This window comes from Taudactylus pleione, unplaced genomic scaffold (assembly GCF_031769625.1).
Source record: "Taudactylus pleione unplaced genomic scaffold, aTauple2 ptg000169l, whole genome shotgun sequence".
In the NCBI taxonomy this organism is placed as follows: Eukaryota; Metazoa; Chordata; class Amphibia; order Anura; family Myobatrachidae; genus Taudactylus; species Taudactylus pleione.
In genome coordinates, this window is record NW_028284571.1 from 1,945,041 (window position 1) to 2,017,129 (window position 72,089).

Genomic DNA, 72,089 nt, shown 5'->3' on the forward strand with positions numbered 1-72,089 from the left:
GTTCTTCAATTCCGGTGTCATTTGACATGACATTCTGTTAGATACACGTCGTAACTCGTCAACTGCAGAGGTCACTAGGGCTGTTGCTAACAGAATTATAGCTGTACGGACTAAAGCATCATTAGCTACTGTCACCCTGCTAACCATAGACGAACGTGTTCAGACGTACTACAAGAAATATTGAGCATTGCTCAGAACTCCTAAAAGTAAGAGAGGGCCTACTTTCCATAGTGGTGAGTCCTAGGTTGTTCCATGTATTTGTTTGCACCAAGCTGAGAGCTGCAGGTAGAGGGCGACAGATACCCTACTACTGCATTTTAGATGATACGGCTATGTTAAGCGCACTTACTAGATGACACTATATGGTGAACAGGGCATGTATTACGAGTCAAAACTATTGTATTCTGCTACTTAGCAACAAATAGTACGAAAAGAAACGCTACCAGAGCGCTTTGCGGTGGTGTCTTGCGGGCATGCCTATAATCTTTAAGCACCGGTTGGCCGATATTATCCGATTTTGAAAATCAAAACGGCAATTATCTTCTCCAGTGGTCCCACAATTTTATTTCGACTCTCGCAATCGATTCGAAAAATTTTTCCTTTTTGACCCACTTTTCAAACCACCCTACTACCCACCCCTCTGCCTTTCCTCAGTTGGGATTTGGCCTCACTAAAACTTTCAGCCAATCAAGCAGTCTCCTCTGGAGTTGTGGTTTAATGTCCAGCACACAACCTTTCATGCCCAGGATGCATTGGTCTAAAACTTACTCTATCAGGCTTAGCTACTTTAGAACAACTACTGATTTAGCATTATTCCCCCTAAATCTACTTTTTAGAAGACTGGATTAGAATGCTATATATGTATTTTGTAACTTTTGTTTTGTTATTATGGTTTTTACCAGCTTCTCAGTTTACTGGCTACCTATAGCACATTTTCTTAGAATTTGTACAGTATATAGCAGAATTCTGGTTGATATCTTGTACAGGTTTCATGTATGGTTATTTTCCCTTGCCAGTGCCAAGGACTACAGGTAGTCACGTAGGATACTAAGGAAAAAGTATTGGCAAATTATTTTACAATTTCCCCATATTATCCCATTTAAAATTTTACAATTTCTCCATATTATCCCATTATCGCATCACAATCTGCACCGCATCTACAGAGCCGAAGCATTGCTATACATGATAAATGATCTTGCATAAATGCATATCCTCTGTGTATTGGTAATGTCAACTGCATATGCCCCCTTTTTTATAAGAGGCGTTCACACTGCAAACCACTGTAGCACTCTATCTTACTTGCAGAATGAAATATCACACAGTACCCTGCAGCAACAGCTCCCTCAAACACATGAAGTTACTCCCCAAACCTATAATTGTAAAATACATTTTATTTTCTGCCCCCCCCCCACCAATTTGGTTTATTCACATATCAGGAACTTATAAACAGAGAATACAAGTATATGTGGGTGCGTGAATATATGTATATGTATACATACTATATACATATATTATTGTCATATGGACTTAAATTACTATAAGACTAACAGCATATAATCCTATACACTGTACCTTTTACATATAGTGTCCAATATTCGGAAATGGAGCAAGCTGATTAGCTAATTTTGTTCAGATTTCAGGGATGCAGAAAATGCATCGAAAACCTTTCTCCTTTTTGCAAAGTAACTTCCAGTATTATCTGACATAACGTCCGCTGTAGCATATGCCTCTTTCTGCAGTGGCTTAAAGGAGCCATTGCTATGTACATTAAAATCCATGAAATTTCCATCAGTGCTTGTTTCCCCCAAATCCGGTAGCAAATAGGTTTTGCTCTCATTGAAAAAAGACATTGTCAAGGTTTCGGTGTCCACAATGGGCTTTGTTATCCATTCCTGTTTGTACAGATCTAACAAAATGGCTTTTTTGGGCAAATCTCCTTGTGACCCAGAAGACACACTTACTATTGGTCCTGGCTGCCCAGTAACACTGATATCATCATAGTTTGTTGTTGAGCTGGTGAGACCAGGAGTTCCGTGTCTATATGATATGTCACCACCATACATTTTTTTATCAGAACTTGACTGAGCGTCCATAACCATCTCTTTATCACTCACAATGTATATTTCTTCAATGTCATGTGATAATGAGTTGAACTTGCTGAAACTGATGAATGATTCCTTATCAGATGAACTGTCATAGGAAGTGTCCACATCCTTCTTATCGATGATGCCCAGATAATAGTTTGAATTAAGTAACTGTTTTTCAAGTCGATCTCCGGACAATTCTGTAGCTCTTTCATGATCTACATTTTCCATTTTGCCCCCAGAAATACTATTTGGGAAAACCTTCTTTTGTGTAGGGCTCTTTTCTATGTCCGTTATTGTAACGTCTGAAACTATGTTAATGGGTTTTATTAAAGATATTGCATGCCTGAGGTTCACTTTTGTACTTCCGTTTTCATCGCTTGCCCGTACCAGTGTTTTTGTATTAGGTAAGTCAGAATTCGCTATGGCACCAAGAAGAACATTTGACCAATCATCAGAGGAACTGTTGTCATAAAAAATGTGATTATCTTTTTTGTTGGGCCTGGGCCTGCTGAAGGGATCTGAATATTTATCTTCAAAAGATCTACTTTGTGACGGATTTTCTGGTTGTCCTTGAGTTAAACTGGTGTCTTGATCATGATTATGAGTCCAATTATGTATATTTTCCATTCTGTTATGTGGATATTTAGATTTACTACTTAGATAAAAATGGTTTAGCTTAGGACTCTGTGGCACATCAGTCATTGTGGAGTCTGGAGCTATGATATTAATGGGTTTTATTAGAGCCATTACATGTTTAAGGTTCACTGCTGGACTAATTCTTTCTTTGCCTGTCCATGTCACCAGCTTTGTTGTATGTAAGTCAGAATTCACTTTGGCATCCTCATCGAGAGCATCATTGGACTCCTCATCGGATGAACTGCTATCATAAAATATGAGGTTAGCTTCTCTTTTGGGCTCGGGTCTGCTAAGAGTATTTGAATATTTTTTTTGAAAGTTTGTATTGTTTATTTGATTTTCTGGCTGGTCTTCAGTTAGTCTGGTGTCTTTATCGTTATGATGAGACCAAGTATCTATATTTTCCACTCTGCTTTCTGGATACTTAGATGTGCTGCCTAGGGAGAACTGGCTAGGACTCTTTGACACATCAGTCATTTTGGAGTCTTGCGTTATGATATTAATGGGTTTTATTAGAGCCATTACATGTTTAAGGTTCACCGTAGGACTGATGTTTTCATCGACTGTCCCTGTCTTCAGCTTTGTTGTAAGTAAATCAGAAACCACTTTGGCATCCTCATCGAGAGCATCACTTGACTCCTCATCTGAAAAACTATAAGTAAGTAAGTCAGAATTAACTTCAGCATCTTCATCAAGATCAATTGACTCCTCACTGGAGGAACTGTTGTAATAAAATAGCTGGTCAGCCTCCCTAGTGGACTTGGGCCTACTGAGAGTATCTGAATAATTATTTCTAAAATTTGTGTATTGTTTTTCTGTTTGTCCTTCTGTTAATCTGTCTTGATCATAATTTTGAGGCCAATCATTTACATTTTCCATTCTGTTATCTGGATAACTAGCTGTACTACTAAGGAGAAACTGGTTTGGATTAGGACTCTTAGGCATTTCAGTCACTATAGAGTCTGTAGCTATGATATTAATGGGTTTTAATAGAGCCATTACTTGTTTAAGGTTCACTGTAGGACTAATGTTTTTATTGCCTGTCCCTGTCACCAGCTTTGTTGTAAGTAAGTCAGAATTCACTTTGGCATCCTCATCAAGAGCATCATTGGACTCCTCATCGGAAGAACTGTTACCATAAAATATCTGGTCAGCTTCTCTATTGGGCTTGGGCCTCCTGAGGGTCTCTGAATAATATTTTTCCAAATTTGTATTTTTTAATTGATTTTCTGACTGGTCTTCAGATAATCTGGTGTCTTTATCACGATAATGAGACCAAGTATCTATAGTTTGCATTCTGTTATCTGGATACCTAGATATACTGCTTTGGAAAAACTGGTTAGGATTTTTTGGCACTTCAGTCATTCTGGAATCTGGAGCTATGATATTGATGGGTTTTATTAGAGCCATTAAATGTTTAAGGTTCACTTTAGGACTGATGTTTTTATCACATGTCCCTGCCACCAGCTTTGTTTTAAGTAAGTCAGAAGTAACTTCAGCATCTTCATCAAGATCATTTGACTCCTCACTGGAGGAACTGTTGTCATAAAATATCTGGTCACCTTCTTTATTGGGCTTGGGCCTAATGAGAGTGTCTGGATAATTATTGCCAACATTTGTATTGTGTAAATGATTTCCTAGTTGTCCTCCATTTAAAATGGTGTATTGATCATGTTCACCTGTCCAGTTATCTAGATTTTCCACTCTGCTATCTGGATACCTAGATGTACTATCTAGGGAAAACTGGCTAGGACTCTTTGGCACATTAGTCATTCTGAAATCTGGAGCTATGATATTAATGGGTTTTATTAGAGCCATTACATGTTTAAGGTTCACTGTAGGATTAATGTTTTTGTCACCTGTCACTGTCACTACCTTTGTTCTAAGTAAGTCAGAATTCACTTTGGCATCCTCATCGAGAGCATCATTCCACTCCTCATCAGAAAAACTGTAATTAAGTAAGTTAGAATTAACTTCAGCATCTTCATCAAGATCATTTGACTCCTCACTGGAGGAACTGTTGTCATAAAATATCTGGTCACCTTCTTTATTAAGCTTGGGCCTAACAAGAGTGTCTGGATAATTATTGCCAACATTTGTACTGTTTAGTTGATTTTCTGGCTGGTCTTCAGTTAGTCTGTTGTCTTTGTCATGATGACGAGACCAAGTATCTATATTTTCCACTCTGCTATCTGGATACCTAGATGTGCTGCCTAGGGAAAACTGGCTAGTACTCTTTGGCACCTCAGTCATTCTGGAGTCTGGAGCTATGATATTAATGGGTTTTATTAGAGCCATTACATGCTTAAGGTTCACTGTAGGACTGATGTTTTCATCACTTGCCCCTGTCAATAGCTTTGTTCTAAGTAAGTCAGAATTCACTTCGGCATCCTCATCGAGAGCATCATTCCACTCCTCATCGGAAAAACTGTAAGTAAATAAGTCCGAATCTTCATCAACATCATTTGAGTCCTCACTGGAGGAACTCTTGTCATGAAATAGCTGGTCAGCTTCCCTACTGGGCTTGGGCCTGCTGAGAGTATCTGAATAAGTATTACTAGCATTTGTGTATTGTTTTTCTGTTTGTCCTTCTGTTAATCTGGTGTTTTGATCATAATTTTGAGGCCAACGATTTACATTCTCCATTCTGTTTTCTGGATAACTAGCTGTACTACTAAGGAGAAACTGGTTTGGTTTAGGACTCTTGGGCACATCAGTCACTGTTGAGTCTGGAGCTATGATATTAATGGGTTTTAATAGAGCCATTACATGTTTAAGGTTCACTGTAGGACTAATGTTTTTATCACCTGTTCCTGTCATTATCTTTGTTCTAAGTAAGACAGAATTTACTTTGGCATGCTCAGCTGGAATTTTAGCAACTTCTCTATCGGTCTTGGGCCTCCTGAGGGTATCTGAATAATTATTTTCAAAGTTTGGACTATGTAACTGTTTTCCTTGTTGTTCTTCAGTTAGTCTGGTGTCTTGATCATGATTACGAGGCCAATTATGTATATTTTCAATTCTGTTATGTGGATATTTAGATTTTCTACTTAGGAATAAATGGTTCTGCTCAGGACTATTCAGCACATCAGTCATTGGGGAGTCTGGAGCTATGATATTAATGGGTTTTATTAGAGCCATTAGATATTTAAGGTTTACTATAGGACTAATGTTTTCAACGCTTGCCCATTTCACTAACTTTGTTCTAGGAAATTCAGATTTCATGATAGCATCCTTATAAGAACTGTGACCCTCCTCACTAACAAAATCATTTGACTCATTATCAGATGAACCGGTGTCCTTTTCTTCTGGTCCTTTAGATCGTTTGATATCTTCATAATGATCATGAGAAGAATTATCTATATTTTCTATGCTATTTTCCTGATGTTCATAGAGACTTGGAAAAAACTGCTTTTGTGTAGGACTTTTGACTATTTCACTGATTGTAATGTCTGGTGCTATGATATTAATGGGTTTTATAAGAGACATTACGTATTTAAGGTTGACTTTATGACTAGCGTTTGCATTGCTTGCCCTTGTTACTCCCTTTGTTTCAGGCACACTGTAATACACTGTGGCATACGAATCTGGATGATCCTCATCGATATCCTCATTTATGTAATGTCTCTCTTGCATCTCAGTATGTGTGGGGGCTTGGATTTCTATAACACATTGCTGATTTACAGCTTTACTTTGTAGATCATGTCTCTTGTCTAGTGCAATACCAGCATTTTCCTCAGTAAAGCCTTCATTTTCATACACCTCAGATGAACTATTTTCTTTTAAGTCTTTTGACTTGCATTGTTTTCTCCATAGCGTTTCAATGTACGGTCTGAGGAAGACACCCAGGCAAAAGGCACAAAGGAATGAGAGAATCACTGAGAGGGAAACTGCAAGAGCGAAGTCTTCTTCTGTCCGTATTCGGGAATTCAGCAATCGCACATCTCGTGGGTTCCTGATGAAAGGTTTTCCCTCATTTGTTTGTACATGCACTTGATAGGCAATCCTTTTCATGTCAGCAACACAGATATAAAGTCCTTCATCAGAATGATCTGGCCGGGCCAGAATTAAGTCATTTATTCTATCAGTGTAATGACTGGAAACTTGGGGCTCGTCCAACATTATTCCATGTGGTGTCCACCAGAATACCTTGGTAATGCCTAGAAACCAATTAAAGACACATTTTATTTTTTTCCATGCTGTAGACTAAAGGAATAGCAGGGTGCACATGTGTAGCCGCGCAGATCACCAACATTTTACTAATTTCACTGACAGATCTGTTGGATAGTTTGTATGGACATTACTTCTATGATTTTATTGTCCCTTCTCAGTAAGGGTGGGATGTAATAAAGTGAAAAATGCGGTAAAACACTCAAATTCAGTTTTCGGGGGTTTTACCGCATTTTCCATATGTACTTGGCCCAGGAATGCGATGCATTCCGGTGCTTCATCCCGGTGGGTAATGCCAATTTCAGGGCTTCTTAGCAGGATCCCCCTGAGAGGGATCTGATCAGATCCCTCCCATCTTCCCCTGCAGCGCTGGCATCCTTCTGCGCAAGCAGAGAAGGACGCCAAAGGGACTTCTGGGTGTTAAACCCAGAAGTCCCCCTATCCGAGGGCATCGCAAAGAAAAGCTCTTATTGGTAGAGCTGTCTTTTGCAATTTTATTTTCATTTATTTTCTAGGTACATACCGGGGTATGTACCCGATAGGATGTGATGTTTAGTACATACCGCCCTAACTCCTATATGATAAAGGTCATCTTTGCCGTTTGTACTGAACTGAAATGAGCTGATAAGCACTCAATAAAATATTGGGAGACAGTTCGATTTAACCATAGCATTGCATTTTAGTAAGTATCAGCAACACCTCCACCTGTCCTCTCTGGAAGGTTTGCTAAAGCTCCTACTAAATCAATTGGGATAAGCAGTTATGATGAATGTGGTGAGTGATTAGCTGGCCATGCCTCCTGTCACAGCAGATGAAGAAGTCTGATACCCAGACGAAATGCATCGGAGGCTCCTCTTACCTTTCATGAACTTACTAATATTTTCCAGATAAGCCTTTTATTTTTATCCTAATACATTTATTAATTTTATGTATTTATTTGTTAAATAGTATGTGCAGTATTCGATCACTGAATGCCAACTCTACCTCATATGTTTTAAATTTGTCTAATATAAATTGTCTTTTTTTAATACTAAATTATGTTTGATCTAATGTTTACATAATTTATATTTTTTATGTGACATTGTTGCCGCACACTAAAATACTGGACACTATTTTTTATTTTATGTTTTGCACTATGCACTTTATGACATTCATTTATCATTAACACTCTCTTCTAAGTACACATTACACTAAAAATATTGTTTTTTCATTTCTTCGCAGTATTGCACAGCAGTTTAAATATAACTTTTTAACATTCCAGAAATATTTTTGTCATTATACAATATTGTATATTTTATATATATATATATATATATATATATATATATATATATATATATATATATATATATACAGGTTGAGTCTCCCATATCGAAATATTCCGAAATACGGAATTTTTTTCAGCATGACTGAGATAATGAAACCTTTGATTTTTGATGGTTTAATGTACATAAACTTTGTCTAAGGCACAACTTATTAAAAAGATTGTATAAAATAACCTTCAGGCTGTGTGTATAAGGTGTATATGAAACATAAATGAATTTCATGTATGTACACAAACTTTTTTTGATGCACAAAATTATAAAAATTATTGTCTAAAATGACCTGCAGGCTGTGTGTATAAGGTGTATATAACACATAAATGCATTCTGTGTGTTTATTTGGGTCCCATTTCCAAGACATTTCATTATAATATGCAATTATTCCAAAATACGGAATATTCCGATATCCAAAATACCCCTGGTCCCAAGCATTTTGGATATGGGAGACTCAACCTGTATATATATATATATATATATACTCGCACATTGAGCGCTCACACACAATTCTAATTTTTACATATATATATTCTTGTGTAATGTGTACATATATATATATATATATATATATACATATATACACACTATGTAGACAAAAGTGATTGGACACCCCCACACAAGCGAAATGCATACCATGCACACGAGTTCCATGCACTTGCAGTTCTATGGGAACAACAAATGTTTTTATCAGGACGACAATGCCACCTGTCATGTTTTCAAGGCGACGCTGGACTGGTTTACAGAAAATTTGGTAACTTGCTTTGACTGGCCAGCTCAGAGCCCAGATTTACCCCAATTGAGAACCCCTGGGACACTCTGGAGTGACGGGTTCATTCCAGGCCGGCTCGACCTTCATCAATGTCACAGTTGGTCACAGTACTTAAGGCGGAATGGCAAAACATTCGGCCTGCTGTTGTCCAGGAACTTGTGGACAGTTTGTCAAGAAAGCAAGCGTGGTGGCCCTACAAAGTATTGACGTTAATAAAATCTTGTTAATCTATTTGCTGTCAGTGTCCTATCACTTTTGTCTACATAGTGTATATATAAATATATATATACACAGTATATATATACAGTATATGTATATATATATATATATATATATATATATATATAAAATTTATATATGTGTATATATATATATCGGGTAAAATGAGTATTGAACACATCAACATTTTTCTCAGTAAATATATTAGGAATGGGGCTATTGTAATGAAATGTTCACCAAATGTCAGCAACAACCGTGCAATCCACACATGCAAAGAAATCAAACCATAGATGTCCATAAATTGTTATGTGTAATACAGGTTGAGTCTCCGATATCCAAAATGCTTGGGACCAGGGGTATTTTGGATAACGGAATATTCCGTATTTTGGAATATTTGCATATCATAATGAAATATCTTGGGAATGGGACCCAAATATACACACAGAATGCATTTATGTATTATATACACCTTATACAAACAGCCTGCAGGTAAATTTATTTATACAATACTTTCAATAATTTTGTGGCTCAAACAAAGTTTGTGTACATACATAAAATTCAGTTATGTTTCATATACACATTATACACAATGCCTGAAGGTAATTTTATACAATATTTTTAATAATTTATGCCTTAGACAAAGTTTGTGTACACTGAACCATCAAAAATCAAAGGTTTCATTATATCAGTCAAGCCAAATAAATTTCGTATTTCGGAATATTCCGTATTTTGTAATATTTGGATATGGGAGACTCAACCTGTAATATGAAATGTCACAGGGAAAAAGTATTGAACACACTTACTGAAATTTATTTAATACTTCGTACAAAAGCCTTTATTTGTAATGACAGCTTCATGACGCCTTCTGTATGGAGAAACTAGTCGCATGCATTGCTCAGGTGTGATTTTGACCCATTCTTCCACACAAACAAATCTTGAAGGTTCCGTGGGCCTCGTCTATGAACTCTGATCTTTAGTTCTTTGCATAGATTTTCAATTGGATTCAAGTCAGGTGATTGGCTGGGCCATTCTAGCAGCATTATTTTCTTTCTCTGAAACCAATTGAGAGTGTCCTTGGCTGTATGTTTGGGAGCATTGTCTTGCTGAAATGTCCACCCTAGTTTCATCTTCAACATCCTGGTAGATGGCAGCAGATTTTTGTTGTCAAGAATGTCACGGTACATTTTTCCATTCATCCTTAATTCAATTACATAATGTGTGCCAGTACTGTATGCTGAAAAACAGCCCCACGCCATGATGTTTCCACCTCCCCACTTCACTATGGTGTTTTGGGGGTGATGTGTAGTGCCATTTCTCCTCCAAACATTATGGAATCCAAAGAGTTCAATACTGGTCTCATCTGACCAGACTATATTCTCCCAGTATTTCACAGGCTTGTCCAAATGTTGTGCAGCAAACTTTAAACAAGCTTCAACATGCTTTTTTTTCAGCAACGGAGTTTTGCGTGGTGAGCATGTATACAGGCCATGGTGGTTGAGTGCATTACTTATTGTTTTATTTGAAACAATTGTACTTGCTAATTCCAGGTCTTTCTGAAGCACTCCACAAGTGGTCCCTGGCTCTTGGGCAATTCTTCTGATAATTCTTTTCACTCCTCTGTCAGAAATCTTGCGAGGAGCACCTGGCCGTGGCCGGTTTATGGTAAAATGATGTTCTTTCCACTTCCGGATTATTGCCCCAACAGTGCTCACTGGAACATACAGAAGTTTATAAATCCTTCTGTAACCAATGCCATCAGTATGTTTTGCAACAATATGGTTGCGAAGGTCTTGAGAGAGCTCTTTGGGGGGAATTCAATTCAATGCGAATTGAATAGCGGTGGGAGCGAGCTCCCAGAGCTATTCAATTCAGTGCGCTGTGTGGTTGGAGAATGCTGGTTATTGTGCCTTAACAAGGGTGGTAAGGCGCGGTAACCTGTCCAAAGTGCTGGGCGCGCGGCTGTTAGCGCTGCGCTATGCAGAAAAACGGCTGCGCGTCCGGCACTTTGGTCGGATTTCTCCTCACATCCCCAGGGGGTGCGAGAAGAAATCCTTAGTCCGCACAAACAGTGCGGTGTATTGAATAGCTTTGGGAGCTCCCTCCCGTCGCTATTCAAGATCGCACTGAATTGACTTCCCCCCTTTGCTTTTACCCATCATAAGATGTTTCTTGTGTGACACCTTGGCAATGAGACACCTTTTTATAGGCCATCAGTTGGGACTGAACCAGCTTATATTAATTTGCACTGACAAGGGGCAGGATTGCTTTCTAATTACAGATAGATTTCAGCTGGTGTCTTGGCTTTCCATGCTTTTTAGCACCTCCCTTTCTTCATGTGTTCAATACTTTTTCCCTGAGTCATTTCACATTATTACACATAACTTAATTTATGGACATCTATGGTTTGATTTCTATACATGTGTGGATTGCATTTGTTGTTGCTGACATTTGGTGAAAATTTCATTACAACAGCCCCATTAAAAATATATAAAAAATATATTTACTGAGGAAAATGTTGAAGTGTACAATACTTATTTTTCCTTATATATATATATATATATTGCCCTTCTGCTCCACGGAAGATTTCTGTCCTCCCTGAGCTCGCCTTAGGACACCTGCGTTACGGTTTGACAGGTGTACCGCCCCATTATTGTTATTATTATTATTATTATATTCTAATAAGGTTTATATGATAATAATATATACCATGTTTGTCTGAGATGTCACAGTGCAGAGAAGTCCTTTCCCCTGCTGCGATTACAAGTGTCCTGGCGTAGTCAGTTGTGTGGTAGGACTCCAGGAAATGCTCTGTAGAAAGTAGGTAATATCCTGCTCTGGAGGGAGGTGTGCTGCATGTGATATTCCATACTTCTGTTGCACCCACCATAGATGAAATTAACCGTTTCAATGGCAGAATTCTACAGTCACAAGCCCACAGATTGTCTGATAAATCGATGTGTGCGCTCAAAACATGGCTATACAGGAAGACCAGCGGTGAAATGCTGACAAGTTCATTGCTACTGAGCTTCAGAATCTGTGGATATACAAATAGTTATTATATATTAACACCATTTAAATACACATTAACATCGGAAGTGTTTTCCTGCTTATTGAGATATATAATGTGTCTTCACTGTCTGAATGATTTGTTTGAAAAATAAAGGTGTCATTGGGGCATATTCAATTGGGCGCAAGGTTTAGTGAGGAAAAAACCTTGCACCCAATTTTGGTATCCAATTAAAAAATATATATATTTTTTTTATATAATTTTTTTTTTCACTCTGAAAACCCAGCGCTGCATAAAAAAAAAATATAACAAAAATTAACTTACCTGCCCGGGGGTCTCTGAGGCTCCCGGTGGCCTCCCCTCCATCTTCTCACTGGGGAGGGGGCTACTGGGAGTCCCAGGGCAGCTAGGAGGCTCCAGGGAGGCACAAGGGCTGCTGTGAGATGTAGTTCTCCCAGCGCCCATTACGAGAGGCATACTCACACTGGGGGGGGTGCACACACATACTCCTGCACACACTCACTCATAAACACTCACACACACTGACATACTCACCACTGCTGCAGTAGACTGGGTCTCGACACCGGATGCTGAACACAGCACTTCGGAAGGTAAGTATTACTGACTAATTAAGCTAATTGAAAACTTCCAATTTCTTAATTAGTCATTAGGAGTGGTGCCGCCGGGGTCCCAGAGAATTTCCTGACCTTGTTCCCTAAAATCGTGGACTTTAGGAAAAATTGGACGTGCTATGGAGCTGCACAAAAAAAAACCTCCCGGCATTCAAAATAGGGAAAAACATGCACCTAATTGAATATCATAAATCCCACACCTGCAGGAAATACCTCGGAGGTGCGGGATTTATTGCCTTTCTCGCCCCCAATTGAATAAGCCTCTATGTGTGCACTTTGTTGGAAGGTGGTCTCATTATGGAAAACCTCTTCAACGTGACTGGAAGATCATTGCTTCTGGGTTTTTTTTCAAAACATTATGCAATTAAAATAACCTTGCTGAAATGAAATTCATTAAAACCTTTCCTAAAAATGTAAAACGCTAGGAAGACTTTCCTGTTGACTATATGTGAATGAACATCACCAGCTATTCCTGATGCCATCACTTAACTCAGCGTTTTTCAATTACTGTGCCATGGCACACTAGTGTGCTGCGAGCGGTTGTCAAGTGTGCCGCAGCGTTCTGCTCAGCGCACTTGTACTGTAGTGCGTTTTATTCCTGTGGAGACCAATGTAGTGTGTATTTTTTTATGTTGGAGCCAATGTGTATTGTTTTTCATTTGTCACGCACGCTGCATCGCCGGATGGTGTGCCTTGGCAATTTAAAAATCTTGTGTGTGTGCCTCGAGCTGAAAAAGTTTGAAAATCAGTGACTTAACTCATGTTCTCTGTAGTGACGGCTCCAGAAATTAAATAAATTTACCTAACTGATGTAAAATGTAACCAAATGATGGCTTCAGTTACTTGTTTTCAGCTCATCCTTCTGAAATGTTTGCAAATGAGAGTAGTCCGAGTGATAGAATCTGTGTGTGGCTGTCTCTAATGCTGGGTTAACACTAGATAATATGTCATCCGATCAAGCGGATCCTGCCGACATATTGTCCACATCGGCCAGTGTGTACCCACTAAGAGCGACCACACGCGCTCCTGCGGGTCGTTCATCGCATCGTCAGATCGAGCCTACATGCTGCTCAGTCTGTCAATTTGATGAACGACCCCATACTTGTGGAGGTAGTTGGTAAATGATAAATCGTGCGGTTGTTCACCAGGTCGCGCGGTATCAAATGACCGCATGATTTGTAGTTCATCACATCGTGCATAGGCCGGGTACACACATCGTCTAGTGTGTACCCGGCATAAGGCCAGCTTTGTTATTTCAGGGATATGTACAGGCTTAATTTAACTTTCCTGCTCCACAGGCTGCTTTCTTCTTATTAACAAAGAGATCCATGAAGCCAGCTTTCCCCGGGTTTCATCCCTATAATATATGATTATATGCAAGTAAGTGTATTCTATTGGTCACTTCAAATAATACCGACTTTGCTGGGGGCAGCCAGGTGGGCACAGAGAAGGCGTGGTGGCCGGGAAAGTGGGCAGTGCCCACTACCTGTCCGCCTGCCCGCCCCTCCCCCGCTTTTATTTTTATATTTATTTATATTTATTTTTATTTTGTTTATTTTCATTTTTGTGGAAACAACCCCTGGTGGGATAATAAATATATAAATAAACAGTTACGTTTAAATTACACTATTAATGTAATAGAGAAAGCTATAGTTTAAATGGGAGGCTTTCCAATAAAGTCTTATCAGCATTTAAAAATGTTATATGTCTATTTATTTTTATTACTATATGTATTTTTAACATTGGTGTAGATTATGTATCTGTATGCTTTTATTACTTTCCACTTCAGAAAAGCAGTGTATATAAAGGAAGTAAACAGACCTCTTAATACATAAACAGAGAGTAAGAAATACCAATCTTATGATACAAAGAGATTCAGATGTTTTCAATTTATTATATAATTAATGGGATGCCGGGAGGTAGCTAAGGTGGTACCAATGGCTATGGTACTCAGTCTTGAGAAAGTCCCGGTGATTGACGGGACGAAACGCGTTGACCTCATCCAGGCAGACGAGGTCCCCACACTACCACTGATTGTACATTGCATTGCAACCTTCCGGCGAGTCTCCCGATCATCTGACCGCTTACCTCATACAGCTCACCGCTATTCCGCTCACAGCAGCCTGCAACTCCTCCGGGGGTGGCTCCACACAGCCAAACACAAGCAGAGCCAGGAAAGACAATAGCGTGGACACGCTATACAAGGTTTACCAATTTCATTGCATAAATACTAAGTTTACACACAAGTGCGGATACTACTCTCACACTGAGACGCCAGTAGTGAGGATACGTTCTTACTAGCGGAACTCTGCTGCTTACTATTGTCTGTGGCTTTTATTGACAGTGGAAGTGTTGCTAAAATGATACATGAATAGACACAGAGGGGCATATTCAATTACCCGCGGGACCTCTCCCGCGAGTAATTAATGGGTGAAACTCCCGCGGCGCGGGGTAAAGCTATTCAATAGAATAGCTTTTTCCCCGCGTCCAAAAAACAGGACTTCCACGCGAGAACACACTGATTCCGCGAGAACTGCGGAATCAGTGCGTTAATATTGCTCGCGCGAGGCCGAATAGGGTGGCCTCACGCTGATTTTACCTCGCACCTACATGAGGTGCGAGGTAAAATCAAACAGTGGGGACTCGCGCGCGGGGTCTCAGGGACACCCGCGCGTGGAATCCCCGCTAATTGAATCCCATCAAGCGCGTCAATTAGCCGCTAATTGAATATGCCCCATAGTGTCTTGGGACCGCTGTTCATTTCAGATACATTAGTATTACACTATCTAAAGTTTTTCTCAGCGATGGTTAAACTGCTGTTCACCATCCTGTGATTGCAATCCATTTTTCATATTTTTATTTTGATTCTTCATTTATTGTTTTTAATTGTTATAGGTTTATTATTGATTGATATGTGATATATGTAATACATTTTATAATTCACACAAGCCTCCTATTTACCAACAGATAGCAAACCTACTTTTATATTATATATATATATATATATATATATACACTGTGTTATTTACAGTGCTTAGCGCAGTAAACGTTGTTTCAGTGATTTTTTCCAGCAGAGATTGTGATCTCTAGGGTTCTAACTAAATCCGTATTACTTGCAGCAAGCACTGATTTGCAATTTAGGGAAAAACTAGCGCCAGGTTCCTACAGTGATTACACTGCAGGTTATATTGATATAAGTGTATTCTATTGGTCAATTCAAATAATACCAACTGTGCTGGGGGCAGTCAGGTGGGCACAGGGAAACAGGGAAGGCGTGGTGGCTGGGAAAATGGGCAGTTCGCACTACCCCCCCCCCCTCTACAGTGCTGAGAAGACAGGCATTGTATAGTGGGGAGTGGGGCTACGATTAAGTGAATCAGCGCAAATCGCATCATTACCCGGACCACTCGCTTGTACTCTGGAAGTGGGCGGCCGCGGATGGGTGTGAGCGGGTGGAGGTTGGGCAGTGGGAGGGAGGGTGAAGGTAGAGGGGGGGGCCGCAGGGAGGAGCAGGCATGTGGAGGGGGTGTGGGTGCCCACTTTTCTGGGTGGCCGGGAGCGCCACTTGATTTTCCTGGAGCCACCCGGCCATTCCGGGAGAGTGGGCAAGCATGCTTCAAATGTTATATAAAGTGGCCTATAGAAGAATTAAACCCCCTAGAAAATCAACAGATTCATCCAACCAACCTGAGCATCCTGGGGCAAATCTGTAAGATATAATGGGCAAAGCCAAAGCCAAACAGTGTGCAAACCTGGTAGGAACTTACCTCAACTGACTTAAAGCTGTTATTGCAGCAAAAGGTGGTTCTACCAAGTAGTAGTCTGCTGTCGTTGAATACTTTTGCAAGCAGCATTTTTTTTTTCATAATAATATTTATTGAAATTTAATACAAAGAAATGGGGGTATAAAAATTAAAGAGGGAAGGAAGGGGAGCCAGGCATTTTGCATATCAAAAAAAAGTAAAAAATATACAAAAACATTACACAACTAAAATAAATATAAGAAAAAGAATATATAAAATAAACAGAGACAAGGTCTAGCAGTAATCTAACCCGACAAGATTCTGATTGAGGGGCACAAAGAACAGTAATATCCACAGGAGCACTATATATAGTAGAGTGTCCCTATTCTTCTCTATATTCTCCTCATCGGAACTATTTCATATGCATTGACGTAGCAGAGGAGAAATATTTACAGTTCATTGTTTTGATTAGAAAACATTTTTGGACTTTATTCTCAATAATTGCAATGCTGGGTATAGAAGCGGTCTTCCACATCTGGGCGATAGAGGCCTTGGTGGCTACTAAAATGTGACCCATGATATATATATATCTCCACGGGACAACTTCCTAGATTAGAAATAAAATAGAGCAATCAGCGGTTCTACAGGAATACGCATCCATACCACTTTGCTACCGTATATACTCGAGTATAAGTCGACCCGCATATATAAGCCGAGGTACCTACTTTTACCCAAAAAAACTGGGAAATCTTACTGACTCGAGTATAAGCCTAGTGTGGGAAATGGCAGCAGCTGGTAGTGCCCCCAGTAGTAATTCCCCCTGGTTGTGCCCCCAGTAGTAATCCCTCCTGGTAGTGCCCCCAGTGGGAATCCCCCCTTTCAGTGCCTCCAGTAGTAATCCCCCCCGGTAGTACCCCCAGTAGTAATCCCCCCTTTTAGTGCCCCTTGTAGTAATCCCCCACTGGTAGTGCCCCCTGTAGTAATCCTCCCCTGGTAGTTCCCCCAGTGGTAATCACCCCTTTTAGTGCCCCCTGTAGTAATCCCCCCCTGTAGTAATCCTCCCCTGGTAGTGCCCCCTGTAGTAATCCCCCCCTTGTAGTTCCCCCAGTGGTAATCCCCCCTTTTAGTGCCCCCTGTAGTAATCGCCCACTGATAATGCCCCTTGGTAGTGCCCCCTGTAGTAATCGCCCCCTGGTAGTGCCCCCTGATAATGCCCCCTGGTAGTGCCCCCTGTAGTCATCGCCCCCTGGTAGTGCCCCCCTAGTAGAGAGAGACGTGAAAGATAAAAAAAAAAAATCACTTACCTGAACTCCCGCTCCTGGTCCCGCCGCTGTCCGCTCCTCCGGCCGCTTTGCATGGGAGAGACGTCGTCATGACGACGTGTCTCCCATCACCCACTGCGGGAGCCGGAAGATGGCTCCCGCAGTGGGAGCAGCAGCAGCCGCTGAGAGTCTGACAGACTCTCAGCGGCTGCTGATTACACCAAACACGCAGCTGCCAGCTCCGGCGGCTGTGTGTTTGGCAGTGTGTAGCGCTGACCGAACTCCGTCCGGTCAGCGCTACACTTGACTCGAGTATAAGCCGAGGGGGTACTTTTTCAGCACATTTTTTGTGCTGAAAAACTCGGCTTATACTCGACTATATACGGTAATCATTAGAAATACTGCTGTCCAGAGCAGCCGAAGCAAAGGGCACGACCAGAAAATATGAAATATATATCCCACACATCCACAATTCCTCCAGCAATACAGAGAGACAGAAGGACAGATTTTGTGTTGCCGCTCTGGGGTAAAGTATGCACTCTGAAGCTGTTTATAATACATTTCTTAATGATTAATGCACTTAGTGTAAAACAAGAGCGGAAAATAATATCCCACTCTTCTTTCGACAGGACCTTAGCTAGGTCCCTCTCCCACTGAATCTGGAAAGGCAATTTCCCCCTTTTACTATCCAATATCTGATGTTGGTACCAAGATGCTAAATCGTTCTCTACGAATATATCACCCAGGTAGGAAAGACCACCTCCAGTCTAGGATCCTAATTGCAAATCGGGGATCAAATTAGTTATAGTTCTTTTGGACAAAGCTGGAGAGGGTAAAGATATCACCTCACTAGAGGAAACCAATTTATGCCAAACTGATAGTGTAGTTTGAAACCCCTTGGAAAGACCGGACCAAGAAGGGACTGCCGAAGGAGGCAACCAGATCAGGGAGAGGAAAAGGATGCATAAACTCTCTTTCAATGACTACCCAAGGTTTGGGCAAATCAAGTTGCTTGGCTAAGGAGGCAGGCCGGGTGGTATTTTTCAAGATCTGGAAAGGCGGCTCCCCCAGCAAGTATGGGAAGGGAAAGAGTACTTCTCGCTATTTTAGGTTTAATCCCTTTCCAAATGCACCTTATGAGAATCTGATACATTTTTTTTACAAATAGGCTTGTGGTAGGGGTCTAGGTTTGGTACGGAAAAGATACATGAGTATGGGAAGTACCATTTAAGCAGCAGCAATTCGGCCCAACCAAGACACCTCATGCATCATCCACTCCCTAGTCAGACTCTCAAAAGCCTTCAATAAAAGGCCATAATTGTAATCAATGATGTCAGTCTCTGGCCAAATTAACCCCTAAATATTTAAGTGATCTGGACTGGCCATCATCTGCTTGTGCCCCTGGGTCCCGACGGCAGGTGGGCGGGACCTTGCGGCCCATGGGTGGGTCAGGGGCATGTCCCGCCCCCCTCCCCACAGATGCCGCTGTGTGTGTACAGGTGGTAGCACAGCCAATGTGATATGACTGTGAACGACGCAGTTCACAGACATATCGCCGGTACACACTGGCCGATCAATTGATCGGCCAATATATCTGTCAGTGTGTACCCAGCTTTAGTCTTATTAGTGTCTAACTTATAAAACGAGACTGCTGCATACGCATCTAAAACAGAGTGCAATTCAGGAAGGGACACTTCCGGACGTAGCAAACATAATAATATGTCGTCAGCAAATAAACTGATCTTATGTGAGAAGTCACCAAAGGTAGGGCCACATATAGACTCCAGGGACCTAATCTTTTAAGGCAGAGGCTCAATTGCCAATGCAAAAATGAGAGGTGAAAGGGGAAACCCCTGAAGAGTGCCATTGATCATTTCAAATCTTGAGGAAAGACAGCCATTAACATAAACCTTAGCAGATGGGAAGGTATATAGAGCCAAAATGGGGTCAAGTATTAGTGCCAAAACATTGTAAAACAGTTTGTAAATACCCCCAATGCAACCTGTCAAATGCCTTTTCAGCATCTAAAGAGAAGATTAACAATGGTACCTGAATGCAATCTTAATATTCTATAATGTTGAGAACCCGATGTGTATTGTGTGGGGCCTGTCTGCCCATCACAAACCCAACCTGGTCAGGCTTATTAATAGCAGGTAAAAGACGACACAAACGATTAGCTACTAATTTAGCAAAATAATTTAACATCAGTATTTAACAAAGCAATAGGGCGATAATTGTGAACAGATATAGGGTCTTTACCCAGTTTAGGGATAGCTATTTCATCTCTAACATCTCCTTTGGGAACTGTTTAGTTTTGGTGACTTCATTAAATAGTGACAGCAATACTGGAGTCAGATCAGCTTTAAAAGTTTTATAAAAATTATAAGGATGACCATCTGGACCAGGCACCTTCTCAGATGGCAAAACAAGCAGAATTTTTTTTAAGATTAAATATTATTTTTGTACAGTGCGCTCCTCTCAGTGGATCTGGGATTTTTTAATTGGGAGCTGATATTGCTGAGGAGATTACCACTCTCCTAAATTGTACATATAGAGAATGAGGATAGCTAGCGCTCACCTTTATAATGTGTATTTAATAATGTTCTATTAGTAATATCAATAAGCTTGTAGATATGGTCATTTGTATTTTAACTGTTTATTGTGTGATAAATATGATCCATAGCCATAAGTGAATTGTGTTTAACTTAATTGAGTGTAATAAATATCATACACAGTCTTGAGTAAATTTTCAATGAATTAATTGAGTGTAATAAATATCATACACAACCTTGAGTAAATTTTCAATTAATAAGGATTTATTCAACTGATTGCTTAAAATAGCTATACATATATACAAACTATTACTTTGGTTAGTTCATAAAATGTAAAAATATATATACAGACTATTACTATGGTTTATAAATAACTCTAACAGACAGACTTACAAGGAAACATAGGGGAGGGGTAATAGTGTGGGGGGTGGGAGATAGATCCAAAATATATACTATAAAAATAGTTATAAAAAAATGATGCAATTAAGATTAATAATAATATAAAAAATTTTGAAAAAAATCCAATTGCTGGAGTTCAATTTAAAGCAACATATAATGTTCCTCAGTTATTGATGTAGACCAGCGGTGGCCAACCTGTGGCTCTTGAGACACATGCAGCTCTTCAATTGTCCTGATGCGGCTACCGTGCCGGTTGCCCTGACAGACACAGACTGCCTCCTCTGATGGGCGCGCAGCTGTTCAGAGGAGGCTCATCCTTTGTTGAAGCAGTCTGCTCCGCTCTGGAGGAATGTAAGGGTGACGTGGTGACCTCACGTCGCAAACAGGAGGTAGAGCTCAACTTGTGACTGAACATGCAGCCACAAGGAGGACGCGGTCGCAGACGCCAGGGCCTATCTATGTGACACAGACAGTCTTCAACAAGGTAAGAGCTGTGAGGGTTTTTTAATTGTTTTTTTTTTTTCATTTTATTTGTGACGTGGGGGGCTGGATTGGCCCGTGCAGTGGGAGGGAGTTTGGGGGAAGGTAGCTGGACTGGAGCTGCCCAGGTAGAGGGGGGGAGGGGCTGGAGTGGCACATCACCACATACCCGCCACGTTGACGAGCTGTCAGCTACTGCAGAGCTGACAGTACATAGCAAAACTCTTACGGCTGGTCCGGCTTTCAGTGTATGGCTTGATACAAAACAACAGATGTGAAGAACTACCATGGTTCATATCATATTCACACTGGACACAAAGTAACTGTCTACATCAATAAGTGAGGAACATTATATGATGCTTTAAATTGAACTCGAGCATTTTTTTTAACGTAAATAACTTTTATTGAAAAGAAAATTACTTTTTATTTTTTTGAGGAGGGGTACAGAAAGAAAAACATGTGGGGAGGGGTGAATATAGCATAGTCAACATATATGGGATATATAGATTACATAATTATACATAGGATCAACAATCAGTATTAATCTGTCAAGCAAAAAAGAATGAAAAAAGGACTGACATTGTTAATCAAGCCAATATTGAGTTACTATAAAACATCAGGAAGACTCATCCTCATTTAAACTACATTGGAGGGGGTTAGACTGAGAATTCTGTGACAGAAATTGAACTCCTTCGTCTGTCGTCACATTCATGCCAAGGCATCCAACGCACAAACCTATAAAATGGTGGTGTGGGGTGGGGGAAGTTGTTTCCAGGATTGAGCAAGAGCGGCACGTGCCGCTATACAAATATGACCCAAAACATATTGATGATGAGGTTGGACCGCAGGAGGGAACATGTTTAACAGTGCAAGGGTTGGAGAAGGAGACAAATCTAAGTTTAACACTTTATTAGCCATATGAAAAACCTCCACCCAAAAAACCTGCAACAAAGGGCATGACCAGATAATATGAGATAAATGGCTTACTTCACCACATTGTCGCCAGCAATATGTAGAACATGAAGGCCAAAATATATGTAGCCTGTCAGGGGTAAGATACAACCTATTTAAAAGCTTTACATGCATTTTGGAATGATTTAAGCAACGGAACATAAGGTAGGTTGAGGAAAATAACTTACTCCATTGGCTATTGGAGAGCGTCAGCCTCCCAACGCTTCTGACCTTTGATTTGGGTGTAGGTACTAGCTCTATAAGAACTTTATACCAGAATTATATATCGCTTCTGGAGCCATGGGTTTTCATGCAAGCTATGACTGTAGTGGCAAGTGGGCATGGAGGTGCCTTAGAACTAGGTAAACTATTGAACCAGTGTTGAATTTGAAAATAATGAAGTAGTTCAGAATGAGGGAGAGAGAACTTTCCTTGAAGTTGAGAGAAGGTAAGCAGATCATTGCCATCTAAAAGGTCTCCAAACAACTTTATACCACTTGTGTGCCAACGAGAGAGGTTGAGGCGAGGGACAAGTTTAACAATGGCTCGTAGTGAGAGGGCCGAAAGCTGAGGAGGGAAGCTAGGGATTTTAGACACTAATTTATCCCACACCTGAATAGCGGCCCGGGTGGGGGGGGGGGGGAGAAGGCAGGGAAACTGGGCGTAGCAATATGGGGTCCATAAAGCATACTCCAATGGGAAGGCTGAGCAAGCCAATCTCTCCACAGGGACCCAACGGGAGACAGAGGACTCTGTAATCCAAGCCTTTATTTGAGCCAACAAACATGCTTCATGGTATAGAGTGAGATCAGGGAGAGCGAAGCCACCTATAGACTTTTAGAGGATCATCCTAGTGCATGCTATCGTAGGAGGAGAGGATTTCCTCACATAGCTCAATAGTATAGAACTACATTTATCCAAAAATTCTTAGGAAAAGTATATGGGATAGTGCGGAATAAATACATGAGTTTGGTCAAAAGGGACATTTTAAAGGCAGATAAACATCCTAGACATGAAATATCATACGTAAGCCACAATTTAGTCAAAGCCCCTAAGCGTTCAATAAAGGGGGGGGGGAGTTTACTTCAAAAACCGAAGAAGTGGAGGGAGGGATGTTACTTCCCAAATAACAAATGAAAGCAGTTTGTCAATTATATGGGTAAGAGGAGCGTAGGGTAAATAAGGAGTCGGAGAGATTTACTGGGAGGGCATCTGTCTTAGATGTGTTTAATTTATAAAAAGAGGCCTCACTGTAACGGTCCAGGATGTAATGTAAATGTGGAAGTGAGGAGAGGGAGTCAGTAACAGAAAGGAGGACATCGTCCGCAAACAAGCAAAGTTTATGTGAGGTGTTGCCAAAAGTTACGCCAGGGAATTACGTGTCAGGTCGGATCTTAGCAGCTAGGGGTTCTATGGCCAAAACAAAAGGGTTCTATGGCCAAAACAAAGGGAAGAGAGGGCAACCCTGGCGAGTGTCGTTACAAATTGGGAAGGGGTCCGACAGAAAGCCGTTACCGAGCACATGAGCAGGCGGAGAACTATATAGTGCCAGAATAAAGGACATAATTTGGCCGTGGAATCCAAAACTAGAAAGTACTTCTCGCCAATTTAGATGGTCAAAAGCTTTTTCAGCATCAAGCAAGAGCAAAAGGAGACCCTTGTCATCTGGCAAGGAGTCAATCAGGTTAAGTACTCTGTCAAACGCCTGCCTGCCGGGCACAAACCCAACCTGGTCAGGGTGGATCAAGGAGGGTAGAAAAACATTAAGGCGAGTGGCAATCAATTTAGCGTACAATTTAATATTGCCATTAAGTAACGTGATGGGGCGGTAGTAGTGACAGTATGCCGCGTCCCTCCCAGGCTTAGGTAGATGGCCTGGCGCTTATTCATATATTTGCAAATGTATGTAACTAATACCTCTGAATCTCTATTATCATGTAGGATTGAAGTATTTTTTGTTGATATTGCTGCAGTGAGCTGGAGGGAATCTTTTTTTTTTCTGTGGTTCAGTGTAAACCCCGCCCTTTACAAGCACCTGTGCAAAGTCATTAAGCTGATATGAGCGACCACCATACTTTTTGTTTGGTGGAGTAACTACTTGGGCTTCATTAGTGAAGCCGTTAGGGCCGGGAGCCTTGTCTTTGGGGGGGACCTAATAGCAGTAACTACTTCCAGAAAAGACCAGGGAGTGTTTAATACTGTTCATCCGTCAGTCAGGGTAAACCTACATTTGTCAAGAAAGCGTTAATGGACGATAGAGAGGGTTGAGGCATAGCGGGGTCAAAAGAAAGATTATACATTTGGGCATAGTAGTTGGTAAACTGATTTACTATCTCCAATGGATTGGAAAAGTTAGCACCCACAGGGGAAAAAGTATGTTTAATCCTATTCCTGGCATGTAATGCGTACAATTTACGAGCCAACATTTTACCAGGTCTATTAACAACAAGGTAAAATTTCTGATGCAACCTATTGAGAGTTATTTGCTTACGGGCCATGAGAAGTTTCTGCAATTGGCTCCTAACAGCGGACAAATCTTTGTGGAGGGATTTGGAGGGGCGTATCTTATTCCTATCTTTTAAATCCTGTAGTTTAATTTCTGAATCAGACTGAAGTTGCAGATTCCGTTTCTTAAGTTGCGCATCCGCCTGAATAGCAGAGCTCCTAACCACAGCCTTAAGGGCACACCAAAAATGTATAACAGATGTGTCAGAGGAGCGATTGGAGGCCATGTACCCAGAGCTACAGTCGGCTATACACTTCATCACCTGATCATTCAACAGATGGGGAGATAAACGCCAGGGGTGTGGGGGTACCCGAAAACGGGCAATATCCCAACACCACATTAGCGGAGCATGGTCTGACCAAGATATAGGAAGGATATCTACCGGGCCAGAATATTGAAGGGTCCATTTAATTTATCACACATAATAAACTCTATTCTAGAATAAGAATTATGTACTGTTGAAAAATAAGTGTAGTCATGACCTGTTGGGTTTTGAACATGCTAAATATCATATAAGTAAAATTCAGTTAATAGGTTACGGAAAGCAACAAATGGTCCTATTTGAGATGGAGAAGTGGCAGTTGAAAAATGGGTAGACTTATCCATTTTAGGGTCTAGCACTAGGTTAAAATCCGTTGTAACTATGAGGACATCCTTACGGGACTTTTGTATGGTTTATCACATTTTACGTAGGAAGGATATCTGGCCAGAGTTGGGAGCATAGACAGAAACAATAGTAACCAACTTTTGCTCCAAAAGACCTGTCAATATTAGGTACCGACCCTTTTTATCATCCAATTGAGAATGAAGAACAAATGAAATAGTGTTATGAAAAAGGATGGCAACACCATTTCTTTTAAAAGGGCCATTAGCAAAAAAGCCCTGCGTATACCACTGGTCTCTTAGAACCGGGGAGCCCATAAAGGTAAAGTGTGTCTCCTGCAGTGCTACAATATCCGCTTTCTGCTTATAAAAAAAAGGACCGTGCCATTCTACGCTTGTTGGGGGAGTTTAGTCCCTTAACATTTAGTGATATGGAGCGCACCATTCAAGCACCAGGCAAGGGACAGCAAATTCCCACAAAAAACTGAATGAGACAGAGGTAATACACAGGCCCGTCAAAAGCCGCACCCGGCCCCGGTAAAAAATGGGGCGTGGCCTAATCACGGGAAGCGTGGCCACACCCCCTTAGGTAAAAAAAGAAACAGTTTTGCAGCGGCACTGTGCACTGGTGAGAGTAGCGCAGTGAGCCCTTTCAGTCCGGCGCATAACCAGTGGGGGGCGCGTTCAACTTGATGGCTCCCCCCACAGGCATAGGAGACTGCTATGGCTGCTTCTTAGCAGCCACGAGCAGTCTCCCAGTGCCGCCCAGCACACATCAGCGTGTACTGGGCTGCTGTGATGTAAGAGGGGGGGAGCAGTGCCGGACCCAGGCCCCAGCTGGACCCCTCCAGCAAGTCTGGGCCCGGGTAATTTGTACCCTCTCCCCCCCCCTCTCAGCGCCCCTGGTAATACACCAGAACCTATATAATATCCCAAAAAACAAATAAATAAAAAAGGGGAAAACAAGAGGAATGGAGGAAAGGGAAGAAAAAAGAAAACCAAAATGACCCTGCATATTGGGCTTGCATAAGTGCTGCAGGGGTATGGAACAAATGCAGCAGTATAAATACGAGTGGGGGAAAAAAGGTGGCCTGGCGCCACCACCCAAAATTTCCACATTTCCAAACAAGTCACAGGCAACTAAGCATATCTAAATCAGACATAGTATGCATTAAAATATGTTAGAAATAAGTACATAGTTCAAACAGTAAAACACGATATGAACATAACAGTGAACCATCACAGTAACTTACGCATCCAAAGGAAAAACATTTATAGAAAACATATAAAAAGTCCAGAGGGATGCACTGGTGATAATTGAGTCCAGAGGAGGTTATAATCCTGAGCAGAAAAGTAACGCTCATGTGGATCATTCGGCCCAAGTGGAAGGCTACTTCTTAGGTTGAGAGGGTAATGAAACAGAAATGTCCCAGTCCGACAACAGCTTAACTCCGGTGTCTAGTGAGGACACAACGTAGGAAGAGCCATCATGAGTGGTAATTAACTTCACCGGGAACCCCCAGCGGTACTGAATATCCTGAGCACAGAGGGCAGTCATGATAGGGGCAAACAATATCCGTTTAGAGATGGTCATCGCAGAAAAGTCCGGAAACAGTTATAAACCACCAAGTATATCTGTGTTCCTAACAGATCTAGCAGCTTGGAGGATGCGTTCCTTAGTAGTGAAGAAATGGATGCGCAGAAGAGTGTCCCTAGGGAGAGAAGAGGATATTGACCGAGGCCTAGGGAGGCGATGAATCCTGTCGATAAGCAGATCTCTTTCAGACTCATCAGGTAGCAATTTGTGATACAAAGACGTGACGTAGTGTGATAGTTCCGAAGTAGTGACAGAGTCAGGAATTCCACATATTTTAATGTTGTTTCTCCTGGATCGGTCCTCCATGTTGGGAATCTTTCCTTGAAGGCCTCCAGTTATTGTTGCTGTTGGTCATGGGCTGTAATGAGATCGTTGTGGGAGGCCACCAACTCCTCCATCTTTTGTTCCAGGTGATCTGTGCAATACCTGATCACAACCAACTCTGTTTTCACCTCACGAATGGTGGCTGTTAGGTCTTGAGTAAGATCTGTCTTAAAAGCAGTTAACACTTGGCAGAGGGTTATAACTGTGAAGGGAGCATCGGAGTCAGAGTCAATTCCAGAGATAGACAGCAGGTCAGAAGCACCAGTCGCAGCAGGACTACCCCCAATATTAGGAGTGGAAGTCCCGGGTAAGAAGTGGGAAGTGCGGGCAACCTTCCGTTTGGGGAAGGTTACTCTTGGTGGGAGTACCCCCTTAGCTCTCTTAGGAGGCATAGTAAAATATTGGTCAAAGAAAGAGTGGCAATATAGTAATATGATGGTTCAGAGAAAATAACGGTTAAATATGCATATAAATCATGGGTAGTGGACTGTGAAGAGAGGGATCACATTGTCAGCAGAGTACCCAATGTGGCCCCTAGGGTGGAAGCTGCTGCTATCCGTGAGTCAATACAGAAAAGTATTGAAGCACTAACAAAACAGGAATGGCATTGATATATTATAGTGCTTCAAGGTCTAATCTCTATGAGGTCAACCACAGCAGAAGTAAGACATGGGTCTGGGGCAGACACAGGCTGTGTTCTAGTGTAAGGACAATCCAAGGCTTTACTTCAATTAATCCACCACAGACACACATGGCTGAATGTGGCAGTGTGATCCAACACCCTGCAGGTATTGTAGGGGCCCCTTGGGAATATAAATGTATCCAACACTAGCTGCCTGGCCAGGGAGGATAGAGAGCAGTGAGGGGGGAGAGGATGGATGACTCACTGTGTGCTGCCTCACACTATCACAGCTTCCTCCTTCAGCTCACCTCCAGTGCTGGGTTACCACCAGGCCAGGGGGAGAAGATGTCGTCCACGATACAGGCTTATGGGCGACCGGTAGTACCCAGAGCTGAGGCTGATATGCCCATACTTGTGCGCCGGAAGTGAATCCCCAGCAGCCGCGGGTGGCTAATTGAGGCTGTGGCTTATGAAGGGGAGACAGGCAGCAACCCACAGAGACTCTCAGAGTTTCTCCCGGCTCAGCGACCACCACCTCCACTGCAGCTATGTATATCACAAGGACTCCACACCTTAGGGCGCAGGGTGAAGGCTGGATGGTAGATAATCCACTAAATATTGATCCCACACTGCAGGAGCAGATACAGAACATGTCTGCCCGGGTCTCCGCATCTCCGGCTAGGCCACACCCAGCAAGCAGCATTTTTAAGTTTTTATTTTCTTTCTTTCTTTTTTTAATATATAGACAAATAATGAATTGTGAGTTTAAATATTTACTTTAAAAGCCTATTGGTGCGCAATAAAAATATTGTCTGGAATAATCTGTGTGTCATTTGTAATACAGACAAATCGGATTACTTTTCATAGGTTTGTATACTTTTGAATTAAAATTATATATACTGTATATATGATATACAGTGTTGGCATTCAGAATGTCGGCATTATCTGAATCTCAACAGTGACTATGTTGACATTACCCGTTTATGGTTAGGCTGCGGGTAGGGCACTAACAGTACAAAAATGTTATGTCAGCATGCACAATCACCATTTTGTACCTCACTCGTATATATATATATATATATATATTGGAGACCCAAATACTTTGACCCACCCTGCTTTATTCAGAGGCCCTTCTGGTTGTGACACACCCACAATCTGTGGCCCCGCTGGCTATTATGTCACATACACAATCTGTGCTACCTATGGCCCCACAATAAAAAAGAACAAAAAAAAAACAGGATTGTTGTGGGGTCACTAGTTATTATAGTAAATAAAGCTTAATAATAACATTACATTACACACAAATCTAATCACCTGGAGATTCCTAAGGTCTCTGAAGGCATCTGGATGTATTGTGTAGATTCTGTTGCTCCCCAGATCTATTTGCTGAAGATGTGTACAATTTGTAAAGTCATCCCATTGTATTTCTAGTATTTTGTTGCCCGATAAGCAAAGGGTCTGCAGAGATTTCAGAATCCCCATTCCTTAAATGGAAGGAAAGGTGTTAGTAAATTCAACATACACTTGCTTTATTTATCTGTGCTATGCAAAGTGCTTTTTACATTTGCTTCCTTGAAATTTTCTTTTTCATAGAAATAACTTACCGTGTAGGGCGACTGCCGATCCGTCGGCAGACGGATTGTGCTGTTACCACCGGCAATCGTGCGGTCCCTGCTGACCGCACGATATGCCGGCTCCCCCCTCCTCCATCTCAATGGGATCGTACATCGCATCCCAGATCAGATGAACCTGCGGGAAGATCTGGGGATGCAATATACGGGAGAGGGCAACACAATATCAGAAATGATATCATGCCCATACACGGCACGATCTAGGTGCTATATCGTGCCGATCCATCGGATCGGCACGTATAGATGGATCGGCACGTATATCGTACCGTGTATGGTGGCCTTTAGTATGTATTCACTTAGCTTTGCTTTGTTAAACTTCTACCTATTGTAATAAAAGAAAATAAGATTCTCTAATATAATAAGATTCAATATTATTTATTGGTAAATTCTGGGAAATGGCACTAATCATCCCATTTGAATGTATATATCTCTGATTCATTTTTTTCCACCAAGTTTATAACAGCTACATTCTCGGGTGAGGTGCAATCAGGGAGATTGCTAGATTCTTCAGGGAGGCACTGCAGGTGGGGCAGATGTAAAATATGCATATATTTAGATTTGGGAGAGGTGTGTCCAAGCTCAAACCTAAAAAGCAGTGTAAAAAAGCTGTCCAGCATTTGTGGACTATGATAACACAGGAATATGTGGATGTAGCGTTCCCGCTAGGCTGTTTTAGCGGGGCGCGGTGCCCTGCCCTCCTTCTGGAGGGCAAAAAGCACCCTGCCCTCCAGGAGGAGGGCAAAAAGCGCCCTGCCCTAACAGCCTGCGGGAGCCGTTCTCACCCGCGGGACGCAGTGTCGTGCAGGTGGACAAGCATGCGGTGACCCGGTCACCGCCGTAGAATAGACGCCGGGCGCATGCGCCCGACATCTATTCTCCCTTTCTGCAGCGCTTGGGGGCTGCCCGGCATGTCCGTAAGCGCCGGGCACGCCCCCAAGTATGACGAAAAGGGGACGCGTCTTATAGACACGCCCCCTTTTCATAACCACGCCCCCTTTTCGGCCACGCGCGCGCCTTTGATGGGCGCACAAGATTGCCCTCTCTAGCTCCGGCGCCCTGCCTGCCGCCAGAGCTAGAGGGAACACTATGGATGTGCATATTCCTTCAGCAATTCACAAATATATGCATGCTTATGTTACTTTCTTTTTCTTGCACTGAAATTTTGAGTATATAGAAATGATTGAGAATATATATATTAGTTGTGCGAGTTGCAGAAGGCCGCATTTGTCGAATGGCCTCAGGCCTAGAGAGGATAAGGTCTTCCCTTTCTCTCTAAAGTAAGCAAGTGTATGTCTGATGCAGCAGCCATCTTGTTTGATATTTTAGCTAAAAGCATGTTAAATGATGTATTAAAAAGTATGTAGAGATTAGTGTTTTATTTCTTTGCAGGTGTGATTAACTGCAGAGATATGTATAGGTTAAACTGCTATATACATTGTTCTAGCAATAAGAATTATGGGTTTAAATTTATCAGTTTTAACATGTGCAGAATAGCTGACAGCAAGTTTCACTTATATAAACAAAATAGTTAAATCGAGATGGCATTTGTCTGCAATAGTCAGAAATGAAGGCTAAATGTGCAATTATGTTAGAATTCTACATGGGAACAAACAGATAACACAGAATAGTGTCAATATTATGGCTAAGACACAAATGACCAAAGAGGGCCTAGTAAGTACGAATATTAATTAAATTAATAGTACCCATTGGGATGAATTGGAGGTATATACAGAATTATAGTAAAAAACTCCCCAGAGAGGGAGGGGGGGGGAGCAGTCAGAGAACAGAGGAGAGAGCACACAGCAAGGGTCTAGGGGTGCCGTTGCCGTACGTAAGTAAGTATTCCCTATTGCTGTTGGTATAACTTATGATTTATTGCAGTAAGTCTACATGAGCAAAATATATGTATGATTAAGCTGTCTTTAAGTAAAAGCATTGTCATTTATTTTAGAATCTGTTTTGAGTTAATTATTTCATTACTCTTTATAACAAGTAAGGTTTGTAAGTAATCCAGAACACATCGCGCTATCAACTACATGCAAAATCAGACAGTATTTACCCTGCATGCAAACAATTCAATTACTTGCACCCCTTTGATTGTCCAGGTACTTGCACTTGCTTTGCTCCCAACTCAGAATCAGCTCCTATTTGTGGGTGCTATGGTGCACATGAATATTATATCATCAATACATATAAATAAAATTGTCACTTTGTCTGAATTGTAACATTTGTAGGCGATTTAAACTTAAAAGCTGGGTAACGGTGCACCCCAGCAAAGTGCTGTAATGATATAGGCCTATTTCAGCGCCGTATATATTACACTATTTGTCATATGACGACACAATATATTGTTACATGCTTAATGTAACAACACCAGTTCATGGAATCATCCCATTGGATGTGCAGAACATTAAAATGGGAGGATGCTATGAACGAAGGGTAAAAATGACTGATTGGGGGTGCATATTACACATTATATATGTTAGTGCAGACTGGCCAAAAGTACAAAGATTGCCTAATATATCGTATAGTGTATACCTCATTTTAGAAGTAAACTACTGAGTTGATTTTGATAAAACCTTCACTATTCTATTTGGTAAATATCATCGCATCCGTACTCGTGGAGGTAAGTAGTAACCAAAAATTCTAATAGTAGGTAGGGCCATGTGGCCTTGTGGAGAGTGGTGGGGAAGGCACAATCAATGATAATTTGTGTTACGCTGCTGGTTGTGCAATCGAGCTCCTACACAATGCAAGTATACGCCAACATAGTGTACAAAGAAGCATTACAATAAAAACTAATATCCTTTTAGACCCCTACCTATACTATTAAACTATTTCACGAGGGGTTTAATTACTATGTAGAAATGTACCATAAGCACATTATTTGTTTGTAAACAAGGAACTGCAATAAATATATATATGCTTAGGGCAGAGATTCCCAAAACGTGGTCCTCAAGGCACCCCAACAGTTCAGATTTTTTCGAGATACCCATTGTTGAGCACAGGTGGCTAAATCAAATGAAGCTGCGGGCAAAATATATGTACATAAGAACTCGCCCCATACACTTCCTTGTAGACTCGTATGCTCTCGTCATGCTATTATGGCCGTACAGCTTCACATGCCACCACATATGCTTGCTAATTAAAATATGATAACAAGCTGTTCTATGGCCATTTACTGTAGAGCACTGCAAGGCTCAAGGTAGACTGTATTTTTGGAGCCATATGTATAAAGTTGGCTACAAATAGTGTAGATAGTGTTTGTAAAGTATGAATGTATTATGTACATAATATATACATACTGTATTTTAGGGAATGACAACATTAGATGTCACAACTAAGAATAACAACTACCACGTAGTAAGAGAATGATGCTTTATAGTTCTTAACACATGACACAGTATATGTTCAAAAAATTATTTACGCCCATAATAACAGGAAATTGCAAATTAGCAAAAGAAAAGGAGCAGTGGAGGTTTTTCCCAAGGCAACCAATCAGATTCTAGCTGAAATGTAACAAGCACATATGAAACGATAGTTAGGATCTGATTGGTTGCTACGGCAATACCTCTACTTTTACGACCTTTAAGTAGATATACCCCCAACACTCAAAATACTACAATATAAGAATGATGATGGCTATCCGGCCACACACAAAATAAACCGGCTATGCCTATCCCCTTCTGCCTGCAATAATGTCAAGTTCCATCCAGCAGTTATAAATAATGTCCCTGATTATATCCTCTCATGTTGTATACAATATCCTCTGCAATATTCTTCCAGTACCCATATAAAATAACAAATATGCAGTAAGTTTCATGTAACAGCTCCATGTAAATAATACCTACTCCTTCCGGCCCTCATATGAGAGAGAGGACATTTCCCCCTCACCTTTGGCTCTTAAAGTACTAACTCAGGACCTCACTATACTGATTACTGAGCTACCGGTCCTTCCACTAGGTGCATAGCGCTGACTCCCACATTGGGCATCAGGGTTGAATGATCAAATGATATCCAGGTCTACATTTCAAATAGTAAGAAGTACAGAAGTGTAATAAATACAGCCTATCTCAGACAGTAACAAATTCCATTTGTCCTCTTTGGGTTTGATTAATCTCCTCTCTCATGCGACCTCATGCAAGTCTTATCCTCCTGTAGATATCATTTTGGTATTATTCATGATGGGCCCCAATTTCTGGTCCCCTCTGCCCCTTCCTTTCTCTTTCTTTCCTACTCTCAACTTACCCTCAGTCTCCCTTAGCTGGCTCTCCCCCCATAAAAGCACACACTTTAATGTCCACTTTAATGTATATCTTCATTATACTTATACCCCTTTACATGCCTGGAGTTTATTAGCGTTGTCATTTGTTCTACTATTCAATGCTGTTGGTACTAGACAAGCTGTTGGTATTCTGTATTAATCATGAAAATTATGTGTTTAAAAAAAAAAAATAAGAAGTACAAGAATATACGCAATAGAATAAACAGTTAAAGGTAATATGAATGATCACAAGGTGGAGACATGGAACGTAGAGGTTGGTGTTCAGTGATCATCACAGTACATGGAGGCTGAATGTGGGAACCAGTGCCCTATGTTAGCTCTGTACATATTTCCATTACCTGACAAGCAGCAGCTATCGAGGACATCTGACAACTTAGCTGCCTCTGGCTGTGCTGGAACATGACACCACCCATAAGTGACCACAGTCCACCTCACCTCCCATAGTAGCCTCAGGAGTTTCTATGCTAGAAGTTACGCCCTTGGCTGTAGGATAAATTCACCTTAACATGCTGCTGTTTCTTACCTTTTGGAACACCAGTAAGTCTGTTTCTGTCAATCACAAGGGTCTGTAGAGAGGACAGAACTGTGTGTTTCTCATCCTGCTGACCATTCATGTTCAGTGAAACCTGTACGATCTGATTATTACTGACATTTAGTGTTTCCAGAGATGAGAACTTGTAGAGAACATTCAATTGTAATGAGGTCATCTTGTTAAAACTGAGATCGATGTGTTTCATGGTCCTCAGTACCCTTAGTGAAATGGGCCAAGATGGCACATGTCTCTGATTCTGGTTTAGAGGTAAAACATCTCCAAGAGTGCTGATCCCAATTGAAGTGCAATTCAGAGATTGCATGTTGTCCCACTGGCATCCAAAATAAGGGGAGTTGGGTTCCTGTCCTCTTACAGTTCCAGTGAGAAGAGATATCACCGCAAGCAGGCAGAAGCTTCCCATGATACCTTACTGAGCAAAGACAGAACAAGAGAAGCTAAGCAAATAAAATCTGGCACCAACCAATCTCATTGTACAACAGCATGTGTCTCTGCAGCTAATGCTAGCTATATATACCAGTGACTATGAGTGATAAGCCCCAAGATTTAAAGCTTTGTCTCTTGTGTAAAGTCAGTGCATAGAGTATAATAGAATAGTATAACAGAGTTGTTTTATGGCCAGGTCTGTTTTATGGCCAGGTCATGTTGGATGGTATAGAGTTCTATGTATCTTTAGAGTGTAATAGTATTGTACTATAGTACGGTCCAGTGACCAGGTCATGTTGGGAGGTGTAGTGTTCTATGAATCTATAGAGTGTAATATAATTATATTATGGTCAGGTCATGTGAGGAAGTATAGTGTTCTATGGGCCTGATTCACTACCGATCGCAACTACAATTACGCACGCAATTGTCCGATTGTTGTGTACTGCGCATCCATATGCAGCACAGTGCACGTGCACGAACCGGCCACTGCAATCTGGACTACGATCGCAGTGACTACGTAGAACCATTGCAAAGTGTCGGAAGTGCCGTTTGTGGGAGGTGACGGGGGGGTGGGTGGTCAGAGAAACACAGGTGTGCCAGTGCATTTGGACGCCATTGCATGGGCATGCATAAATTATATGCCGTACACAGCCTGAGCACTCATAGCGTGCGATGAAGTTAGCAATTCCTGAGTACGGTCAGAGCTTGTGAAAATGTTTTTTGAGGCTGAGATGGTACTCGATTGTACAGATGGTTTTGCAGTCTTGCTAAACATTACGGATGTGTGTAAGGTAAAGTGGGTGTCCTTATGTTGTGCTGCGACGGTATAGCGATCGCAATGGATTAGCATACAATATCACTTGAACTGCGTGCGTAATCGCTATTGCGATCGGTAGTGAATATGATAATTAGGTGTTGATTCCTTTGTCTGTATACTGTATAATTGCATTATGATCATTTAGAGAAGATAATGGTTTTTATGTACCTTTGTCTATATACAGTGTTTCTCAATATGAGGGCGGTCAGCTGTTCTTTCCAGCAGTGTCCCTGAAAATTGTTTTTGCATATTGACAAATGTAATATCTATGTATCTGCTCTTATCTGGCGTTACAAACTAAAGCTAGTAAAGAATACCTTTGCGTTATATTGTTGTCCGGCTTTGGACTGCAGAAAAGGGAATCTCGATCACTCACATCGGGCAACCATCTCTCCTTCCAATTGTCTGTAACTCAAGATTCAATTCAAGGCGCACTCACTTATAGAGTAACTACTTTAGCAGTCTCTACAGCCTGTATACAGCTTGCTGCTCTGGGAACGTCAGAATCTAAATATGTGCTCTTAGTAACATTTTCAACTCCTGCTCATTTTATTACTGGACAAAGTCTACAGCACTAATTACTGAGAATACAAATAATGGATGTGTAATCAAAAGCATATTTTCAGGCAATAAAATGATCTAGCAGGCAATTATTAGCCAACATACCATTGAACTTAATAATGTAACATCCCAGTTTCCAATATAATAATGAGAAGTGAGAGATGAATATTTATGCAAAAATATAATAAAAAAAAAAATCTTCTATGGTAGGATAAACCCAGGGTGTCCTGTCTTCCACCTCTAGATCCCCAAGGTCCAGATTCTGATGATTCCAAACAGAGTACATCCATTGGCCTGCCTCCCGAGGCCATGATTCAGCTCACCTTTCTAAGCACTAAGATTATAGGCCGTATTCAATTAGAGGTGAATTCTGCCGTTTTCGCCGTTGTTTGCAAATTGATCAGCCGATTTGCGGTCGATTTGCTGCCGATTTCGCCTTCGACAGCGAAAAACAGCCTTTATTCGCCTAAAAACTGGAGAAAACTTTTCTCCAGCCTAGGGCAGGCGAAAAAGTTAGCAACATCCCTATTTTTGGGTAAAAATTTGGGAATTTATTACAGAACCCTTTGGACAGCCCCCTAATGATACTTTAGAAAAAAACAATTTGTAAGTTGCGTATTTTGGCAAAAAACGGCAGCTGAAATTTTAGTAAAATTTTTTTTCCCCATGAAAAATGCATTTTTTACGAAAAAAAAGAAAAAAATTTACCGATATTTCAGCGGCTGTTTTTTCGCCAAAGTACGCAATTTATGAAAAAAATATTTTGCTAAAGTATCATTAGGGGAGCTATCCAAAGGGTTCTGTAAGAAATACCCACATTTTTACACAAAAATAGGGATTTTGCACATTTTCACACTTTTTTAAAATGGAGAAAAGTTTTCTCCATTTTTACCTAAAAAATCATGCGCTAATATCGCCGAAAAATCTGCGATATTATCGCGGGCGTGATAATATCGCTGCTAATTTGTCTGAGCCACAAAATGATTGAAAATATTGTAAAAAATTACCTGAATAAGGTGTATATAATACATAAATGTATTCTGTGTTTAGATTTGGGTCCCATTCCCAAGATATTTCAGTATGTTATGCAAATATTTCAAAATACGGAATATTCCGATATCCAAAATATCCCTGGTTCCAAGCATTTTGGATATGGGAGACTCAACTTGTACCATCTATGCACAAGAATGGATATCCTTAAAACCTGAACTGTTAGGGTGTCTTGAGGACTGAGTTTGGGAACGCCTGCCTTAGGCAGTATACTGTATGTACAATAGAGAGAGAAATTGCATATATACTAAGCAGAAATGATATTAAGATGTATAGCAGGCAATGCATAGACACTACTCCAGGGTAGCAGCCAAAAAAACAGTTTACTGGGGAGAAACACAGGTATAAGGATCACAGCAGTCAGCCTGGGATCAAGCCAATTGCAAATATATCACCACTTCATAGGATTTTGCAGGTTTTCCAGACTCACTGCATAAGTCCACCGATGTAGGTTTCAATATCACTGAAAGGTCCTAATTAAGGAAGAGCTGTGTAAATCCATAGAGTAACAGAGCAATATAAAGCCTATGGGCCTGATTCAGACCCACTCGCGAGCGGCTGTCCGCTCGCAAGTGGGTCGATGTTATGGACTGAGCATGTGCACGACGGAGGGAGCTCCGTCGTGCGCATGCGCCAGACGCGACGAGCGAAGGAAAGTCCTTCGCTCGTTGTGTCCGATCAAAGGGGGCGTGCTGTCAATGTTGATTGACAGCACGCCCCCTGTGGTGGGCGTGCCGGGGGCGTGCCTCCCTGACGGGGGCGTTCCCACGGGAACGCCTCCCATCAGAAGCCGGCCCACTGACATCACTAGTGATGTCAGTGGGAGTGATTTTGGCTCTGATAGAGCCAAAATCACTCCGGAGCTTGCGGTTGAAAACCTCAACCGCAGGCTCCGGCTCGCAATTTCGATGACGCGATGGACTCGACCATCGCGGCCATCACAATGCACGCTCGTATAGCCTGTGGGTGGTGACCCACAGCTATACGAGCGTCCAGGAGGACGCTCCATGAAAATGGAGCCCGGCCCTCATTCAGAGCGTGCGCTCTGCTCAGAGCGTACGGCTCTGAATGAGGGCCTATATCTGTTTCTATACCACGGTACTTTCATCATGAGGTCTCCAAAGTTATAAAGTCTCCACATACTCCTCCTTAAATTTGTCTAAGATATCACCAAAGACAGTGGTTCCCAAACGTTCACGAATCATGATGCCCTAGAGCAGGAGTGTCAAACTCAAAGCCATCCAGCTGCTGTTGGACTACATATCTCAGCATTTTTTTTCACAGCACCCCTAGGCCAAAAGTTTTGTATTAAGAAATTAATCAAATAAATATTAAATTAGGCAAAATTTGCTTACATGTTTTCCTTAAATCCAGTTATGTTGTGGTAGAAAGGGTTACGCTTCTGTTTGTCCATATATTTCATGACTGGCAGCCACTATCCCTGGTTTTGTCTATCACCTTGTCCATAAATAATTTGATTTGGTTCTGGACCACCAATACGTGGCACCCCTGCAAGTGCCCAGTGGCTCTCCAGGGTGCCAAGACTCCCAGTTTGGGAACCCCTAACCTATGGTAGCCTTTTTATTTTTTTCCCCTATTGGGGTGTTTACCTGGGCTGCTGTTTGAAATTTTGTATGATAAAAATGGACTTGATTCGATTTAGTGACCGTCTAAAGAGACTGCAAGAAAATATTTCACATTTTTGTGATAAATATTTTACTGACTGTTATATGAAATTACAAGGGACCATGGTTATGTACAAAAGTTTGAAAACTTACTTAAGTTAGAAACTCACCACAAATTTACCCTAAAATAAATGTGGAGAATATTTAGATTCCACGTGGAATCTAAACCGCTAAAAAGACACATTACACAAACGATGAAACTCTTTCCTCTGATTGGAAGAGCACATGGAGAGAAGGGGATTTTCATCTTCCTCAAATTTCATATCGACTACTATTGAGATAACAGATTGGGGGCCTAATTCAGACCCGCTCGTGAGCGCAGGACGCTCGCAAGCGGGTCGATGGTGCCCTAATGCGCATGCGCACGACGGAGGGAGCTCCGTCGTACGCATGCGCGAGACCCGGCGAGCGACGGGGTAGCCGTCGCTCGGGGTCTCGCACCAAAGGGGCGTGCTGTCGATGGTGACTGACAGCACGCCCCGTTTGGTGGGCGTCCCGGGGGCATGGCTTCCAGACGGAGGCGTTCCCATGGGAACGCCTACCGTCTGGGTCCGGCCCCACTGACATCAGTAGTGATATCAGTGGGAGTGATTTTGGCTCTGATAGAGCTAAAATCACTCCAGGGCTTGCGGCAGCGAGACCCTACCGCAGGGTCTCGTCGCAAGCCCGATGGTCGCGATGGTCTTGACCATCGCGACCATCATCATGGACGCTCGCATAAGCTGTGGGTGGTAACCCACAGCTATGCGAGCGTCCAAGAGGCCGCTCCAAGTTGAGGTAGGAGGGCCCTGATTCAGAGTGAGCGCTCTGGTCAGAGCGTCCGGCTCTGAACCAGGCCCTGGGTCCCAGACCTAAACAGAGAGGAAATACGAGAAATACTCCTTTATACCAGAGAGATGTTGTAGAGCTAAGCCATCCCTCACTGGACGTTTTAAGAACCTAAAATCCCTATGATTTACTACTACTGGAAAAGCCACGAAGATCAAGAGACCCAGATGTAGAGGATTTAGAGGAGGCATTGCATGACTCAAGTGTAACTTACTTCTAAGCCAAACTGTTTTTGACTGATTGTAGACCTTAATAAGTTAAAGATAAAACTCATAGAGGCTCAGCCTATTATTTTAGATGATACCGAAAACACCAATATCAACCATACTATAGGTCTAGAAGCAGTTAAATATATGTTTATGACACATATAGAGACCTCAAGGGAACATTCCATTCACTTAATTGTATCACATAATTATTATTTTTTGTTTAATCACCAATTTTAATTGCAAATTCTTGGCACTGCAATGGGAACCAGTTTTGATATAGGTTTCTCCAACATCTATGTTTTATATAAGATTTGGTGAGTTCAAAACAACCATTGTTCTATATGTACGGTTACTAATTTTTATTTGGATGGGCAATACACAATCTAGGGCAATACACAATCTATCATGAGTTTTACAGAACAGTTAAATCACAATACAACACAATAAAATGTAAAGAACAAACTTGTACTTTACTTTGATCATTACAGAATAAATCATGTCCTGATTGTTACCGCACAGAGACGCCGAACGAATTTGAGTGCAGGGAGTGTGGATTTTAGTTGGCGTAGCTGGGAGGTAACAGATGGACAGTTAGGCAGAGGCAGGCATGACGCGTTCATGACGCTGACAGCAGCTGCATCCAAAGGCAAAAAGCTGCCCTCACAGGAGGCCACGTTCACACTGCACCTGCCAAAGGGCTTATGCTAGTCTCGATTGTGCATCCAAAGAGGCACAGAGATGGATTTCCATAAATGCAAAGCACTGCAAGTAGGAGTCTCAGTTTTAAATAAATCGTCCGCAGCATTAGCATAAGATGCAGACGCAGCTAAAGATGCAGCCACATCTCCATGCATTTCGGTATCAGGCCCAATATGTTTCATAACATAATTCTTTTTCTGTTCAATGATTTACCAGTGACAGATTAGCCTAATGGAGAAAGTCTTCATATACAATGTAGGAGTTTTGAGTTTGAGTACTTATTTGTTCCATTATCAATTTGATTGTGTCTCCGTTTATCTGTGGACTTTTCTTTTCCTTTTGTTATTATTCATATCTGTGGAACTGAATACCAATCTAGTGAGAATGCAAATGCATCACTAGTGAAATGTAGATTATATGCTATCTCTTCTATATAGATGAGTACAGTCTAGTGCAGTAGAGGGGTCTGTTTACCAATCTAATTCTGTCCTTAAAGCAAAGCTTTGTGAGCCTCATCACTTGCAACAGCCATCCACTTAGTTTTCTATGGGGAGGACTATTTTTAACAAGCTCAGAAAACCCTAGATTATCTTTTGGGAACTTGCCTGTGGCAGATAATGTCATCTTAAAGGCCCCCATACACGGTGCGATTTGTGATTTATAAGATCCGATCTCAGCCAGGGAGACCAGCACTGCTGGGCCCGGGTAAGTAAGCTCCGTGTCTCTGCACTCTGTGACAGTTTACTTTATCAAGATTTTTCTCAATTTGCTAAGGGGTGGACTATTTTTATGTGGTGTCTTCTGTTGATAGATCTGGACTTTCTAAGATTTCTGCTTGCTATGCTAGAGAATCTAACTGTTTTGACCTTTCAAATAATATGTATGAAACGTGGTGCGTTCTCTATTTTTTAACACAGGGATTTTTCTTATTTTTGCCCCCCCAGCAAATAAGGTTTATTCCTATATTGATATTTATTGTATACTATGTCTTGACTCCACCCTTTAGGTGGTCTCCCTCATCTCCTGGCCAGTTCACGCAGCAATTATTCCTGGAAATTAATAACCTTCTCTCCTACTTCATATACATCACTGGCACATTGATTATTTCCTTCTTATTGAGAAGGACATTAAGGACAGAATCTTTCAGGCGATTAAATGAGTTCCAAACTTATAAAAATAAAAAATCACACCTCAAACTCCTTTAATTGGGAGGCCCAAAAAGCCACAATTCGGTTGGTGTTTAGTAACATTTCTGCTTCTAAGAGGGCAAAGAGGCACCAAATCATTGAGTTAGAAACTCTCATTGTCTAATTTACAATGAAGAACAGCGTTTCCCCAAGTTTAGGCTCAGGTCCGTAGTATTCAACTCAATCAATTTTGCACTCGGTCTTGTCTCTGACCAGTGCAGCTGTCATCTCTCGTTAAAGAGATCTCTGCCGAAGAACTATCAGATGCAATTATATCTCTCAGGGGATTGGTGGCTCCCAGGTCTGATGCTTTCACTGCATTCCTACACACACAGCTTATTTGTGCGCTTCTCCCTTCCTCTTTGCGTTTTACAATTCTATCCTCTCTGGCTTGCAATTTGATGGGGCCACCACCAGAGTAGACATTGCAGTTATTCCAAGGGACATGACCCTTCTGCATGTTCTAGCTATAGGTCAGTTTACATTTTGAAAGTGGATTTAAAAAGGAATCAGTATGGAATCCCGCCTGCCGCATGGCCAGCAGTCCGATTCCCGGCAGCGGCAGCCGACAGATCGGCAGAGCCCGGCAGCGGAAGCCCGATAGCGCTGGAAATCCCAATCGTACCTAAGGTAAGTATAAACTAATGTAACCTAACCCCCTAACCCTCCTTAGGGGTGCCTAACCCTAACCTCCCCAAGTGCCTAACCCTAATCCCCCCTCTAAGTGCCTAACCCTAACCCCCCCCTTCCCCGCTGCCTAAACCTAAGTCCCCGGGGGGTGCCTAACCCTAAGTCCCCCCCCCCGGGGTGCCTAACCCTAACCCTCCCTCCCCCTAGCCTAACCCTAACCCTCCCGGGGAGGTGCCTAAACCTAAGTCCCCACCGGGTGCCCTAAACCTAACCCCCCTGCGGCTTTCCGCTCGCGGTGCCCAGCATCCCTTCGATCGGGATGCCGGGCGCCGGTCTCCCGGCATTGGGTAAATGACAGTCGTCTAGATATAGACGCCGGTCATTTATCCCACGCAGGGATAAAGCAGCCGGGAAGCCGGCTGTCGGTATTAAGGCAGCCGGTCTCCCGCCTGCATACCTTTAAAAAACCTCCATAATTGCCCTAGTTATCCTCACTTAGTATACTGTACATGGACCAAATGGGACTTATCCCTAATGGCAAAGTTATTCACAAAACAAGCAAGGGAGCCCTGTTGGTGGCCTTGGATGCAGAGGGTTTATTTGTCCTTCATGCTCCTTGACCTATAAGTCTTATGATCCCACGGGAACATCATACCTATCGTCTGCGTCAGTCAGCCAATGGTTTCTCCTCCACCTTTCAACGACAAAAACACAGGGGTGTCCCCTATAGTCTCCCTTGTTCGCATTGTCTACATAACTTATTGTAGTCAGGCTGCGTAACAATCCAGATATCTCCTGGATACAGGTTGTCCTTAGCGACCATAGGCTAGCTCTGTACGCTGACAATGAATTTCTCACCAATACATAACCTTTTACATCTTTCCCATCTGCTAAACAAGCTTCACATTTGCGAAGAATTATCTATCTTTATGATCCAGTACAGATAAAAGAGTAGCCCCTCCCTTGAACGGTGACCCAAAAATGCTACTATAGCTGACCAGTAAATACTGTTTCTGTTGGCGACCTCAGATGCTGAAATATTTAGGGGTTTACTTCACCTAACTCTATAACCAGTGAACTTCCCTCCTCATATAGAGCCTGTAAAGAGGGACTTGAGGGCCCATTTATCAAAGTGTATTTGAGGTAAAATCCCCGAAAACACCAGTTTTCGTGGGTTTACCTCAAATACTAAGTATCACCTGTATATATGAAGGAGGGACTGCAGCAGGTATCTCTGATACTTGCTGTGATCCCTCCATTGTCGCTGGCAGCCATCTCCCCCCATAGGTTTCTAAGGGGGATGCGATGCTGCCAGATTTACCAATATCAGGAATGTGATGTATTCCAGATATTGGCCCCCGCAGCTCACGTCATCTAAAGATGACGTTAGCCGCTCTAGCCTATGGCTACACCGCGCACTATTAGCCGGAACCCTCCCTGGCTATGGCGGATGTGCTTTCGGAGCCCGTGTCCCTGCATATCCTGGATGATACATCCGGCCAATAGGATCGCTGTTTGCAATGTGATCAGGGGCGTTACTGCCATGCCCTGATCGCATTGCGATCATTGATAAATGGGCCCATTAATGAGCTGAGACAGTCTGTTAATGTCTGGATAGGCTGTATAAAGGCACAAAATTAACATCCTCCCTAAATTTATTCCTCATATTATCTCAGACCCATCAACGCATCTCCCCTTACTCTCAAATGTAAACATTTTGATATGAGATTATTGTGCTAGAGTATATAAGTTTCTTCTTAACACAAAGCTCATGACCCCTTTACAGATAAACAGCGCCTTTCCCCAGGTATTAATACCACAATTTTGGACTCCTGGACCTAGTGCACCCTCTCCCACAGTTGGTGGCTCTGCATGAAACCATGGAAATTGTTTTGCATTGATTAATCCTCTTGATCAATGGTATTCGCTTACTGTGTTGTATTTGGCACTACTCCTTACCAAGATCAATCCCAAATGCAGAAAAGTTGCAGTTGGATAGAGGAAATCTGAACCTCCATCATCTGCTGCTCTATAGAATCCTATCTGGCATACTTACCACTTACTGTATATTACTAGTATTCTTCATGAATGTCCCAGCAAATCTGCTACCATGTGGTAACTCTGGGTCTTGCATTAAGTTTGGCCTCACATTCCGCCATCAGGTTTCTCCACCTTATTTCTTTACCACCTCTAGTATCCTTCCCTGTTACCTGATGTTATATAACTCCACACCCTGGGATTGATTGTTGAGTATGGCTTATTTGCTGTACATTTCCTGATGCATGCACAGAAAACTCAAACTGTATTTCAAAAACAAAAGGACAAAACAGATACTAGTCAGCAGCAGGACAGCCTCTGTCCTCACACTCACTACACACAACAGACAGCGCAGTCTCAGCAGCGCGGGGTGGCGCTAGCGACAGTCCAGACTCTGACAGTACCACTCACCGTGGCTGGCACACACGTGGCCACGGCGCTGGGCTGGCACTCTCTCCACAGGCCAGTGAGTCAGTGCTCACTGGCACTGCTCAGTTGCAACCGGCTTGCAGCTCACCTCACCTCCACGGGCGGGCAGGCAGGCGTGGCTGTTGAAGGGGTGGGCTGGTGTGGGGTTGAGAAAGCGCTGCCCAGCTAAACTCCTCAATGATCAAGCATGGTTCAATCCCGTAAATCCTGGGATTGGAAGCGCCAATCCCAGGAATGTGTCTCCCTAATAGAGTGTATACCCCAGCCTGGTACAGCCAGGTGCTTACCAAAGTTAGTGCTTATAACATTTAGATTTATGAGAAGGCTAATGTTCTGTTATGCGTCACTTAAAGGCCAAATTACATTTTTGTTATAAAACTTTTCCCATACATACTGTATAGTCAAACCCTCTGTGCACCTGCATTTTTATTCATGGGTGATAACAGATGGTCATACTTTCTCAGAATTCAGTGTGGTGACAGGCAACACTGATTACTCATTAACCAGAAACATCTACTGTTGTACTTCTTACAGAGATTGCATGCATATTAATATGTTGTCAAACAATTCTGGACAGTATTTTTATATTATACGTGTTTCACTGCAAGGTATGGCTGAGGGTATAATGGCAATAAACATACAGTATATGACCAACTATACATTTCTTTGTACAGTAGAACTTTTAGTTCACAAGAAAATAGTGTTTCGATTTGAAAGTGAAATATGTCGCAATAGGATAAAATGGGTTTTATGATTTACCATAGACGTATGTATGCTGTTGTGTGGTTTAGAAAATTATCTTCTAGTTTTAAGTGTGATGCGGTTTTATTTTTATGCAATATATCGACAATCAATTTAAAACCAGGGGTCAAAGTATTGTAAAAATGATAAGCCAGGTTGGCTAATGTTAGAGGATGTTGTGCCAAGATCATTAATAAAATAACACTCATACAATCTTTTCAAAGGTCAATATTTCTTCATATTTCTTCATAGCAGTAGAGCATGTGAAGTTATTCGTTGGGCACAGCTAGAGCGGTGTGACTGACAGTTTTACAAATGGGGGCGTCACCCCCATTTTGTAAGCGAGCTGAGGCCAAGGCCTGAGCCTTCCGATGCAGACATTTAGGGCCTGGCAGAGGAGTTCTGGCGGCCAGTCTCAGTAGGCTTACTCAGATGACTGATGGTCGCGATGGTGATCGGATGCTGCGTCCAAAGACTGAGCAGTGATGCAATCAGCGTACAACTTTGAATCACCCCCTTAGTGTGAATCAACTAAATCAGTTTCAAATGTAGCTGCAGCATACTCAGAGTGGAAGCCTCCATTTCGTAGGCTGGGACAATGTTTATAAGACCGTAACGTAGCAATAAGAACATAACCTAGCAAGTCAATCGGTGTTTCTCTAACACGGCAGGCACAGTGTGAGTAACAGCTTGGCAAGCCTGCACTGTATGGATTGGGTGATTGATACATAGGGGATGTCACAGTAACTCAAGTGACTGCATTCTCATCTAAACATGTATCAGATCTCGCTCTATACAAGTATGAGGAGCTTCAGCTGAGTATGATGGAGTAAGACTCACTAACAGAGCTTCACTGGAATGTCTGGTTAACACCAAACATTTTTCATGGATCATATGTGAAAATGTAAATTTTGGGGCCCTATAAGTGTACAGCCAGTTTCAGAGCTAGGGGTTTCACTGGAATTTGACAGATTCTTGATGTGTCCTAGTAAAGTGTCCCCGTTTAAGTGGCTATGGTGCCATATAAGATTTTATGCTCCTATATGTAAATATATAACATATGGTCAACACAGTGACAATGAATGACTACATCATTCAAATTACTGACATTATTAATAAACATTGTTATATAGTAATCCCTAATGTATTGCTACATGAGTGTATACATGATAACATATTTAAGATTGCATTTGAGATGTGGTTTCCTTAGTTAGTTATTAACTGTGATATCCTTGCTATTTATGACTGTCCATAATTGCCAAATCGTTAGATTGTATCACACACATTTTTGTTCATATACTGATAGATTTGTGATACTTTGAGTGCAGAGACTGCTGTTAAGATTTTGCAAGAATATCCCACTAAGAACAAAAAGACAACATCCCACATCAGAACATTTCATATACAAGTTTTGTTTTATTTCTTCTGATGTTTTAATGTACAGCAACTGAGAAAAACACGTCTGATATATGAACAAATAAAGAATAGTATCAGCGGCACACACATACATGTTTATTACCTTATTGGGTTATGACAGTCACCTGCACAAAGGTTTAGTACAGTCATATTGGTGTTATCTAAACAAAACAAGCTTATAGCTACAATCTTATTTAATACTTGTAGACCACATATTAAGTAATTTAGGGCTGAAAAACAAAAATACTCATAGCTGGCCACTAGCATCAATTCCAGTGTCCAAAACTCATCTTTATTAATTCTTAGTACCATGAAAGCTGCTAGTAAGGCATGGCCAGGACATGAAAGCTGCTAGTGAGGCATGGCCAGGACATGAAAGCTGCTAGTGAGGCATGGCCAGGACATGAAAGCTGCTAGTAAGGCATGGCCAGGACATGAAAGCTGCTAGTAAGGCATGGCCAGGACATGAAAGCTGCTAGTGAGGCATGGCCAGGACATGAAAGCTGCTAGTAAGGCATGGCCAGGACATGAAAGCTGCTAGTAAGGCATGGCCAGGACATGAAAGCTGCTAGTGAGGCATGGCCAGGACATGAAAGCTGCTAGTGAGGCATGGCCAGGACATGAAAGCTGCTAGTAAGGCATGGCCAGGACATGAAAGCTGCTAGTGAGGCATGGCCAGGACATGAAAGCTGCTAGTGAGGCATGGCCAGGACATGAAAGCTGCTAGTAAGGCATGGCCAGGACATGAAAGCTGCTAGTGAGGCATGGCCAGGACATGAAAGCTGCTAGTGAGGCATGGCCAGGACATGAAAGCTGCTAGTAAGGCATGGCCAGGACATGAAAGCTGCTAGTGAGGCATGGCCAGGACATGAAAGCTGCTAGTGAGGCATGGCCAGGACATGAAAGGTCTATAGAAACTGCATGTCGAAGTTGAGCTACGACTGGTCACATGCTATCTGGCCACATCAGACTGGAAAATACCTTACTCATCATATCATATTGTATATCTGAATAGCTCAATCATCATAACAAATATATTGTATATTTCAGGCTATACAATGGCAGATGGCAAAATGATTTGAAGCCAGTCCAAATATAACAGTCCTTCAGTAGGTTCCAATCAGACAACACATCAAATAGTACTATAGAGAGTGTAATGTTCTTTATAAGCCAGGTCTGACAGATAAATCAATCTGGGAAAAGTCTACAAACTTCAGGAGTTATACGGACATTCTGGATAAGCGGGCAAGTATGATACCCAACAATCAATTTTGTGCAGGTGCTAAGGTACCACTTTGTACCAAAGTATGAGGCAGAATGTATTGCTCTGTATTAGCCACAAGGACAACAAGAAAATGAAATGTATTATATGGAAAAGTGGATTCTATCGTCCAGGCAGATTGTTTTGTTTTACTGCTCTCATATGCGTCAGCAGATATCCCATGTTAGAACAATCCCCGGGCATATCCATGATACAAGCATTCAGCTACAGACTACAAACCTCTAGTAGATTATAAAGATTTAACTCTTAACTAATCCATGCAAAGAAATCTGAAAATGACATGAGCAACGTTGGGTCAAAGGACACACTTGAGAAATAATGAACAGTAATAACCTGGATGAAACACTGATTCATTTTGTTACACGTAGATAAGTACATTCCAAACATATCGTGTAAGAATCTCCAAGGGCAGATAGTGCAATGTAGAAATTGTTCTAGTTTAGGGGCACCTGGAAAGGGTGTGGTAAAAAAAGTCAACCATTTTTTAGAATGTCAACATGTTAAATGTTGACATAATGTTAACATTTGGCATGTAGACAATGTGATTTCACTTTCACTTTCAATGTAAGCCTATATCTTAACCCTAACCACAGGCTAACTCTAACCCTAATCTGACCCTGTATTGGCTGTCGACATTCACAATGTTGACTTTCTGCCCATGTCGATATTCTGAATGTCGACTTTATAGATATGGTAACAGCTACCAGCTTGTGCAGAATATACTCGTACAATGGTAAACTGCCTGTCTTCACAACTATTTGGCTTCTCCTTAGCAGATTGTTTCTACATCAGGGTCCATAGGGTATCCACAGGATACCTTGGGTATAGGTGATGACGTCAGGCATCGGGCACCATAGAGTTAAGTTTTCAGCCTCCCAGGATGCACTAGGGTCCCCCTCCTATACCCCGCCCCCGAGCCAAGGCATCCCACTTTCGTTGGTGCCCGGCTCGGAGTCGGAGCACCTGTTTAGAGGGGGGCTAAGGATTAGCCCCTGAAGTTTTCTTCAAGGCAGCTGTGGTTGCCCATCTGGAAGTACAGCATGGACGGTCACTACTGACGTCCATGCTGTCTTCCCTACACCCCCGCCGGTACCAGAACGCCGGTACTGATCCGGGGATGCTGGTAAGCATCTGGGGTCACAGCTAGCGGTGACCCCAGATGTTTTGGGCCATGGCCGGATTCAAGGGGGGCAGCAGGTAAGCAGCGGGGTCCCGCGGTGGGTCACCGCTGAAACATGGTCCTGAGTCCCCAGGCAGGGGTCTCCCTGGGGACTGGCTGCAGCGTGGAGCCAGGTAACAAACCTGCGCTTCCACTACCCCCCTGGGACAGCGGACCGCAGCTGGGCGGTAGCGCTGCGGCGTCCCAGGGGTTAATTGCATGCCAGGGGAGCGCGCCTTCCCTGTATACAGCCGGCGCCTCCCCCGCTGCAGACAGCCCTCTCTGCACTGCCGATTGGCCCTGTGGCAGCGCTCCTCCCCAGGCCGGCCTCCTCTCTGCTCCTCGGTGGCCATCTTTATGGAAGCATGGTGAACGCTGCTGGAAGCTGCTGATCGGTGGCATCGTGGTCTGGGTCCCCCGGCATACCTCTCCTCCGTTGGAACAGGTCTGTGTATGCAGCGCTGTGTCCTACCAGGCCCTGTGTCTGCGTAGTTAAGGATCAGCGCTGATAGTGCAGGGATTCATTTCTTTGCATTGTATGTGTCTGCTGCTAGCGTCTGCTGCCTGTACTTTCACTTTCTACTGTCAGCTTTTTCACTGTCCCTGCTCTTCTTCTACTAAAGCCCTTGTGGTGCGGTGATTGCAGGGCGCTTCTCCCACTATACTAACAAGTATCAGTGAGAGGGGTCACATACTTGCCATCATGTTTGAGAGTGATTTTCCTCTCCAGCTTCTGTGTACTACGTGCAAGGTACCTATAGCGGAGGGGGAGGGTAGCGCGGAGGGGCTATGTCGGCAGTGTTTTTTATTGGCGCGACCAACTACTGTCACGGCTCCGATACAGGAACCGCCCTGGTCTTGTTTCGCCAAAGCGCTTACAACCCTAGTGGGCCAGTTAGCTCCGCAACCTGCGTTCTCTCAGATGGGATTGTCCCAGCAGTCAGTGGTGTCGTCACCCATGCAGGGGTTCCCGAGACAACTGATGGTACCCCACAGTCTCCCTATTTCCCCTCCTCAGGTCTCTCAGGAGCCTGCGTGGGTTAATTTGCTGACAAGCTCTGTACAGCATTTGTCGGACGTGTTACAAGGGGAGTCTGTGTTGCAGCCTCACAAGCGGCCGGTGGCGTCTCTGTCTGCTCCTTATGAGGATGACGACGGGATGTCAAATGATGGGGAGATTCTGGATCTTTCTGACCAAGGGCCTGATTCAGAGCCGCCGTAAGCGGCCGCTCGTTCGTTCTGACCGATGTTCGCACATCTGCGCATGCGTACGGATTTTAATACGCATGCGCGAACCAGTCAGTGCGGTCGAAAATCGTTTGTTCGCTATATAGCGAATGCCTGCTATTTTGAGTGACAGAGGGAGGCGTATGTGGGTGGTAACAGGGGAAGGTGCTTGAAAACGGGGGTGTGGAATTAGATCGCAGGCGTGCTTAAAGGTCAAAACGGGCGTTTTAAGGGAGTGCATAATTAATACAGCAGCGTCATTGACCACGTCACTTGTTTTTTTTTTACTCCGAACTGCTCGCAAAATAGCGGTTGAAAAAACCAGCCATAAGAATAGCGAGCAGTTCATACGCTGTTCGATGTACTCGATTAATCTAATAAATAGCGGACATGATGTAGGATGCGAGCGGCCAGGGGGCGTATTTTTCAAAATTACAACCGCAAGTTTTGCTCGCTCGTTCAGACTTAGAGGCGTGAACAGACCGCAATTAGCGAACGGTTCATTTGAATAGCCACCCCTTGTTTTAGAACAAACGACCGCAAATAGCGAGCGGCTCTGAATGAGGGCCCAAGAACCTCCCCGTACTAAGTAGTCGGATGCTAAGTCTAAGGTTTATATTCCTGGCCTTATTCGTGCAGTCCACACAGCTTTAGTTATTGAGGATGATGATCCTCCGGTGTCAATGTCCAAATATGCCTTTTTCAAGGATATTAAGGGTGACGCCACAGTGTTTCCTCTTTCGGGTCAGTTAGTAGACCATTTAGAGGAGGCGTGGAAACATCCTGGCAAACGTTATCAGCCTCAAAGACGTTTGCGGACAATTATTTCTCTAAGTGGGAATCCCCTCCTCAGGTGGATTCTCATGTGACACGCCTAGTCCGCAGTGCCACATTGCCCATGTCCTCCTTGAAGGATGCTACGGACCGTAAGGTAGAGATCTGCCTGAAGTCCATTTATTCCCTTGCGGGGGGGGGGCATCCAGACAGGCTATGGCCGTATGTTGGGTAGCCAGAGCTATGGAGCGCTGGGCCGATAGTTTGGAGGCGTCTTTGGATTCCGACTGTTCGGCTGAACAGTCCGAGTTGATAGGCAATCTCCGGGATTCGGCCACTTACATCAATGAAGCGGCCTTGGATATTAGTACCCTCGCTTCTCGCATTTCCTCGGCAGCTGTGGCTGCTCGTCGCATCTTATGATTGCGATCCTGGAAGGCGGACGCTGATTCCAAAAAGGGATTGGAAGCTTTGCCATTTAATGGAGAAGTCCTCTTTGGTCCAGATCTGGACAAAATTGTGGCCACGCTGGCGGCAGCCAAGTCTGCATGTCTCCCGTCTGCTGCGGTCCCTTCCAGTTCGGGTACGTCGTCCTTTCGGCCTTATAGGGCCCAGGGTAGGCCTAAGGCACAGTCCTTTCCCAGACAGGCTGGGCCCAAGAAATTGGCCAAGCCCAGGAAACAGGCCTGGAGTACCAGACGTCCGTCCCCTAAGTCTGATGACAAGCCTGCGGCCTGACGGTCCGGGCCTCCCTTTGGGGGATCCCAAAGTGGGAGGTCGCCTGCTGCAGTTCGCCCAGTATTGGTCGACCAGTATTGGTCGGCAACTACGACAGACACTTGGGTTCACGAGGTGGTTTCTCAGGGTACGCCCTCTCCTTTCGGCACAGGCCCCCATCCCGATTCTTCACCACGGGTCTTCCCTTAGACCAGACCAAGGCCATGGAACTGCGGAACGTTTTCCACACTATGCTCCAGGCTGGAGTTATAGTGCCTGTTCCATTCTCCCAGAGGGGCCAAGGTTTCTATTCCAATCTATTTTTGGTGCAGAAACCCAATGGGTCGTACCGTCCGATTCTCAACCTTAAGGCCCTCAACAAGTCCTTGCGGGTGCCCCGGTTTCGGATGGAGACCCTACGGTCCATTATTCTGGCGCTGGAACCTGGGGATTACATGGTGTCGTTGGACATACAGGACGCTTACCTGCATGTCCCTATTCTTTTGCGTCACCAACAGTTCCTCAGGTTTGCAATCCGCAACGATCACTTTCAGTTCCGGCGTTACCTTTTGGCCTGGCGACAGCACCACGAGTATTCACCAAGGTTATGGCTGTCATGGCGGCGTCCCTGCGGCTGCAGGGAGTCCGCTTGTTGCCGTACCTAGACGACCTTTTGTTGGTACCAGGGTCGCCAGAGCTCCTTCTACACCACTTGGATCTGACGATTGCAGTACTGCAACGCCACGGCTGGTTGATAAACTGGCAAAAGTCCACCCTGATCCCGTCTCAGAGGATTCTGCACCTCGGAGCCTTATTGGACTCCAGTCAGCAGAGGATCTTTGTGACGGGGGAAAAGATCTCTGCCTTGCAGTTGAGGGTGCGCAGTTGACTGCAGAGTCACCGTGTGTCTCTACACTCGGCGATGAGGTTACTGGGCTCCATGGTGTCAGTATTCGACATGGTGGAATATGCCTAGTTTCACTCCAGACCTCTACAGCAATTGATCCTGTCCAAATGGAATGGACTGCCTCAAAGACTAAAATCACAGACGATGCTGCTCACTCCGGAGGTTCGTCTGTCCCTTGCCTGGTAGTTACAGACGACCCATCTCAACACGGGTCGTCCGTTTTGGGAGGAGAACTGGGTCCTGTTGACAACGGACGCCAGCCTGCGGGGCAGGGGAGCGGTCACAGGACCACACTTGTTCCAGGTAAGATGGCGGAAACGGAGCTTCCAATAAACATCTTGGAACTCTGCGCCGTTTTCAATGCTCTCCAGCAGGCACATCGGGTTCTCCAAGGTCACCCCGTGCAGGTCCAGTCGGACAACGCCACCACCGTGGCCTACATAAATCGACAAGGATGAACCCGAAGTCGGGGCGGCACTCGTAGAGGTGTCCCGCATTCTAGTCTGGGTGGAGCGCAATCTCCCGGCCATATCAGCAGTATTCATCCCGGGAGTTCTCAACTGGTCGGCGGACTTTCTCAGTCGCCAGGACGTTCATCCGGGGGAGTGGTCCCTGCACCAGGACGTCTTTCAACTTCTGGTGGACAGGTGGGGTCTTCCAGAGATCGACCTCATGGCGTCACGGCATAACAACAAGTTGCCGGTGTACGGGTCTCGCACAAGAGACGAAAAGGCGTCTCTGGTGGATGCTCTGTCCGTCCAGTGGACGTTCCGGTTTGCTTATCTCTTTCCTCCGTTTTCCCTTCTTCCACGGGTAATCCGGAAATTCAAACAGGAAGGTGGAACGCTCCTGTTGATAGCTACCGCGTGGCCCAGGCGGCACTGGTTCTCAGACCTTCAGGGTCTGTCCGTGGACAGTCCTCTGCGGTTGCCGCTACGACCGGACCTACTGTCTCAGGGTCCTTGTCTTCACCCGGACCTGACTCAGCTGTCTTTGACGGCGTGGCTGTTGAGACGGCCATGTTAAGGTCCAGGGAGTTTTTCAGCTCTGTAGTACGAACTATGCTAAGAGCTCGGAAGCCTTCTTCTGCAAGAATATACCATCGTGTGTGGCATACGTTCTTCCAATGGTGTCAACCAAGAGGTTATGCACCTCGGGAGTTCCGTCTGTCTAGAGTGCTAGCCTTCCTACAGGCGGGACTAGACCATGGGCTTCGCCTTGCTTCTTTGAAGGTGCAGGTGTCTGCCCTGTCTGTCTGGTTCCATCGTATGATTGCTACAATCCCTGATGTGCGCACCTCTATGCAAGGTGTTCTTAGAATTCAGCCGCCATTTGTTCCACCGGTGGCGCCTTGGGATTTAGCTGTGGTCCTGAGGGCTCTCCAGGGACCGCCGTTTGAACCACTGGGCTCAGTGGACCTTAAATGGCTGACAGCTAAAACAATTTTCCTTCTGGCCATCGCTTCGGCCAGACGTGTTTCTGACTTAGGGGCTCTATCCTGTAGACCCCCTTTCCTGATTTTTCATGGGAACAGGGCAGTGCTGCGCACTCGTCCTGAATTTCTTCCCAAAGTTGTTTCTCGTTTTCATATCAACGAGGAAATTTTTGTGCCGGCTTATAACTCACCTGATCTTTCAGTGGGTGAGGTCTTAAGGATTTGTGCGGGTCTTAAGGATTTATGTTGACCGCACTTCTTCGTTTAGGAAGTCAGACGCCTTGTTTGTCCTCTATGGCTTCCGTAAAAAGGTTGGCCTGCTTCAAAGCAGACTTTGGCAGGTTGGATTCGTATGGCCATTTCAGAAGCATATCTTCATGAAGACCTTCCGGTTCCTTCCTCTGTGAGGGCTCATTCCACTAGGTCTGTGGGTCCTTCGTGGGCAGCTCGACGTGGTGCCTCTGGAGTACAGATCTGCAAGGCTGCCACGTGGTCCTCTGTCCATACCTTTGTGAGATATTATGTGTTTGACACCTTTGCCTCTCAGGATGCTTCCTTCGGGCGGCGGATTCTCCTTTCAGCACAGGAGCGTCCCCACCCTTGAAGGATACTGCTTTGGGACATCCCCAAGGTATCCTGTGGATACCCTATGGACCCTGATGTAGAAAATATGAGATATGGTAAGAACTTACCTTTGTTATCTCTATTTCTACGAAGTCCGTGGGGTTCCACAGGACTCCCGCCCTGTCGCACCTGTGCTGCAGATGGGCTTTACTCTGGTCACCGGTTTTTCCGTCTCCCTCTGGTGAGAATGTGATTCTTGTGTGTGTCCAGATCTTTTTTCTCTCTCTTCCTTCTCCTCCTCCGGCCTATGGCTTGGTCTGTAACTGAGATGCTTTGGCTTGGGGGCGGGGTATAGGAGGGGGACCCTAGTGCATCCTGGGAGGCTGAAAACTTAACTCTATGGTGCCCGATGCCTGACATCATCACCTATACCCAAGGTATCCTGTGGAACCCTATGGACTTCGTAGAAATAGAGATAACAAAGGTAAGTTCTTACCATATCTCATATTTTTTCCCTACATGGACAGCTAGCAGACCAGTAACCTAAAAACATTTTGTGTTGAGCACTATACTCCATATGAACTCAATACGAGTAGTCTAAGGGAGCTTCTGGGACAACTAGACTACAAAAGATGAAGACATGTTGGCAATTCAGTAGATAATTGACTTGTGCAGACTGGCAATAACCAATAATATTAATTGGCGATACGTAATAATAATTATAATAAAAAAACTTTTTAAATTATGTTAACACAAGTAAAAACCAAACAATACAAACACAAAAGAAAACAACCTGATATATGTATGCCATACCTGTGCAGCACAGTCATTTCAAACTCTTCTATACAAAGACTATGTCCAATTTATATCGGGACCAGAAACAGGATGTAGGTAGCTCCATAATTCCGACCGCCGGCATCCCGAAGTATCAGGGCGAGGGTTAGGCACTAGTGGGAGGGTTAGGGGTAAGGGTTAGGATACTTACCTAATGGTGTCTGGATTCTGACTGTTGGGATGCCGCTGTCAGGATTCTGACCAGCGGCATACCGACCGCCGGAAATCTCATACCCAACCCCCAGAAACTAATGTAAGCCACACAAATACAGCAAATTAGGATATGGCTGTGCTATAGTAAATGCCACCCATGACACAAAAATGTTTGTTGTTCTAGTTAAAATAACTCTCCAAATCTATACGTGTAACTGAGTTTATGCAGATTAATGCATACTGAATGTGAACTAATCAAATTAAAACTCATGTTCGTCTAGATATAAAAGTCTCAAATAGGAAAGGCCCCAGCTGTTCTGCTGACTAGTTTTCCTTATGTTATGTCCTTCACAACACTGCTCCCAGTAACTAAACACCTAGTGCTATTGATGCCTGTACCTTGCTTCCCTATACATCAGTGGTCTCCAACCGGTAGCTCGCAGTCTTAATTTTGGTGGCTCACCTAGCTGCAGTACTGCCGAGTACAGTGACCTCTGATGTGTGCTCCTCCATGGTATCGATGCCATGGGTGGAGCCACAGGGAAGCACATCAGGTGATTTCCGCAGCCTCCCCAGCAATCACCTGAAGTGCTTCCCCGTGGTTCCTCCCATAGCGTCTATGCTACGGTGGAGCTAGTGACTCCAGCCCAGCCCTGCCGGAAAATCACACAGCAGCCCTGCCTATATCTTTTGCTCCTCTACTGCACGTACCTCCTTGGAGCCGGTAATTAACAGCAAAATGTGTCTGTGCTTACATTTTATTTACAAACTACAAGAATATCCTGTAATAATGATATTTTATGAAATATTTTTGTTTTTTCATTAAATTACCTTCAATTGTTTGGTTATTAGCCAGATTTTTTTTTTATACAATTTTAGTAGCTCTTCAAGAGGTTTAATTTTTCTAAAGTAGCTCACACCTCAATTAACGTTGGAGACCACTGTTATAGATCATGCAGTCCACTCTACCACTATAATCTCCCAATCCCGTAGTCTAGGAGAGCAATCATACAACGGGAGTCAGCAAAAACCGGGTCACTGTTCTACTCTATGACTGCACCTTTGTGGAGCCTAAGATAGGTGGTAATGTAATGGTGCTAACATAGGTGATGGCACTAACATAGGTGGTAGTGTGATGGCACTAACATAGGTGGTAATGCGATGGTACTAACATAGGTGGTAATGTGATGGCACTAACATAGGTGGTATTGTGATGGCACTAACATAGGTGGTATTGTGATGGCACTAACTTAGGCAGCCTAGGTGGTAATGTGACGGTACCAGCCTAGGTGGTAATGAGCTGGCACTAACCTTACCAACCTAGGGCAGGATTCAATTACCGGTGATATTATCGCACTTGCGATAATTTATCGGTGATCTTTCATTGAAAAATGGAGAAAACTTTTCTCCATTTTGAGAAATGGGGAAAAATGTGCAAAATCCCTATTTTTGAGTAAAAGTGTGGGGATTTCTTTCAGAACCCTTTGGACAGCCCCCCTAATGATACTTTAGCAAAAAACAAGTTAGAAAGTTGCGTACTTTGGTGAAAAACGACCGCTGAAATTTCAGCCAATTTTTATTTATTTTTTCCTTGAAAAATGCTTTTCACGTATTGGGTCTGGTATTTCGGAAGGCCGTAAGGATGCGTTGTTTTATTGATCGCACGTGTCTGGCGCAGGTAGTGTTCTAAAACCGCGAAAAAAAAATCACTTGCGCCAGCCACGTGCGATGTTTAAAGCACTTGACGCATCCTTATGGCCCTCCGAAATACCAGACCCAATACATTAAACGCATTTTTCACTATTTATGTTTTTCCCCACATTTTTACCCCAAAATAGTTTTTTTTTTATTTATTTCTGTTGCCTGCCCTAGGCAGGAGAAAAGTTTTCTCTACTTTTTAGGAAAAAATCTGTTGTTTTTTCGCTGTCGTTGGCGAAATCTGCCGATTAGTTCAGTCGATTTCGCCAATGACGGCGAAATCGGCTGATTTCGCCTCTAATTGAATTCCCTCCCTAGGTGGCAACGTGACGGTACCGACCTGGGTGGTAATGCGATGGTACCAACATAGGTAGTAATGTGACGTTACCCATGTAATAAGTTAATATTGTGAAAATTGGCTGCAAAGCATTATCTCAAACTACAGACACACAAAAGGAAAAACATAAATAGTGATGATAGTAAAATACTGCTTAGTATTGTATGCTTAAAATATTGCTCCACAAGGGTTGACTGAGGTTTGGCAACCCATATTTCGACTCTCCACCAGTACCCTAAACAAAGTTCCGTCTGCACACATGCACAGCTTGTAACGCTCCGTCCCATCATCGTACATTAGCTCCCCTGTAGCAGTAGGTAGTCGGGAAGGGGTGACCATCACGCTGCCATTCAGGATTATACTGTTCTCCTAATGAGAGAAACACATTAGATGTTTAGGACTTAGGTAGTTTGACTTACGATTATGGTTACAAAAATGAGACAATACATGTATGCGCACACTCTATTTGTTACTGGATACTATGCACACATGACAATGTATGCACTAGGCCTGGCCTCACACCGCGAATGTGGCACTAGAGTGTGCATGCATAATAGCAATAGAAAATGCTAATTTTTTTCTCTATACTAAACGCAATGTCTGGTGACATACAATGACCAGGCTGGTGGGGTTATGCCTCTATAGAAGTTTAAAATCATGTGCATTATTTATAAAGTTGTGGGAAAATATATGTACCTAACGCATTCTTCACTTCTCGACCAGAAGGATACGTACAAGATGAATACATTCTAAAATGGTACTTCAAATAAATGAAATATACCTCATCCACACACCAATATTTTTGAGAATGCTGCCTATTTATCCTACAAGGATCAGAGTGCCTCATACATCAACAATGTGATTATCTAAGAAATCAATAGGCAGAATACTTATTAATATTGTGTCAGCCTATAAAATGGCTGCTTACGCCCTGTAATATCAATATCTGCAGATACAGTACATGCCTGTGGTATAGTATATGCATAAGAGCAAGATACAGTAAGATAGAGAAATATAATACAAAAGGGAAAAAAATAAGGCAAAATATTACACCAGGAAATAAAATCTCTGAAACTCAGGAAAGTCTGTAGTGAATGAATGTCAGGGAAATATTCAAAATATTTGCAAACCATTTTGGTGCATGATCCACGGTTGTCAACAAATATATAATGTACTGTAAAAAATGATATTAAATGTAATCATATACAATTAGGCATTCCTTGTTAGATACATACATGTATGAATAACCCAACAGTCACAAACATTATAAAGTTCAGTCTCGAGAAAGAAGACCTATTGGATTAGGTGTAGCAAGTATGTTACCTTAATGAGCGCACATACTGTAATTCACCGTTAGGAAAGTAACCATCAAAGAAAATATTCCAGTACCTTCAGGACACGCACTGGTGTTGTAACAATCCCTCAACCTTGCAGGTGGCTAAAGTAAGGTGAATGTGTGACTGCCTCTTATGCTAAGAAAACAGAAATTTAACTACACCTGGGATCGGGATCCTGGAGTTTGGCCTAAATTTGCTGAATTTGAATCCCGTGATTGGAGCTTCCAATACCGGGATTTTGGGGCTAATTATTACATTTAGTATTTTTTTTAATGTCGGGAAGCGCTGGGCACCTGCAGCACTCGATCAGACGCTGCCCAGGCTGTGTGCAGTGTGACGTCAGGGCCGCACTGTGCATCCCCATGCCGGCCTTTCCCTTCAGCCACGCCCGACCCTTTGTCCAACTCAATCCTGGGCATCCCAGGAATCCTAACATTGAACGTTTTTCAATCCGAGATTAAAAAAACGACCTGGGATTGGCCTCCCTACCATTAATCATGAGACTGCTGACGCTGGAGGATTATGTTTGTTGCTTGACCTTCGACTGGGCACAAAAAAATTTACGCTGCTTAATGTTTTCACCCTAATGGGCCCAACTATGACTTTTTCTCATCTCTTTCCCAACTGCTGTAGCAACCTGACACTCCAAACTTGATTTTGGGGGTTGACCTTAACACTGTTGATGACCACTGGTTTGATAAACCTTTTTCCTCAGTGTCCAGGTCTTTCTCTCACTGGTGTAATACTAAATTGCTCAAAACAGCTCACTCGCTTTCAGACCCATGGCACCTCCATAATCCCTGTGACAAAACGTACACTTTTCATGCACATCGATCATTTTCACGAAAAGATTATCTTCTAGTTGAAATTGCATTTTTTCTTGTGTAATTTCCGACATCACTTCACGACACTGTAATTTCTGACCATGCCCCGTCTCCTTGATCTTGCAATTGCTGGTTCCACATTCTAATTTCTTTTGTTGCCGTTTTCCGCCATACTTAGCTCATTCAGTAGATTTTAAACGCTTTTTGAGGATTACAGAGGGTGTTCCGTCATGCAAACTATGTAGCTGCACCAACGGATGCCAATTGTATACGGCATTCCGGCAGTTATTGGATAATTTTTCTTGCCCAACTTCAACTGGATTATACTGAAAAATAATTTTTCCGTTGGGGTGGAGACCAGGGAGGAAACTTATGGCCAACTTGCAGCGCAAGAAACACAGTATCCGAACTACACGTGACCGACCACAGGTGTGACCCATTCTACTACAGTAAATCAGCAAATTGTTTCTGAATTTATAAATACTACGACTCATTATACACTGCGACACCCCCCTACCCATCACTACATGCTTCCCTGCTACATGCTGCATAGTTACCTAAGCTCTCCCCATTTCTCAATTCAGGCATTACAGAGACTGAAGTCGATGGAGTCATAGGTTTGCTTCATAACAAATCTCTGTGGCCGGACGGCTATAGCGCTGAGTTCCAAAAACTTCAATGCCCTCATAATGTTCCCTTTCTCACCACACTTTTTCATAGACTGCATACAGAGTGCCCTCCCTATCCTCAAATCAATCATGCACACACCATTCTTATTCCAAAGCCAGACTAGCCTGTTGGCCTAGCCTTTTCTTAATGTCCAATCACATACTTAATCAAGACTTTCAGCAAAGATTCTGGCTAATAGACTGCAATGTGGTTTGCCTTCCCTGTTAACCTCCCATCAATTGGGTTTTACTCATAATTGCTATACAGTGAAAGAGATTTAAACTGCAATAGGCAACGCAGAAAAGGCTATTGGCAAAGTCTCTTGGGCACATATGCAGCAGATATTTGAGCACAGGGCGTTTGGTCAGGAACTTTGCACATTTCATTCAATATCTAAAACTTCTCCGGTGACAACCTTACTCATTAATAATTCCCGTGCCTCACCGCTTTAATGACCCGTGGCACAAGGCAGGGCTGTCTGCTTTCCTCAATTTAGCTCTTGATCCTTTAATCTGTATCCTTCAATCCAGCCCTGACTTTAAAAGGCAGTAGCATTGCTCCACATGCAGCGAAACTCATAGAAATTGCAGGCGACCTTTTGCTTTTTGTATCCAATCCTCGTCAATCCCTTCCTTTTATATTCAATACCGTTTCCCAATTTGGTCTAGTCTCTGGTTTTACGGTTAACTGGGACAAACCGATTGTGATGCAGCTTCATGCAGATACCAAGCCACGCTGGCATGTTTGTCCTCCACTGACTTGGGCTTCTGCTTCTTTAAAATACCTAGGTGTCCAGATCCCGAAAAATATTCACAGACTTTATTCTCTCAACAGTCACCCACTGCTTACATTCGCCCTAGTGGCATATTCTTCCTGTTATTTATATGGGTAGGGCTAATTTAATTAAGATGATATTTTTCCCTAAATTATTATATCAGCTTTAGGTTTCTCCACTCATACTCACACCTCGGAATGGGAGACTGCTCAATCAAGAGTTTTGGATATTAATCTGGCAAAACAAAACACCCCGCATAGCCTTATTTAAACTCCAGCAGTTTACGGAAGATGGAAAAAACTCCAATCTCCGGCTGTATAACTTTTCCAGTAGTCTGAGGTACATTAGTCACATTCTGCTCAAGAGGTCTTTCCTTCCCACTATGACTTTAGTCTTCTTTCTCCATTCCCTGTGATCTTCCAGTGGAAGTCCAGAATAACGCCTTACTGATGTCTTCTTGGCCTATGTGGGAACATATTATAAAACTAGTCTCTTAATAGTCGACAAAACTTTATTTCTTCCATTCCTTTACAACCCTGCAGTTCATGATGGAGAGGCTGCTTACCCGTTCACTAGGTGGGCTGCTCACCGTCTCACCCATATATGGCAAATTGGAGACACTACCACTTGCAAACCCCTGACTGATCTTTCTATATGGCTCTCCATGTATATATGTTAAATATATGCTTGCCTTGTTATGAAACTAATAGGCTGTATTAGCATATATTAACACTATGTGACATATTATGCAGATTTAAGATATTAATAGAGTCTGCTTGTGCATTCTTTATTTTGATTATGATTATTTTCCAACAAATGGACTTTTTAATATAACTAGTCCTACATATATATTGACTCAGAAGTGTGTAATTTTTCCCATATTATCTACAGCCATACATTACTTGATTGCCCAATCTCGTCTGATCTTGGAAGCTAAATTGTAATTGGCCTGATCAGTACTTGGAAGGTGACTTCCAGGGAAGACCAGGTGCTGTAGAAAAATATAAAATTGGGATTGTCCTTTCCACTTGGTCAGACAATATATTTTTAATCTAGTGAATTGTATTACTTATTCAATATACCCAATATGGGACTGTGCACATATTAATATATTTCGCTTTCAGAAGTCTTTGCAATTGATATTTTTAATACACATGATTGATACTATTAAAAGCTATGTTTTAATTATACTAACTATAAATTGAAGAGTGCCCCAGACCATAGCCCTACTTTTCTCTCCATTTTCCTTGTACAGAATGTGATTCGTGCCAGAAATGTGGTGAGGTCAGCATGAGGCGTCTCTCTCTATCATTGTTTGTGGGACGGCCTGTCAATGTAATATTTTTGGCGTTAGGTACATATGTTCACACACACCCATTTGGTGCAATATACCCCTCTGTCCCAGGAGAGTGCAATCCTGGGGGTCTTTGCCCCTTTGCTTAGGTTTTGTAAGGGACTAGAATATTAATGGAAGATCCTCCAATGGTTTTGTCTGGCCTGTCTTAGAGGACTTTAAATACTTCTATAAGTATGATTGTCACTGTATGGATATGCAGCCAAGTCCAGGATACTATAGAACTTCCTTTTGATCTGCTATTTGTTTTTGGTTTTACTATTGGTCTGTGACAACTATTAAACCAAACTGTAATAAATCACTATTTTTAAATATTACAGCTTAGTCTGTTGCTCGTACCATATACCATATGTACGTATTTCTCCGTATATGGTATTTTTATTTTGAACTCTTCTATTCCAATAAAGAAAAAGTGGATGAAAACATTCCCAAAAAATGATTCTACTAATCTACTCACTGCTTTCAAAACAATGTTTCCACCTGTTCGAAAATCTATTGTCTTCCCCATGATATAAACGCCCTCATTTCCACGTACAGTGATATGCCCATCAACATTTATTTTCAGATCACTGCTTGCACTGCTAGTAATCTGGAAAGAGATACAACATAAGCATAATGTAATAATAATACGATACAACATAAGCATAATGTAATAATAATACATAACACAATATCATTCTCTCTTGTCTCCTACCAATAGAAATGGTTCCTCCTCCTGTAGTATGGTTGCCCCCCTCCCTACAATATTATGGGGTCTATTTACTAAACAGTGTTAGGAGACAGAGTGAAAAGTGATAAGGTGCCAGCCAATCAGCTCCCAACTGTCATTTTTCAAACACAGCCTGTGAAATGACAGTTGGGAGCTGATTGGCTGGCACCTTATCACTTTTCACTCTGTCTCCTAACACTGCTTAGTAAATAGACCCCTATACCTGTTACATATAAATTAGAATTAATTACTAGTAAAGAATGTTGACAGCTATTTTGTGTGGGTAAAATTCTGTATAATAACTACAACCTGGGGAACTTTTTTGGCCCCAAGAATATTTAGCAGAATGTTAATTATGAAGACTATGGGCCATATTCAATTAGGGAGCGAAGAGTCTGTGCTGGACTTTTCACTCCACATCGGAGCTTTTCTGGGGATAAAGTATCGGCGCGTGCCCACTTTATCCCCGTATTCAATTTAAAAGGAGCGAAAACGGGACCCGGCGAAATTGTATCTACGAAATTAAAAACGGGAATTTTCGGGAAATGTGCTGGGACCCCCCTAAAGATGTTCAAACATGGGGGATCACTATAGGTACCACCATTTTTGCCTGCTGAAGGAAGTCAGGGTTTGTAATAGCCGCGGCAGGTGCATATTTGCGGCTATGAAGCAGTGGTGAAGAATAGCACTTAGATTATTTTTTTGGAAAAATAACTATTCCTATCAAATTTGGGGTACATGAAAATGGGGGTAAGCATATTTTTAAGTCCCTAAAGTGCATTTTGAAAATTCTTCAATAATGCACCTGCCGCTACCACCCGCATTCTTTTAAACACCTGCCGCATACTTGGGAACCTCCCCTTAATTAATTTTGTTATTTAAAAACGTGTTCCCCATTTTTTTATTTTTTTTTAACCCCAAAATTAAAATTATTTTTTTGGGGTGACTATTTTTTTTTTAAACTTTTTTTGACATAGTTCATTTTTAGGGGCTATTTCCAGGGGTGCAGGCTATTTTTTTGTAAGTCTGCACCCCTAAACCCCAATTCTGCACTTTTTTTCGCCACCTATTTCAGTGGTGAAAAGTTATCCCCGTTTTTTTTCAAAGACTTTTCGAACCTGCGAAAAGTCTTTGAAATTGAATACGGGGATAATTGAAATAGGCAAAAATGACGTCATCAGCGATAAATTATCGCCGATTCCGACATTTCGCTCCAAATTGAATATGGCCCTATGTGTGGCTAGGAACTAAAACCTGACCATCTTTTTACATCAGGGGAGCCAGGAGTTATGCAGATGTATTTGCTATCATCTTATTTTAAATTTGTGCTGGCAGTTCTGGTTAGGTGCTGTTCCCATAGGAATTTTAAATTGCAATGCTGTAATACAGTGCAGTGTTTGCTTTAGGGTAAGTATCCCCTGCTTATGAGATACTTTCTTTTAACACATGTAAAAATATATATAAACTGTATATGCATTTAGATCACTGTATAATTAAAGCTGCATTAGATACACATCAAAGACACTGAAAAAGAAATGACATACCACAACGTAATTCGCTTGATAGAATGAGGTTTATTTTCATATCCTTTTGAATGCACTAAACACCCATTAAGGTTGCATGTTATAAACAGAATATTAATGCTGGTAGGTATGTAGCATTAACATGCAACGCTTGTTATAGTGTGTGGTTAAAAATTCTCAAATTAATTGGGTGTATCAATGCTTGGGATTATTTGTTTCCTGTTTGATGGCATGTATATAAAGTAATATTTTAGGTGGATACACACTACCATTCAAAAGTTTGGGGTCACCCAGTCAATTTTGTGTTTTACATGAAAACTGACTTTTATTTATCAAATGAGTTGCAAAATGAATAGAACATATAGTCAAGACATTGGCAAGGTTAGAAATAATGATTTTTATTTGAAATAATAATTTTGTACTTCAAACTTTGCTTTCGTCAAAGAATGCTCCTTTTGCAGAAATTACAGCATTGCAGACCTTTGGCATTCTAGCTGTTAATTTGTTGAGGTAATCTGAAGAAATTTCACCCCATGCTTCCTGAAGCACCTCCCACAAGTTGGATTGGCTTGATGGGCACTTCTTGCGTGTACCATACGGTCAAGCTGTTCCCACAACAGCTCAATGGGGTGGAGATCTGGTGACTGCGCTCGCCACTCCATTACAGACAGAATACCAGCTGCCTGCTTCTTCCCTAAATAGTTATTGCATAATTTGGAGGTGTGCTTTGGATCATTGTCCTGTTGGAGGAGGAAATTGGCTCCAATCAAGCACTGTCCACAGGGTATGGCATGGCGTTGCAAAATGGAGTGATAGCCTTCCTTATTCAAAATCCCTTTTACCTTGTACAAATCTCCCACTTTACCAGCATCCCCAGACCATCACATTACCTCCACCATGCTTGACAGATGGCGTCAGGCACTCTTCCAGCATCTTTTCACTTGTTCTGCATCTCACAAAGGTTCTTGTGTGATCCAAACACCTCAAACTTCGATTCGTCTGTCCAGAACACTTTTTTCCAATCTTCCTCTGTCCAATGTCTGTGTTCTTTTGCCCATATTAATCTTTTTCTTTTATTGGCCAGTCTCAGATATGGCTTTTTCTTTGCCAATCTGCCTAGAAGGCCAGCATCCCAGAGTCGCCTCTTCACTGTAGACTTTGACACTGGCGTTTTGCGGATACCATTTAATGAAGCTGCCAGTTGAGTACTTGTGAGGCATCTATTTCTCAAACTAGAGACTCTAATGTCTTGCACAGTTGTGCACCGGGGCCTCCCACTTCTCTTTCTACTCTGGTTAGAGCCTGTTGGTGCTGTTCTCTGAAGGGAGTAGTAAACACCGTTGCAGGAAATGTTCAGTTTCTTGGCAATTTCTCGCATGGAATAGCTTTCATTTCTAAGAACAAGAATAGACAGTCGAGTTTCACATGAAAGTTCTCTTTTTCTGGCCATTTGGAGAGTATAATCGAACCCACAAATGTGATTCTCCAGATACTCAACTAGCTCAAAGGAAAGCCAGTTTTATAGCTTCTCTAACGAGCAAACCTGTTTTCAGCTGTGCTAACATAATTGCACAAGGGTTTTCCAGGGTTTTGTAATTATCCATTAGTCTTCTAACGCACTTAGCAAACACAATGTACCATTAGAACACTGGAGTCATGGTTGCTGGAAACGGGCCTCTATACACCTATGTAGATATTCCTTTAAAAACCAGACGTTTGCAGCTAGTATAGTCATTTACCACATTAACAATGTATAGAGTGTATTTCTAATTTAAGGTTATCTTCATTGAAAAAAACAGTGCTTTTCTTTCAAAAATAAAGACATTTCTAAGTGACCCCAAACTTTTGAACGGTAGTGTAGTTTCCATGTTTGGCAAATATGTGCTTTTTTTAATGTTTGTCCTGGGGTGTGTGGTGGTGGGCAGGGAGTTTGTGGCAGGGGTCACATAACAGATCCCTCCATGAATATCCTTAACCTATTACAGCTGAAGACAGTCAATCAGTGTTCTCACATAGGTGTACATTTTTGGTAGTTTCCATAATGAAATCTTAGTAAGTATGCAGTACTTCTATAACTAATTTAGGAGGTTTTCAAAGCCAGTGCTCATCCAGCTACAAAATCATTGGCATTCATTTCACATACTTTGCAAGGAGAAAGAATATTTATTTTACCCTCTCTGTAGATGCTTTCTGTACATTCAAGGTTTTCACTCCTTTTGGCAGATGAAATTCATGATTCTCATAATCTGTGCTGAATAAGGTGTTCTGTGTGCGGGGGTCCACAAATTCCATTCCGATGTCACTGGTGATGGAGGTCTTATTCTTGTCCACCCTAAGTACCGTGGTACCTTGCTGTAGAATCACCTGCAAACACAAGACATCTAACTTCAAATAACCAACTTTCAACCTTTCTGGGATAACTCACATCAATGAATCAACGTGTGTGCATCAGTATAATTATACTGTAGATGGTTATGTCCACCATCATTAGTATCAGATGTTTGCTGAAAGGGAGAGGTTTCTCATCGTAAAAAACTGATTAAAGACTGCTTACAATAGTGTGTCAGTGTCCCTTTAAGTTTGGTATGTGAAATAGGTTGAGAATATGATAATACACAGGTTCTCAAACTCGGTCCTCAGACCCCAAACAGTACGTGTTTTCCAGGTCTCCTCAGAGAATCACAAGTGAAATCATTAGCTTCACCTGTGGATATTTTAAAATGTGTCAGTGAGTAATGACTACACCTGTGCTCCTGCTGGGTGACCTGCAAAATGTGACCTGTGTGGGGTCCTGAGGACCAAGTTTGAGAACCACTGGGATAATGCATCATCAGGAGCTACAATTAATTTTGCTACCTAAACTTAAATCCATGTGAATTGTTGGGCAATGTGTGAACGATATGGGCTCCAGTACTACAAGAATGGTACAGATTACCTCTAAAGAACTCTGGGCCTGATTCAGAAGTGCATGCTAGTGCATTGCTGAACGCAGAATCCCGATGTTCGGGAATCTGCGCAGGCGCCAGACCCATTCTGCGTATGTGTAGAACGGGTCTGTGAGGCCGCACGCAAACTGGCAGCAGACTGTAGACTATTGACAGTGTGCTGCTGTTTGTGGGCGGGGAGGGGGCAGCGATGCCCTCCGTTTCCTGAAACAGAAGCGTGTTGCCGCCGTTGTGGGGGAAGGAAGAAGCCAGGATCTCTGTCGGCTGACAGAGATTTCCTGGCCTCTTCCCCTAAACTGTGACGGACGGTTTCGGGACCCTATGGGTCACCGCAGCCGGGCCGATGGTAAGTAGATTAACCAATGCATGCGTTGGACAACGCATCTTGGTTAAGTAATGCATAGGAGGTGTGATGCCTCCTGTGCATTACCATATCTGCAATGATCGCAATTGCAAAGCTGCCTGCGTGCATACATCATATATCTATAGCCTGCGTGCATACATCATATATCTATAGCCTGCGTGCATACATCATATATCTATAGCCTGCATGCATACATCATATATCTATAGCCTGCGTGCATACATCATATATCTATAGCCTGCGTGCAGCTTTGCAATTACATCCCTTACAGAATCAGGTCACCTGTCTTTAGTTTGCAGTGTCTCAGTTATGTAAAAGACTGGTGGATGTACTGTAATTCTACTGTCTCTTTTCTAGAAATATTATCATTCAGTAGGAAGTAAATACATTGATTGAGCTCAGCTAACTTACAGGTTGGTTGTTGCCCGTGATCACCAGATCTTCATTGCGTCGTCCTCCTACGGTGCTCTTGTATAAGGGATGTATTACACCCATGTCAGACGTTTGTTTAAATCGGAGCAAGCCACTGTCGTGAAACTCCATGCTTTCACAGCCACTAGGACCAATGCGAATTACAACCCATATAACCAGTGTGATCTAGGGGGAAACAGGACAGGCTTGTTATCCTTATGGCAAACTTTGCAAATGAACTGTACTGAGCTATATCCAGTGAAGAGAAGCAGTTGAACTATAAAGACTATTACTTCCAAAAGTTTCATATACATCCAATTATCATATACAGAGTACTCAGATTGTGTATAATGGCTTCTAAGTTACATATTTCTATATGTTCACAGTGATCCTTTCTAGGTCATATTACAGTGCTGTGTACATCATCGTAGGGGAACTAACATGTTCCAGCCAAAGAACACACACATATACCATTAGTAGTCACTGGCATATCTGAAATCTACCCAATCAATCTGATAGTATTTTGATTGTTCAGAAATCCTGTTAAGGGAAGGCAGGTGTATGGAAATGTTACATCAGTTTGTTAAAATAAAAATAATTGTACAACATGGTTTAAACAAATGTAGCCTAATATCAATGTTGTCATGTATTGTTTATGCACCTTCAATGGAGTTTGCTCTGATTCATTTCTTGAATGTCTTGTTTTTAAGAACCAGAAGTGGGGGAAGGGGAGGCCTTAATAACTATGTGAAAGACAGCTGACAATGTGCATAGTGGTACAGAAAGGAGCCCGGCAGGATTAGGATAAGCTATGACAAGACTCCTTTTTCGGGAATGAAGCCACACTTGTCTTAAATTCTAAATTTCAGGAACTATGACATAACACGCTATGAGCATAAACATTTAACTAGTAATAATTTTTCCATTTTTGTTTATTATTAGGTAACGTAAATAATAGCTATTTAAACCCAACGCTATATAAAACATACATTTGTTCAATATCCTGCAAGGGCAGCATGACTTCAGGCTGGGAGAGGGATAGGCTACAGGGAGGCGAGGCTGCTGTAATGCCTGTAGCCGAGGGAGAGAAGGGAAGTCCGCCAGCAGAAGGGGGCAGAAAGACTGCGACCAAGGGGCCGGCCAGGTGGGTGAACCCAGTAGCTGGTGGAAGATTAGGCCGGGTACACACTAAAACGATGGGTAATTGGGACAAATTATCTTTGTCCTGGACCATTCGTAATTACCCATACACACTGTGCAACTTAATAAATGATGGAACAATATCTTGTTCTGTCCTTCATTAAACTGCACCACCTTGTACACTATGGGCCTGATTCAGAGTTGGGAATAGAGAGAGAGATAGCACTTAACTGTGTACCTGGACAAACCATATTGCAATGCAAGGGGTGTAAATACATAATTTTTTTGTTTTGCATGTAGCTAAATACTGGCTGCTTTTACATGTAGCCCATAAATATTGCACAGCTTTATTATTACTCTACAATTTAGATGTCAGTTTGGAAACACTCCTCCCAAATGTAAATCTCTCTGCACATTTTAAATCTGCCCCACCTGCAGTGCAGCATGGTTTCACCAAGATGATCAGTTGAGAGAGATATCTCTCTCTATTCCCAAGTCTGAATCAGGCCCTATATCTTCTGATTGGCCGTGCAGCACAGCCAACCAAAAGATATCATGTACGACCTGTGGGAGTGCACAAGTGTGCATACACACTGTACGATATGCACGATTTGTCGTTCCAATTTGTCTGGAAACGACAAATTGTGCAGATATCGTTGTAGTGCGTATCCAGCCTTAGATGCCAGCATCAGATGTGACCGTGTCAGGGAAAGCTCAGCCTGGCATGGTCTCATCTGATGCAACCACACCAGTCAAGTGAAAGTCCCATTAATGACAATAGTGGTGCAGGAAGATTACTTCATGCATCTATGAATTAATGCAGTGAAACAATAATTCATAATTATACTGTATGGACTAAACAAATAAATTACTTGTGAATTATTAAACCCAATTGGCAAGTAAGAAAGCAAAAAAACAATCAGGCATTTAAGTATTGTAATGCTGGGTACACACTACACCAGGGCTCGACAAATCCCAGGGGCCAGGTCGCCATGGCTACCAGATTTTGCTGCCTAGCTACCCCATTTTGCAGTGAGGGAGGAAGCAGATCTTCATCAACTCTAGCGGAGATTCGTGCCTATAGTATAGCGGTGTTCACTGTTCATATGCACAGGAGTGCATTTGCTGAGGTCGCCTGAGGTGACTGATGTGCCTGTGTCTGTCCCGGCCTGCGCTGACGACTCCTCTCCATCCTGGCCTGCTCTGATCCCTGCTGTCCGTCCCATTCTACGCTGATCCTTCTATACAACCCAGCTGTCTACTGTCTCCTATCTCCGGCTGCATGTGGTCCGTTATTACTGGAGGGTGGAGCAGGGGAGCTGTGCAGAGCAGTAAGGGAGCTGTGCTCCTCACTCACTCCTGTAATTTTTTTGGGGGGACGATGGTCTGGCTCCTACACTTTCATCCTGGCTCCTAGATTTTAGAAAAATTTGTCAAGCCCTGCACTACACGACGTTGTCGGCGACGGACCCTGCATGCAGCAAGTGCATAGACAATTGCCGATGCCAGGTCAGACGGAGGGGAGGTACGTGTCATGCTGTATTCTGCAGAATGGCATCGTTAGTGACATCCCCCTGCAGTAGGGCCGATAGGCGACATTGCTAGTGACCCCTGGGAGCACGCATGTCGTGGGTACACACCAAATCAGGGCTCGACAAATCCTGGTCGCCAGGTAACGTGACGTATCACCCATAGTTCCGAAGTGCGGCGGACGGCAGCAGACGGAGGATCGGGGCATATGTAAGTATTTATTATTTTTTGTGTGTGTGTGCGTGGCATTATTACAGGGGGCTTACTACTGTGGGCACTATTACTACTGTGGGCACTATTAAAGGGGACTTACTACTGGGGACACTATTACAGGGGGCTTACTACTGTAGGCACTATTAAAG

The 72,089-nt window shown here is 42.7% G+C and overlaps 2 protein-coding genes and 1 pseudogene across 2 annotated transcripts in view; 1 reads left to right on the top strand and 2 right to left on the bottom strand.

Moving 5' to 3' along the window:
• Positions 1 to 1,619: 1,619 nt before the first annotated feature.
• Positions 1,620 to 34,747, bottom strand: LRRC66 (leucine rich repeat containing 66). Its single transcript, XM_088475291.1, has 5 exons — positions 34,318 to 34,747; positions 29,193 to 29,362; positions 11,907 to 12,234; positions 2,383 to 6,883; positions 1,620 to 2,262 (listed from the first exon to the last, which is right to left on the bottom strand). Exons 1-5 carry the CDS (start codon positions 34,745 to 34,747, stop codon positions 1,620 to 1,622), a joined length of 6,072 nt encoding a protein of 2,023 aa, XP_088331417.1.
• A 20,789-nt stretch (positions 34,748 to 55,536) lies between these two features.
• SGCB (sarcoglycan beta) overlaps positions 55,537 to 72,089 on the bottom strand; it is a 30,620-nt gene continuing 14,067 nt past the window's right edge. The window contains exons 3-6 of the mRNA XM_088475258.1: positions 69,058 to 69,243; positions 67,510 to 67,701; positions 63,563 to 63,694; positions 55,537 to 58,515 (exon numbers count right to left, since the gene is read on the bottom strand). Coding sequence (XP_088331384.1) covers positions 58,315 to 58,515; positions 63,563 to 63,694; positions 67,510 to 67,701; positions 69,058 to 69,243 — 711 coding nt within the window. The 3' untranslated portion in view covers positions 55,537 to 58,314. The remainder of the gene's footprint in view (positions 58,516 to 63,562; positions 63,695 to 67,509; positions 67,702 to 69,057; positions 69,244 to 72,089) is intronic.
• LOC148521364 (5S ribosomal RNA) lies at positions 62,635 to 62,751 on the top strand (annotated as a pseudogene).

Bases quoted from the DNA above. Each gene is read 5' to 3' on its own strand.
- LRRC66 (XM_088475291.1), bottom strand. From the start codon at position 34,747: ATGGGAAGCTTCTGCCTGCTTGCGGTGATATCTCTTCTCACTGGAACT. The intron at 12,235-29,192 runs GTGATTAGATTT...GTATATCCACAG, and splicing joins GAGACCTTAGGAATCTCCAG to ATTCTGAAGCTCAGTAGCAA. The intron at 6,884-11,906 runs GTATATATTATT...ATTGGTTTCTAG, and splicing joins TGACATCTCAGACAAACATG to GCATTACCAAGGTATTCTGG.